Raw genomic sequence first — 72,089 nt, 5'->3', positions numbered from 1 at the left:
GGTTGCAAAACTAGCAATATAGGTAGTACCTGACTTACAACGTTCCTTTAGTGACTGAAGTTACAATGGCACTAAAAAAAAGGTGACTTATGATTGTTTTACACACTTAGGACTGTTGCCGCACCCCCGTGGTCATGCGATCTAAATTTGGACACTGGTTCATATTTACGACGGTCGCAGAGTCCCGGGGTCACGTGATCCCCTTTTGCGACCTTCTGACAAGCGAAGTCAACGGGGGAGCAGGATACACTTAGCAGCCATGTCACAAACTGAACAACTGCAATGGTTCACTGAACAATTGTGGCGAGGCAGGTGGTAAAATGGGGCACAACTCACTGAACTGTTTTGCTTAGCTACAAAAATGTTGGGGCTCAATTGCGGTCATAAGTTGAGGACTGCCTGTAGCTGGGAAAAGTGAAGCCTGCAAAGTAAAGCAGTTCAGGCTGGGTTCAGCCTCTTCCTCCCCCCCCCCCTCTTTAATTTTTCTTTCTTTTTTTTTGAGCTAGGGTTTCATTGTCATTTTTGCCACAACAGCAACTTTCCGTCACGTCTACCAGATTCTCTAATTTCACAGGATTCCATATGAGCAGGAAAAGAGTTGCAATGCCTTCCCCAAAATCGAAAGACAGAAATACACGTTTTGCATTCCTGCCTCCCAGTCCTATTTAGGAAACGCAAAATAAATAAATAAATAAAAGAATTGAAAGAATAAAACAGAAGCCCGCATATCTTGTTTTATATGAAGGGATCCTTGCAATGTCTGAAATTTCTTTGGGGATCAGGCTACTTTGATTCATCTAGAGTTAACGGCTTCAGTTTACCTTTTCGCTTGAAGTCTCCCACTGCATCCTACACACACACACACACACTCACACACAAACACACACACACAATATGTGAACCACACTTAATTTTATTTCTTCTTTCGGTCTGAGCTGAGAGAGGCTGGGCATATGCCCAGAGCCAGTGCTGGATGAAGGCCAGCATGAAGATGCTGAATCCAAAGAGGGCAGGATTGAGTTTTGAAGCCTAGGAATTAAAAAGGGCCTCCTTCACCATGAGGTCCCAGCTTGGCTTGGCATATTAGGTTAATGGAGCAACCTGGACCAGAATAGACCAGCCTTAGTGATCCATTCCCTAAAAGTTTCCCTTGATTTGATTACTGCAATGCAAGCTGACGGAGCTACTTGAGAAGATGTTCTTGAAGCTGCAGATGGTGCAAAGCACATTCCTGAAGGGCTGTGGACAAGTGTTGATTCCTGAGCTCCAGAGTCCAATGCAAAATGCTGACAAGCTCATAAACTCCCAGTGGGCTGTTTGCCAGGACCAGTGGGCCTTTGAGTTTAAACCAGGAAGGGAAGGTCTAATCACAGCGTGGCAACTAGAATGCAATCTTCTCAATAGCAATACCCTATAGATCAGGGGTCTTCAAACTTGGTCCTTTGATGACTTGTGAACTTCAACTCCCAGAATTCCTCGGCTGAGGAATTCTGGGAGTTGAAGTCCACAAGTCATCAAAGGGCCAAGTTTGAAGAACCCTGCTATAGGTGAAGCTCTGTTAGCTAGTCTCACTCAGTCTCCTTCCAGACATTTATGAAATAACTGCTTTTCCAAGACTGTTACATTGAAGACTGCCTATCATTTTGTGGTTGTTTTTAAAATTATAATTCTATAAACATTATAAAATAATTGTGTGAGTGTATTGGTATCATCTATGTCAGGGGTCTTCAAACTTAGTCCTTTTATGACTTGTGGACTTCAACTCCCAGCGTGCCTGGCTGAGGAATTCTGGGAGTTGAAGTCTACAAGTCATAAAAGGCCAAGTTTGAAGACCCCTGAGCTACATGTTCTTACCTGGATTTTTGCTACTCTGAAGATGGAGATGGAGGAGAAGAAGAAAGAAGGAAGAAGGAAGAAAAGGAAGAGGGAAGAAGAAAGGAGGAAGAAGGAAGTGGAGGAAGAGGAAGAGGAAGAGGAGGAGAAGGAGGAAGAAGAAAAAGAAAAGAAAAGAAGAAGAAGAAGAAGAAGAAGAAGAAGAAGAAGAAAAAGAAGAAGAAGAAGAAGAAGAAGAAGAAGAAGAAGAAGAAGAAGAAGAAGAAGAAGAAGAAGAAGAAGAAGAAGAGGAGGAGGAGGAGGAGGAGGAGGAGGAGGAGGAGGAGGAGGAGGAGGAGGAGAAAGTTCCAGCAAAACCAATAGCATTGTGAACAATTCTCGTACATGACAATTTATATGCTAAGGTTTTGAAAATCAAAACTGCCCTTGTTCCATTTGAAACAAAGCACTTCCTCTATTGACAGCATTAAAACGGCAACATTGTTTACAACACCATCATACGACAACATTTGCCCTCTCTCTTTGAATAAAACCTTAAAGTAATTAAATCCATAATTTATAAAAAATAAAATAAAAAAAATAAAAGCTAGAATTAAAATCATGCATAAAAAGCCATTTTGAACCGCGAGATGGATGGCTAATAAATCTGCTAAATAAATGAAATAATGAAATGAAATGAATATAAATAATGCTAAAATAAAAAAGAGAACGCAGTACGGTAGAGAGCCCTAACAGTTCAAAGGTGCAGAATACCCTTGACTGGCACATAAAGCAGTGATGAGAATGTTAACCGTGCATTGTGTTTGAAGCCTTGGTAAAGCAAACTAACTCCAAGCAATCACAGGCGTTTTTTATAAAATGGAAAACCAGAGAAGACTTTCCTTAATACAGTGGCTCGGCTATTCTATACAACCACACATATACAATTGCTCCTTGGATCTGAATATTTAACACCAAGAAACGACAGAGACCCCTATCTCGTTTCTCCCTTGGAATAACAGCCCGTTTCTGTTTCTAACTGGGGAAGAATGTGGCTGGAGGGAGGGGAATTGAAAAGTACCCCTGCCCTATTGTTATACTCCCTCTCCACTGATCCTTGCTTTTAACATCATAATGAAAGATGGTCTTTAGTGGATTATCTCGAGCAGGGATTAACTCCTTCAAGATTTCTTAGAAGGCAAGGTGTTTTGAGCTCTAAATACACACCAATTGCCTGCTTAACTTTTCATCTTATTTTCAAAACTGCCCAGCTGGAATTCGGATTCTTTTTTTTTTTTCACAGAGCTAAGTTTTCTTAGTAGCAAAGTTTGGCGATGAGAAGAGGAAGGGAAGGGAAAGGGAGAGAAGGAGAAGAAGAAGAGGGAGAGAGTGTGAAGGAAAAAAAAGACAGTTGTTCTTCACTGATCAGCAGCATTGAATGTTTGAAGCAGGGCAGGCAAAAACTCAATCAAATCTTTGCGGGGAGGAACTCAACAAAGTTGCTTAAATTCCATTCTTATTATTCAAGGTGCCTGAAATAAGCCCACCACAGGGAGAAAAAAAAGCAAGAATGACAATGTCCCCCATTACATTAAAGTATGCTCCCTCTTTAAGTCGTTGTTGATAGATGGAGGACAGATGGATTAGAGACAGTGGGAAAATCTTTCAGATGACAGACAAACCAATGAGTTAAGAAAATATACATTTACAAAGCAGGCATGGAGTCATCACACCAACATTTTTGCACGTGCACAGATTAGACACAAATGCCACAATATTAGATGTGTAATTTCTGAGACCATTTGCATAAAACACACACTCTTTTTTTGGAAGCAACCTACAAAGGCAAATCTTTAAACATCCTACCATTTAGATATTGCTGCTATGTTCTCTTCAACCCCCCATTCTCTGTGTTATCTTTATCACCCCAAGCTCCCTAATTGCAAAGCCAATCTAACTATTACACAATATGTAATCAAAAGCTTCTTTAACCTATTTTTTTTTTCAAAATAACCATCCATTACTGTCTCCCTCAGCTGATGACAGCCCTTGGCTGACTGAAAAATCTAAGCAAGTTTGAACACAGTGAACATTTAGTTGGGAGATCCTTAGGAAATCCAAGGTTTGTAGACTAGACTGACAAGTCAAAAAAATGTGACAGAGGAAGACAATGGCAAGCCATTTCTGTATGCCTGCCAAGAAATCTACAAGTGTGTGTAGCCATCAGGAGTTGAGATTGACTCAAACAGTGTCTTTCTTTTATGTTGTTTACCTTGATAAGATAAAATATAAAACTCTTGGCCCAAACTCTTCCAAACTGGCTATGATTTCCCAAGTAGACTCAAAATATTGCATTTGTTTTACTTTTGAAGTCTTGGAGTATTAAAGTATTTTTTAAAGGATGGATCATTTTTAATTTCTTAAAATAGCTGTAAGGGTCTGTTAACCTTACAGCTGTGTGTCTCAGTGTTGGGAGGTTATCGTATGTTTCTTTGGTAGGAGAAGCAGAAAATATTCAGTTTTTACTTGCCTCCCTCTCTGGTACAAATTCATATTTGTTGTCAGCAGTCTTTTTTTTCTGGAGAGATGAAACTCAAGGGTCACAGTCCAGTCTTCATTTTTTACACGTCTTGTTTGGAAATTTCCAGAGTGAGGGAACTAGGAGGGCTGGACATGGAAATCTCTGCATTGCTGGTCATGTTACTCCTCAAGACGTTCCAAAGCATGCAAGTTGCATTGGGTTTCTCCACTATGTTCTTACACTTAGGGGTACCTGTAGGTTTGATTCACTTTACAAAGCACTACACCCAGAGCTACAAAACAAGACTGCAGCCAAATAATTTTCAGAGCTGTTTCTGTGAGTTTTTATTTCAAAAAATGTTAGTCTCCTTTGACTGAGAGTCTCTTTGGGAATATCCCAAATCACCAGGGATGTTAGTGGGAGAGTTTCAGGGGTTCAGTTTTAATAGAATAAAATAGAATTAAAATTCTTCATTGCCCAAGTGTGACTGGACACACAAGGAATTTGTCTCTCGTGCATAAGATCTCAGTGTACATGCAAGCAACAAGTGATAAATCATGATTATAATCATAACATACAATAATCATAAATCATAAGATACAAAACTTGGTGAAAGTCATAGGATACTAAATAAAAGCAATCAACATAAATCATAACATAGTTATAATCATAAAATGCTAAAGGAATAGTTAATAGGAAAGATGAGAAGGATAATAGTAATACAGCCATATTAGGCTGTGGGAATTAGTTGATTAGCAGAATGATGCCATGGGGGTGCAATGTCCTTGTGTCTAGTTGTTTTGCTGTTCAATGCCCTATAGCAGTGATGGCGAACCTTTTAGAGTTTTGCAACCCAAAACCCACTTACGTATTGTCGAATGGGCGTGCCAGATGGGCGTGGCATATTGGGTAGGCATGGCCCATTGGATGGATTGGCCAATTGGGTGGGCGTAGCCCATTGGGTGGGCATGGCTGCGGTGGTAATGGCAGACTGGGTGGGACTAAAATGTTCAATCAATCAATTCCAACTTTGCGAGATCTTTTTTTTCCCCCAGGAAAAGTTGAAATTGATTGATTGAACCTTTTTTTTTTTTGCACACAGCGGCAGACGCCTAAAGCGAAAAGGTTTTATAAAACCCAGCTGAAGGCCTAGGACTGAGGTAACAGCACGCATGCCCACAGAGAAGGCTCTGCATGCCACCTGTGGCACACGTGCCGTAGTTTCCCCACCACGGCCCTATAGCCTTGTCTTGAGGGAAGAAGTTGAAGCAGTTAATGTCTTGGATGTGAGGGATATGTAGATATTTTCACAGCCCTCTTTATGGCTCATGCATTATACAGGTGCTCAGTGGAAGGCAGGCTGGTTGTAATTGTTTTTTCTGCAGTCCTAACTCTCCACTGAAATCTGTGTCTGTCTTGTTTGTTTGCAGTGCCAAATCAGACAGTTGTAGAGGTGCAAATTGCAGACATAATAATTCTTTTGTAGAACTGTATCAGCAGCTCCTTGGGCGGCCTGAGCTTTCGGAGTTGGCGCAGGAAGAACATTAAATAGTAAAATATTGGATTTTAATTTGAATTTTGTTCAAATACTACCTCAGAAGCATCATTGTTCTAAGCCTTCTCCCTTAACCCAACATATTCTTTACTTATCAGGACAAAGAAACAATTAAGATTTAATTCAGTAATAAATAGGAAGAGATTTATATTTATATAAAAAAAAATCTGTTTTGCAGGATATTGATGAAGATTCTTCCTTGCTCAATTTCTTAGGCAAACTGGAATAATCCTTGACAGATCAATGCTGTCTAAAAATGCTGCTCCCAAATAGAGTGGAGAATTTGTGGAGGGCAATAATCAAACATTGGAAGGGCAGATTTGTGCCTCCCCCCCCCCGCCGCCATTCACAGTATAATTGGTAATTCTTTGTCTTTGAATTTACATTTTTTAAAAAAACCCTGAATCTTCGCTAAAAAAATGCAATTGATGTATTCTCAACCAAATTATATAAAGGGACAATGCAATGTCCTAGTTTATAAAATAAATTATATTTCCAAACTTCCCAATTGTATGCTAGCCCCGCTTATTGAGTTGCATAGTATGAACCCAGGCTATAGATGCATCTATTCAGAAGTAAAGTCCATTGAATTCAGTGGGGCTTAGTATCAGGGTGTAATAATAAATGATCATATGATGGCTGAAGGCATGGTTTAGCGCATAACTAATTAGTACTTGCAAGCAAGAAGTGTACAACATTACAGCAAACTCTTTCTCATCTTAACTAAGTAATAGTACCACAGGTGGTATTTTTTGCATGCTAAATACTGTGATCTGTCTCCTTTTATTTATTTCTTCTTTACAAGCGCAACTGTATTCTAGTCTACCCTTTAATGGTAAATAATCCTCCACATTCTTTCAACACAAACTCTTTAAGGACTCATGAATTTTATTTATATTCTCTCCCACTTTGAGAGCCTTTGCTTATTCGTTGTTTGGCTCTTTGTGCAGTAACAGTCCCAAGAGAAAATCCCTCTCTCCACCAAAGGAATTAACCCAGAGACAAAAGGAGAGAAATCTTTAAGCCTTGTTTTGTGCTAAAAGAAATGTTTGACATTTCGGTGAAGAGGCGTTTACTTTGGATTCATTAAGTCTTAGGCACTCTTTTCATTTCTTCTTCTTCTTCTTCTTCTTCTTCTTCTTCTTCTTCTTCTTCTTCTTCTTCTTCTTCTTCTTCTTCTTCTCCTCCTCCTCCTCCTCCTCCTCCTCCTCCTCCTTCTTCTCCTTCTCTTCCTCCTCCTCCTCCTTTTCCTCCCTCCCTTCCTCCCTCCCTTCCTTCCTTCCTTCCTTCCTTCCTTCCTTCCTTTCTTTCTTTCTTTCTTTCTTTCTTTCTTTCTTTCTTTCTTTCTCTTTCTTTCTTTCTTTCTTTCTTTCTTTCTTTCTTTCTTTCTTTCTTTCTTTCTTTCTTTCTTTCTTTCTTTCTTTCTTTCTTTCTTTCTTTCTTTCTTTCCCTCTTCCTCTTTTCTATCTAGCTTTATTTTTTTCCCCTGTTGAATGTTGTTATTTTAACAGTCCTCTTCACATTTTCTACTTTTATGTGGTAATCTGAAGGAAACATCCTAGACATATGATTAGATTTCTTACATATAAATAGCAGAGGCAAGTCAAATTTTCCCTAAGTTTGCACTAAAGCATCACTGCCTTTTGGTGGGCAATGAATATGAATTAGTCCGATTTCCTTTAGCAAAACTTTATTTATTTGGAATTCCATTTTCATCTCAGACTGAACACAAGAAAGAAAGAAAGAAAGAAAGAAAGAAAGAAAGAAAGAAAGAAAGAAAGAAAGAAAGAAAGAAAGAAAGAAAGAAAGAAAGAAAGAGGAAAGGAGGGAGGGAGGGTGGAAGGAAGGAAGGGACGGAGGGAGGGAGGGAAGGAGGAAGGAAGGAAGGAAGGAAGGAAGGAAGGAAGGAAGGAAGGAAGGAAGGAAGGAAGGAAGGAGCTCTATCTAGACATACTTTACTCCATAAGCTACTTTGAAGGAACATCCCCTTCAAAACCTTGAGAAGACCCTAAAGAATCTTTACCAAGTTGTATCACAATTCTATAGGGAGATCCAGATCACTGAATTATATTTAGTCTTTTTAGTGCCAACTTTAATGTGGAGAGCTAATGCAACAGGAGCAGACTGAGTTGAAATTATTCTTGATGGACTAGCCTTATCTTGCAATGATTAGTCAGGACACACCATGCGTACAAGACACAAACAAGCATTTGAAAATAATAAAAACAAGAAATAATCAGTTGCTATTCTACCATCTTCTCTTCTTGTAGTCCAGAGCTGGATGAAAGAGCAAGTTGCCTCTTTTCAAGATTATATAGAAACGGGAAAATTAAAACAACAACAACACAAAGATTAAGATATTGGTTATCTACAGACCTAAATTAATGCCTAACTTAATCAGATCCCCGCTTCTGCTTAGGGAGCTTTGAAACATTTGAAAAGATGAAGAGACTTAACGGGTATATACAAGATAGAGGCAAGGTGGAAGATTGGTATTGTCTCTTGACAGAGTAAGCATGGGTTGTGACTCATTGCAAACGGAAGAACAACCCGTTTGCAAAAGATGAAAGACAATTTATGTTGCACTTAACACATAGAACCATTTGCCACCAAATATGACTGAAGTCGAGGCTTAACAGGGCTTATACTTTAAGATTACTAGACAGTTATAACGTGAACACCCACAGTTACATCAGGAAAGGATAAAACATGAATTAAGGTTATAAATTACTGCTGTGCTGCAGGGCAAAATCAGCCATCAACTGTTGATAAGAAGGAAGGGGGGGGGAAGCATATCTAAAAGGGAAATATTCCGTAATTACTCTTCACTCTCTGCCTACATAATATGCACACGTGTTATTTTTATGAATCGGTAATACAATTCAAAGAGCCTAACTTAAGCAAACAATAAAGCCCCCAGTTAAATATAGAATGTTTGCATTTTTTTTGAACGATTATAGTAGAGAGATGGACAACATGCAAGGAGCTGAGGGAAAATGAGAAGTGACATTGCAGAGTATTTGTATACATGCTAAGCCATAGTAATTGGAAGGTATAAGCTGTTACTCTAACCCAGGGGTAGGCAACCTTGGCTCTTTTATGACTCCTGGACTTCAACTCCCAGAATTCTGGGAACTGAAGTCCAGGAGTCATAAAAGAGCCAAGGTTGCCTACCCCTGCTCTAACCTCATCTCATCTCTGTCCACTCCAGGACTGTCAATAATTTTTGTCCGTTTGCCTTAAATTTATCATGTCATCCAATTCCACACTGGCTGCCACTTCTGGTTAGCATGAAGAAGGATCTGAAGATCGGTTGTTACACAGTAGAAGTGGCTAGTTGTTGTTTTTTTAGTAAGCAAAAGTAAAAAGTTGAGACTGCAATGTCACTAGCTTATTCTATTGCGCTAAAAAAGAGTTGGAAATCAAATGTTTTTCTTTCTTTTTTTTCACTTTGGCTTAACGCTTCTTTCTCTTCCCTTTCTCCCCCCCCCATTGTTTCCATGTTCTTTTGTATTTTATTATCTTGATGAACTTAATCGAATTATTGAACGGGAAGGACCGGTAGTGTTCACGCCAGTCCCGAGGCAGCTTCCTTGAGTTGGGCCAGGCCTAGGGCACACAGAATCCCATGATTCCTTTGGTGGTTTTCCCAGCCTGTGATCCCTTTAATAGAACAACACTAAATTGGAAACTGCCATTCGACAGTGTTGGAAAATAAAAGAGGGTGATACAGGGCTGCATCGTGTTAAGAAGGGAAAGCGGAAGAGTTGAAAACCTCCTTCGGAGGCTAGAAATGGTGAAGGAAAAAAACTTATTTTAGAAGATGACTAGGCTGAGCCCGAGGGAGGGGTCAAACATGTTATAAGTCTTGAGTCCCTTCATGCCCACAAGAGATCTAAGTCCAGCCCTCCACTGACTCTTATTTACTGCCAATTTGCCTGGGCCTTTAGTAGTTCAGATTCTTGTAGAGAGCGTTAGCATGAATAAACCTATATATTCATTTGAGCTGCCTGGGTTTCCTGATTTCCTGTTCCATGCTTGACAACTATTCTTCAAAGCACCTGAAGGCAGAACGAGAAGCAACGGAGGGAAAATAAGCTAGAACTAAGGAGAAATTTCCTGACAGTGAGAGCAATTAATCGGCGGAGCCTTCAGAAGTTGTGGATGCTCCATCACTGGGAGGCTTTTAAGAGGAGATTGAACAACCATTTAAAAGGCTATAGGGCAGTGGTGGCGAACCTTTTAGAGACCGAGTGCCCAAAACCCGCACTGCCCCCTGGCCCACCCACCTGCTCTGCTGCCTGCCCCTGCTCCACCCCGCCCACTCACAAGGCTACCCACCACCTCCATGGCCTGCTGATCACCCAGGCAGCCCTGTAGCACCATGGCAGCCACACCCTCCACCTGCACCCAGCAGCATCATCTGCGCGCTTCGGGGTGCGAAGATGGAGTCTTGTCCCTACTGCCTGGCTGCCATGTTCTTGGCTGCGCTGCTCCGCATAGGCCATGCCCGGGGTTGACTGTCTGGGGGGGGCTTCTGGTGATGAGGGGGCCGCGGGAGAGGTGGGGCTGGGACAATGGTGTGCGTGCCCACAGAGAGGGCTCTGAGTGCCGCCTCTGGCACACGTGCCATAGGTTCGCCACCACTACTATAGGGTTTCCTGTTTGAGCAGGGGGCTGAACTGGAAGACCTCCAAGGTCCTTTCCAACTCTTGTTATTCTGTTAAAGTTTTATCATGTGCTCATCATTACCTGATAAAACTATAAAAGAATAAAACAAGTCTGGGGATTTTGACAGAACTGAAGTCATGTACTTAAAGATAAATATTACCGATAAAATTACAATATAAAAAGCCCATGGATAACATTTTCAATTGCTCTTGCTCCACAAAAGCCAATTCTTTCTTGGGGATATGACTGTCCCTGCCCTGTGGTTGGTAAGAAATCAAATCTTGCTTTAGAAATGACTTACTCCATTTTACCATTACTTCTCAGTTACACATTTGTGTCACCAATTGTTCTTTACTTTTTGGTGGAAAATACAGCCGATCAAGAACTTGAAAAATGAAAACCAGGGTATACCTAAGTGGTCAAAAGAAGTCAAAATGGCAGCCATACCCCCATGAACAGGGCTACCTGGACATCCGATGAAGGATCTGATCATACCGCACTCTATGAGCTTAGAGCTTACAGAGATGCACTGGCTGCGCTAATTTCATTTTTTTCCCCACTGATGATCCAAAATAAAGACTGTTGTGTACTTTTTAATTGACTGTTGTTTGGGAAACGGAAATCAGGATGAATTATTGCCCATTTGCTTTGCTACGCTTTGTTGAGCTAATTAGAGATGATGCATGATGCGAAATTACGAGAACGCAAAAAAATGAGGAAATATGAAGGAAGATTTCTCTTACTTAGCATTTAGATTGTAGCTTTGAAAAGGATTGCTTGCATATACTGTTTAAAATGAGACGAGAATGTCACCAACTCTACACTTCATTGTCTCTGTTGCAATGGTCAAGAAGAAAAGGGGGTTGATCCTATCCACAAAATGAGGTGATTAAAAATACAGTGGACGAGAAATGGAAGACCATCATTTTAGTTCAGGAATGCCATTTTTGCACACTGAGAAGTACATAAAAGTGGGGTGCCTAATGGGATATCCCAAGTCTTCATGTGGTTTCAAACATTTGGGTCCAATCTCTGAAGCCCCTTTATAAGTTGCTGAAACATTGTAAGCAATGGGATAGACACTTTTTTAAATGCAGAAGGAATCATGTGACTTAAAGGCAAGGTACACATTTTATGCTCATTAAAACATTTAATCAAAATTAGTTTTGTCTGTGCCACAAAATCTTTTTTTTCATTTTCCCGACTCTCCTTACTTGTTGGAATGTGGCCTCAGTGTACCATCCCAGGCTCAAATGCGACTTCCCGTTCAAACGTAGGGTGGATCCCTGGAATAAACGAAACCTTGGGCTAACTTTCAAAATCTGGAGTGAAGGTTCCCATCGGAAGCAGGATAAAACAGGTTGCAAGCAGTCATTCTGAAAGGAAATTAAGGGGAAGGATAAGCCACCACAGAACAGAGATTCATACAAGGATGGCTCTTTGAGTTATTCTTCAGGTATTCTTCAGGAAATGAAGAAGCTTCTTGGATGAGAAGCAAAATGTTTTCAAGGAGCAAACATTTAAGATGTTGGTACTTACCTTTAAAGCCCTACATGGCCTAGGCCCGGGATATTTGCAGGACCGTCTACTGCCAGGAACGACCTCCCATCGCCCGGTGCGCTCACACAGGGAGGGCCTCCTCAGGGTGCCGTCGGCTAGACAATGTCGGCTGGTGACCCCCAGGGGGAGGGCCTTCTCTGTGGGAGCGCCAGCCCTGTGGAACCAACTTCCCCTTGAGCTCTGGATGGCCCTGGATCTCCGGTCCTTTCGCCGCGGCCTTAAAACATTTCTTTTCCATCAGGCTGACCTGGACTGACAGGGATTTTTAAAATGTTTTTAACTTATTATTGGGGCTGCTAGTTTAATTCTTTTTTAAAAAAACTTTTGTATTATTGTATTTTTATTGTTGTTAGCCGCCCTGAGTCCTTCGGGAGATAGGGTGGCATATAAGTCCCATAAATAAATAAATAAATAAATAAATAAATAAATAAATAAATAAATAAATAAATAAATAAATAAACAAAAAAACAATCGGAAAAATGCCTTTGGGACAACCATGACCCGGATGATAGACTCCATAGACCAGACATGTCAAACTCACAATGTCACATGATGTCGCACAATGTATTGGGATGGTTTTGCCATTGCAGGCAATGGGATGGATGATGCATCCGGCCCATGGGCCGGCAGTTTGACACCCCTGGCATAGACTCTCAACAGTTACCTAATAGTAGCTGTTTCTTCTAGCCAAAACAGAGGGTCCTGAGAATAAAGATATGTCATCAACTTCATTGAGGGCTTTTTTTCCCCTGGAGCTATGTCATCACAGCTGTTCCTTTTACACACTGACCCCAGAGTTGGCTTTCTAGTGAGCCACTTCACCTAAATCCCCAACTCCCTCAGTATCACAAGCGTCTAATCTTCATTTTCAGGAGGATTTTAGAGTCACAATGTTCCTGCATTCACATACCTTCACAAATCTCCATAATCCCTCAAACTTAAAACAGCCTTCAATTTATGAACCACCAATATGTGAATTTATTTATTTATTTATTTATTTATTTATTTATTTATTTAATTTGTATACCGCCCTTCTCCCGAAGGACTCAGGGCGGTGAACAGGGCAATACATATTAAAAACAAGATACAAAAATTAAAAGCGATTAAACATCAATGCCCATGAATAAATTAGTACACATTAAAAAAGTTAAAACAGATTTATAAAACCCAACCCCATCCCATCAGGCCAGGCCAGCTTGTTCAAAAAGGTAGGTTTTGAGATCGCGCCAGAAGGAGCGGAGGTCAGGCGCCATCCGGAGCTCGACCGGAAGATGGTTCCATAAATCCGGCGCGCCCACAGAGAACGCCCTCCCCCTGGGGGCCACCAGTCGAATGGAGGCAGTCCCTCAAAACGCATGCTTTCCTAAATTATGTAAGTCACTTCATTGATGTTTCCATCCAAATACACCCCTTACACACACACAAAAGTAGACGAGGGGTCCTTGGTGGTCTCTGAGCTTAGTTCTTTTCCAAGCTCAGAGCGCACCAAGGACCCCTCATTTCAACCCTTTAGCTGCCAATACAGTATTCTCTCATTGGTAAAGACCTACAGGTGAGTCTATACCCACTGAAGTAGGGAAGATCTGCTAAGATGAGCTCGCCAGACAATCCAGGAATTCAGAATAAATGTTATTTATTAAAGAGAGTCAGTTTGCTGTAGTGATCAGGCATCAGGGTAGAAACCAGGAGATTTGAATAAAACAGAGCTGGATGGGACCTTGGAGGTCTTCTAGTCCAGCCCCCTGCTCAAGCAGGAGAACCTATATTGTTGAGTTGGAGATTGAGATTGTGAGTTCTAGTCCTGTCTTAGACACAAAGCCAGCTGAGTGACCTTGGGGCAGCTCCCGGGGAAAAAGCCGGAATGGAAAACAGCTTCCAATTTTAAAAAAAATGCCAAGAAAATTACAAGGACCTGTCCAGGCAATCACCTGGAGTGAACAAGTGACTAAAGGCTAGATAGATATAGGTGTAGGTATGTATGTTAGGAAGCTATAACCAGAAGAATATCAGCAGCTGCAGTTAAGCTAGAACTCACCCTATTCTTTCAATATTGTATTTCATTTTTATTCCTGCTTTTTCAAAGAGGTGAGGCTTCCAGCACGGCATTCCATCTGCTATTTTGTGAATTCCATGGATGTTACAGCTTCATGTTCTACCTATTCAACTACACAGTTTCCCTTTTCCGAACAGGATCCATTAGTCTTTCTGCCTACTTTTTAAGATTTATTCTGATCCATTTCCTAACTTTGCTTTTTACTGAAAGCACGTGAGAACTATGGAGATTTTTTTTTTAGACTGTCTTGTCTGAATGTTCCATCGTCAGCAGTCCTGTAGAGTCAATTTGGACTGAGACGGGCGGCTACAGAAATGGAACAAATAAAAACAAATTTTAATTTAGCCTCGTAAGAGACTGAATTTTCCCTTCTGGTTCAGGAGATGCTGAGATCCAGAATCATGCTTTCTGTGATGATTCATTTTATCAAAATACTCCTTCCATTCATAATGCTCTGATTTTTAAAAAAAATTAATAAATCAGGTAATTTGATAGATTTTACACTTCCTTTTTATTGACAGATACAGCTGTTCCACTCAGCATGGCCAAATTTTGTGATGCGGATCTGCCAAATGACACTTCAGGAATCAGGTTAGTGATGAATTATTCATATTCTGAGCTTAATCTCTTATCTGTATGTTTCTGAGCTCATGTTCTATTTGCTTTGTTAATTTCTTATACCAAACTGGTTGGTGAGCATAAAATATAAGATTTGATTGTTGGGAATCTTCTGGCCAGCCAATACATCCCATTCTGTAAAATTAAAGCCAAAACTTCATGTTTGGAGAAATTTCCCCAAAAATGTACACACATTTCAATACACTTAAATGATAGGCAATTGAGATGGCCTGAAAGGGTATATTGCAAAAAAAGAGGAAAGAACCAAAAGAGATGAATTTTCAAAACTGCAACTGAAGATAAGAAAATAAATCAGAACTAAAAGTGAAAATAAGAAAACAGGTTTATCTAGTTTACCAACAAGTTTACCAACAGACACCTCTATACCATGCATGTTCTCGATTCTGCAAGCTTTTCATAGATCTTCCTTCCTTCCTTCCTTCCTTCCTTCCTTCCTTCCTTCCTTCCTTCCTTCCTTCCTTTTTTCTCTTTCTTTCTTTTCATCTCTTCCCTCTTCCTTCCTTCCTTCCTTCCTTCCTTCCTTCTTTTCTTTCTTTCTATCTATCTTTTCTTTGCTTCTCCTTCCTTCCTTCTTTCCATCCCTTTTTCTTCCTTCCATCTCTCTTCTTTCTTTCTTTCTTTCTTTCTTTCTTTCTTTCTTTCTTTCTTTCTTTCTTTCTTTCTTTCTTTCTTTCTTTCTTTCTCTTTCTTTCTTTCTTTCTTTCTTTCTTTCTTTCTTTCTTTCTTTCTTTCTTTCTTTCTCTTTCTACATTCTGTTGCTGTTTTTCTTTCTACGTTCTGTTGCTGTTTCTATTATCCCCCCTTTCATATCTCCATTCTGCTTCTCAGTCGAGACAATATGATATATCTCCCTGAAGCCTACATGCCGATTTTCAAATTTATAACAAACTGCCATTTAATAAGTCTGCCTTGACATGCTGTCTGTAATCCAAAAGACTGCACTATTTAAAAGCATCTGAATGTCAACTGCTGTCCTTGAGCAAGAGAGAGAATAAGCTGAGCTTCAATTTAGAAGACAAGGCTCTATGGTTGACTGAAATACATTAAGTGGTACAGGGCTACTAGCTCTTGTAATTGTCAGCAGATTGGCAATCTAACATCGAAACCCAGAAACCCATGCATTTAATGGTTGAAATATGACTTTTTCCAGGAACTACAGGTATGCTGCAGCTGTCTTAGTTCACCAAACACGGCCTTAGGAAAGTTACAAATTGGTTTGATGCCCCATCATGTAAAAAGATGCGCCATTGCACAAGAGACCATTTGATTTCAATATTTAGCCAGTACTATTTCACCCACCGCCTGTTGTGTTGCCCTTCACTGCAGTGCGGCATAAAAATAAAAATAAATGAACGATGTTCTTCCCATCACTTTAGCTTCATACCAATGACCTAGCAGGAAAAGACCTATTTGGATTCTTACCAAAATGGGAGGAAGTGAAACCACTGTCTTTACACCTAGTTTCATGATTCTCACACCTCCACAGATCCTTTGCTAACAAAACTCCATGTTTTTCCTTCTTTCTCCCTACCCCTTTCTCCTATCAAACTCATGTTTCTCTGTATAACTGGGGGGGGAAAGAACATAGCATGAAGCTATATCCGATTTTTCAAAGAAATAATACAAGATATGGGGACATAGAGAAACCTGGCCCTTAGAATCCCCAAGAGTTGGATTTGACTGAATGGACAACATCATCATTATCATCAGCATGTTTTATTGCTATGGTTTACCTGGTGCTGTGTTGCTACAGAAGTCTCACCTAAATCTTTTGTAGCAGAAGGAGCGGCAGAGCCTAGAGTCGCTACATAGCCACAAACAGATAAAGTCCAATCCCTTTGAATTCTGTGAGCTCTTATCTAAGGCCAAAATAGTGCTAACTATTAGTTGATCAGATCCCCATGCATAGGAAAGAGCAACTAGCATTAGATCCTCCCATGCTATGTAGCATACGGGGCAGCAAGGAATCTCTGCTATTTTCAGTTTGGGGTAAGGCCCTCTGGCTCTGCTATTCCAACCCTCGTTGCAAACAACGCAGCTTTATCCATAACGGTTTTATGTTTCTCAAAGAAGCAGGATCCTAAGTAAACGCATTACTAAAAGCTTTCTCACAGAGGCAGCACTGGAATTACCTGCAGAAAAAGAACGAGCATTTCGTTCGGTCGACCATTATGTTTGGGTTGCAAACTTAGCATCAGTGATAGGCGGATGAAACTTTTCTATAGAACAGTGAGAGAAGTTTCACCAATTCGAGTCACAGCATGGTAAACAATGGAGGAAGGTTCAAAACGTTGGAAAGAAACCAGGTCTCTTGCCCAATGATAGAATAAGAGATATTTTCATTGATGTGAAGTTGGGCGGTTGCATGCAATAAACATGCAAGTTTAATGCAACTGGATTCATTTGGTGTAAAAGATTATCCAGAAATAAAGATTCAAGAAACTGGAATTTTGTAGTTTGAAGGAAAATCTCCTCCAGCTGTCCAATTTGGCATCCACGGTTGGCAAGGAGGAGCAAGTGATATCACACACATTATATTGACCTCTAACTGATATTTTTTGTAGCATTAGCATTAGATCCTCCCATCGAGCAGCAAAGGACCTCCAGTATTTTTGGTTTGAGGCGAGTATGTCAGCATCTTCCCATGTGATGCTTAAAGTCTCTAAGTCGTCTGTGAACCATGTAGTTTTGAGGACATCCTCTCGTTTGGCATCAGTGGGATCCATCTCAATGCCATCTTGGGAATTCAATTATTCTCCATATATGACTTGCAAGTTGGAGTCTTCTGGATGTGACCATATTATGTAATTTGCAGGAGAAACTTTTTCAGAACACTTCTTGAGTAACATGGTCAAAATAGCAAATCTTTCGAATTCAATGAAGATTCGCTACTTTGACCATGTTAGTAACAAAGGAGTACTCCAAAAGAGTTTTTCTCCTGCAAATTACATAGAAAGCAATACATCAGTTTAATTAACATGTGGCTTTGGTCTTTTCTTCTTGACATCTCTTCCCATTACAAAGATTGTGGGAATATTCCTGTGTCTTGGAATCACAGCACAGAAGAATCCCTTGGCAGCGCAAACAACTAAAAAGTAGGAACATAAACACCACAAAAATCCAGTTCCCTATATTGCACGATCTTTAAAACTGTAAATTATCTTGTATCTAAGTGACAGCAATATGTGCTTGTGATTGAACCAACTGCTGTGCCAGCAATGCTTAATGTGAGGTTTAGATGGCTTTAATAGCTTTCGTAAATAAGGTTGGTTTTGCCTGGGGTTTCTCGGGTTTTTGTCTTGTTTTTGGAACTGAGTCAGAAGAGGAGCTAACATCTCACTCTTCCCACTCTTTCAGAAGCATGCAAGCATGCTATTATTAGATAGTAGTATAATACGGGGTAGGGTAAGGTAGGATAACTTTACTGTCACTTTTTTCTGTGAACACACAGTCACACATTAAAAATTAATTTCTGATGTTCATTCTCAATGTGTGTGTGTGTGTGTACATATATATATAAATATATCTCCCTTTAATTCTTTGTTAGCAATCTAAAAAAAAAATTTACACAAATATGAGCTGTCACTGTTGTGACTACTGCCTGTCGATGGCCTTCGGTTAGGCTGAAACAGGAAATAAAGATTTGTCCCATGTTTGGGGCCTAGCAAGGTACCTTTTTTGGATGGAACCTTGTAGGGTAGGCAAGGCGGGTTGTATGACATGTGTGAGTTCCGGCACCTTTTTCTTTTACCAAAAAAGCACTGCATACACCCATACATATACATGCACACACACACACACACACATATATATGTGTGTGTGTGTGTGTGTGTGTGTGTGTGTGTGTATGTATATATGTATATATGTATGTATGTATGTATATGTATGCTATATATACATATGCTATGTGTATATATGCGTATCTATATAAATATACATATACATACATATATATGTGTTAATCATAGTATTAATATACAGTCTTACCATATATATTAATACAGTATTATACAGTGGTACTTTGGTGCTTAATTGGTTCCAGTAGGTGCAACGGTCCCAAACAAACCACCTGACTTACCACGTGACTCTTCGTTTCAGCCGGGAAGTACTTTCTGTCTGCCCCTTTTCCTATATCAGTGACCTTCCCAACATGGCCGACTTCCTGTCTGCCCTCTTTGGCCATTTCCCCCTCCTTTTCTGCAGTGATCTTCCCAGCATGGCCGACTTCTTCTCTGCCCTCTTTGGCCATTTCCCCCTCCTTTTCTGCAGTGATCTTCCCAGCATGGCCGACTTCCTGTCCGTTCCCTAAAGCCATCCCCCCACCCCCTTCCTATAGCAGCGCATGGAGTAGTAAACAAAGGCTGAGCACTGGAAGGACATTTTTTAGGCCAAAATTCTTCGAGAACCAAATTCAACAAGTTTTGAAGCAGTCGAGTACTGAGGTACCACTGTATCATTAATATACTTGTTATGCTTCCTAGAACGTTGTCATTATTATACTTATTATTATATTTTTATACAGGTAATCCTCAACTTACAACAGTTCATTTAGTGACCACTCAAAGTTACAACGGCACTGGGAAAAGTCATTTATGACTGTTTCTCACACTTATGACCATTACAGCATCCCCATGGTCACATGGTCAAAATTCAGATGCTTGGCAACTGACTCCTATTTATGACAACTGCAGTGTCCTGGGGTCACGTGATCCCTTTTTGTGACCTTCTGACAAACAAAGTCAATGAGGAAGCCAGATTCACTTAACATCCATGTTACTAACTTAACAACTGCAGTGATTCACTTAACATCCGTGGCAAGAAAGGTCATAAAATGGGGCAAAACACACTTAACAAATGTCTCACTTAGCAACAGAAATTTGGGGCTCAGTTGTGGTCGTAAGTCGAGGACTACCTATACTTCATTACATCATTATTATTCTTATTATACTTCCTAGAACAGTGGTTCTCCACCTTAGCCACCTTAAGAAGTCTGGACTTCAATTCCCCAGCCAGCCACTCTCCCAGAACGAAAACCTTAGTAAATGCAAGGACCCTTTCCTCAGAGCTGTGCCACAATGGCTTGACATCTATGGAGAATATTATCCGCAGAAATGCTTAAAATGAAAGCTGTGCCTTGGAACTGAAGTTTCATTGAAGAAAAGAATATTTCATTGTATGATAAACATCTACACAGCAATCGTGAGGCAGAAATTTAAGTACTATATTTAAAGTATGGCACTGAAGCTTTGCTGTGTGCTATGGACATAAATGCATTTATGTAGAACATCTTGATTCCGTTTGCCAAGAATCTTCTTTTATTTAGGCGTTAATTTACAACAAATATAGAGTACTTACTACTACAAACCCAAGAGCTACTAATGGTTCGCCCTCATTTATATATATAGAATAGAGAGGGAAGGGACCTTGGAGGTCTTCTAGTCCAGCCCCCTGCTCAAGCAGGAGAACCTACACCATCTCAGACAGGTGAATGTCTCTAGTCTCTTCTTAAAAATCTCCAGTGATGGGGTGCCCATGATTTCTGGAGGCAAGCTGTTCCACTGGTTGATTGTCCTCACTGTCAGGAAGTTTCTTCTTAATTCCAGGTTGCTTCTCTGGTCAGTTTCCAACCATTGTTTCTTGTTCTGCCCTCTGGTGCTTTGGTGAACAACCTGGCCCCCTCTTCCTTATGGCAGCCCCTCAGATACCGGAATACTGCTATCATGTCTCCCCTATTTCTTCTTTTCTTTAGACTGGCCAAACCCAAGTCCCGCAGCCGTTCTTGGTATGTTTTAGTCTCCAGGCCTTTGATCATCTTAGTTGCTCTTCTCTTTATTTAGGTGAGGCTGCTTCATTTCCAGGAGAGTTTATGCTCCAACATTAGGCAAGACTCAACAGGTGAGCCCAGCCATTCTTCAACACAGTTTTGAAATGCAAATATGCCCTAGACAGTAAAATAGTCATAAATTCCTCGAGTGCAGATAAGTCCTATCAAAGGTTGTCTTGCAACAAAATGTGAAACACGTCAAGCAGAATGTACACAGCTCACGGAACACATGTTTTCAGGGCTGTCACTGCTGGAAAAACACAATCTGGCTGGCTTAAATCAAACCTGAATGCAGCAGGCACATGTAAGTTGAGCAGTCTGAGGGAAAACTCATCTTTATACAACCGGTTTACATGTGATAGTAGAGATCTCTACAAAGGAATCCACAGGGTGCTGCAGCAGCAGGTAGAGAGATTTTTATCAATTTTTCATTTGTCTCATTTACAAAATGCCCTGGCTGGGATCCAACCTGACTTCCAGCAAACACTTGGGGCACCTCCTTTTTTTTTTTTGAAAAGCTGAAACAATCCCTTCTGTGCCAAAATAGATTCTTCGTTCCCAATCCTCCCCTACCCCCAAAAGAAACAAACCCCAACCTTCTGGCTTTCTTCCTTTTTTTATTTCTTCCAATACTCTTCCTGGAGAAAAACAAAGTCTTACATTTAGGCAGGAAAAACCAAAGGGACAAGTACAGATTCGACGAGCCCTGGCTCAAACACACTAACTGTGAGAGGGACCTTGGAGTCCTAGTGGATGATCGCTTGACTATGAGCCAGCACTGTGCAGCAGCGACCAAGAAAGCTAATACAATCCTGGGTTGTATAAACAGGCATAGAATCAAGATCACGCAAAGTGCTAGTACCCCTTTAAAAAGCCCTAGTAAGACCACACCTGGAATACTGCAGCCAGTTTTGGTCACCATATCACAAAAAAGATGTTGAGAGTTTGGAAAAAAAAATCAGAGAAGCGCAACTAAGATGATCAAAGACCTGGAGACTAAAACATACGAAGAATGGCTGCAGGACTTGGGTTTGGCCAGTCTAAAGAAAAGGGGAGACACAATAACAGTATTCCAGTATCTGAGGGGCTGCTGCAAGTCAGAGGGGGTCAGGTTGTTCACCAGAGCACCAGAGGGAAGGACAAGAAACAATGGTTGGAAACTGATCAGAGAGAGACGCAAGCTAGAATTAAGGAGAAACTTCCTGACAGTGAGGACAACCAACCAGTGGAACAGCTTGCCTCCAGAAATCATGGGCACTCGCTCCATCGCTGGAGGTTCTTAAAAAGAGGCTAGACCTGTTTCTTTTGAAAACACCATGAGGTTGGGAAACTGTAAGGTAGCCCATTTAAGGTACCTTGGTTCAAAATGTGTTGCCCTGCTAAAGGTCATCAGAAGAATTTTTGGTAATATAAAGATAGAGAGAAGCATTATGAGCAAGACAGCATGAACTTAAACTTTAAATTTAAATCCTCCTCCTCCTGCTCCTCTCCACGGATTTTATTACTATTATTTTAACATCAACATTACTTCCTGCCCTGTCTTTCCTGTCATGATATCAACATCCCCTACTTTGTCCATCTAGCAATTCATTTGTGAGTGTCCAGCAGTTAACAGATTTTGTTTCTACTTCCTGCTCTTCCCTAAATTCCTTTCCTCTCTCTTGGCTCAGCAAATTTCCCTTTTCCTGTTCTCAGTATCCTTTCTAACCACCTCTTTCGTGTTCATCTAGCATCTGTTAGACTACATATCATTAGTGTTATATGAAATATATTGCATTATCCTCTATGTATAAGTGAAGATTACTTTATTATTGTCACTTGAGCGGTGTACAGTAACAATATGGGTTGTTGGTTGTTTTTTCATGAAAAATCAAAGTATTCCATATACAACCTTAAAATTGTTAGAATTAAATCTTCTACCAGCTGGAAATCTATAGAGCCGTTCTTGTGTAATTTTCGTGCTGCATAGATGTGACTAGCTTGGTGGGACACCCAACCAACCCATAAAATACATTGGAAAATAACATGGCCCTGAATGTTGGCATCATGATAAATAGTCAGTTCTGTGTAACTCAGATGGGCTCCATAAGGGTCACACACCCCTTTTCCAAGCTATGTGAAGTTCTATTCATCCTTTTGATGAATTTCTCAATTAGCGGAGAACCTACTTTCTTGATTTTTGCTTACTGGTTCAGACTGGCCCTGTTCCAACTTACCTTAACTTATCATGGTTTATCTGTGGTTCTAATTTCTGCCATTTTTAACACTTGATACCTGCTTAGTACAGGTAGTTCTAGACCAGGGGTAGGCAACCTGGGCTCTTTGATGACTCGTGGACTTCAACTCCCAGAATTCCTGAGCCAGCCATGCTGAGGGGAAAGGGAGAGGTTTCCATGCTGAGCCAGGCTGGCCCAGGAATTCTGGGAGTTGAAGTCCACGAGTCATAAAAGAGCCAAGGTTGCCTACCCCTGTTCTAGACTTACGACAGTTCATTTAGTGACCCTTCATAGTTACAACAGCACTGGGGGAAAAATCACTTATGACTATTTTTCACACTTACCACCATTGCAGCATCCTTCCATGATCAGGTTTCAGACACTGGGCAAGTGGCATGTATTTTACAAGAGTTGCAGTGCCTCAGGGGTCATGTGATCCCCTTTTGCAACCTTCTGACAAGCCAAGTCAATGGGGAAGCCAGATTTACTTAAACAACCATGTCACTAATTGAACTGCTGCAGTGATTCACTTAACAACTGTGGCAATAAAGGTTGTAAAATGGGGCAAAGCTCACTTAACAAATGACTCACTTAGCAACAGAAATTTGGGGCTCAATTGTCATAAGTCAAGCACTACCTGTACTTAGAAACCCACCCACCCCTTCAGTCAGACCTAGCTTATCTCAGCACCCTAAAATATTTTCCAAAGTACAGGCTGAGCTTTGACTTTGCACTAAAAAGGTAAAGGTAAAGGTTCCCCCGCACATGCGTGCTAGTCATTTCCGACTCTAGGGGCCGGTGCTCATCTCCGTTTCAAAGCCGAAGAGCCAGCGCTTGTCCGAGGACGTCTCCGTGGTCATGTGACTAGACGCCAAAGGCGCACGGAACGATGTTACCTTCCCACCGTAGCGGTCCCTATTTTTCTACTTGCATTTTTATGTGCTTTCGAACTGCTAGGTTGGCAGAAGCTGGGACGAGTAACAGGCGCTCACTCTGCTACGCGGCACTCGGGATTCGACCCGCCAAACTGCCGACCTTCTGATCGACAGGCTCAGCGTCCTAACCCACTGAGCCACCGCGTCCCTATGACTTTGCACTAAATCCTGATTATTATTATTTTTTTAAAATCAAAGACACATCAAGCCCACTCCTGCAACTTCTAAGCCACAATTTGTCAGTCAGAATTCCGTGGAGCTGGACCACTGTGGCTTTTGATAAACCAAAATTCAAACAAACCGTAGCTTAGAGTGATGCATGAATTTAGTTGTTCTTAAGCAGGCCGGGCTTGGGCCCTGACAATACCATTCATGTTGATTTCGTAATAAAATTTGGGGAAAAAAACACTACGATCCACCGTTTTGTAATGTTTGTTGACTCTCCCCTTCTGCCTTGCATTTGTATTTATGACTGCATTTTGCAATCCCTCCCAAGAAGGGGGGGAAAAGGGTCTGTTTGGGATCCAAGCACATATGTTCATTGTAGTAGCTTTGCAGAACAAGCCAGAAAAGTTGGGTGGGGGGAAGGGGGCGGAAAGGCCTCCAAGAAGGCCGAGGAAATATTGTAAAACATGCACAGAACAGAACGGGGCTCTGGCAAAGCATGGAATGTAAGCTCTAATAGAAAACATTGATTTGGCGACAACTTAACATCCTCACACATGCGAGCATGTGCTTCTAATGTGCTTCCTAATTAAGAGCAACATCAAATCATAGGAAATCCTGCCTCCTCCTCTTGAGGCAGCTTTTCCTGGAAACTTTGGTGGCCTTGGCTCCATTTTTTGTTTGGGGGTGGGGGTGGGGGGGGAAGTCTGCAGGAGGAAAAAAAACCGTTAATTCAAAAGCAATGTTTTGCCAGCCATTAGATGCATTGTCATTTAAAAAAAAAGATTAATGCGCGTTCTTCTACGCAAAACCAAGTGCCATTTCCAGCAGCCCCTTTTTTGAAACAACTGGCTCTCTTAAAACCTAATGAGCACAATGCCGGAGATTGTGTGTGTAATGCACTGAAAGTCCGTCGGATTACGATAGATCGAAGAGACGGGCAGCTGAGAAAACCTGCTCTCGCACCACCAAATATTTTGGGCAAAGTGCGAGCATTTTATCATAATGAACAGAGGAGAAAAGGCTGGTGGATCAACATCTGCTTTTCCTTCCTTGCTCTTTCTCCCCCAATCAACACTTCATCGCTGGCTCTTGGGGAACCCCACAAGAGATTTCCTCCATCCAATTAGAGCCAAAATCATAATGAATTATCACCATAGATGTTAACGCTGCTTTAGGATCGTGCCAAGCGATTGTAGGAGACCAATTTTCCATCTGCTCAAGAAAATTCGGGGCTTCGGGTGAATTCGAAGATCAGTTACAGGTTTTTAAGAAGCCCAGCTTCCCTGTAGCTCCTCTTTTCCCCTCTCATGTCTCTCTTTAGCACAAAGGATTAAAAAAAGGAAAACAATTCGGAAAAGAAGAAAAGCAAGCGAAAAGAGATAGGAAAAAAGAGCAAGTATATAGAGGGACGCGGTGGCTCAGTGGGTTAGGACGCTGAGCTTGTCGATCTGAAGGTCGGCAGTTTGGCAGGTCGAATCCCGAGTGCCGCATAACAGAGTGAGCGCCTGTTCCTCGTCCCAGCTTCTGCCAACCTAGCAGTTTGAAAGCACGTAAAAATGCAGGTAGAAAAATAGGGACCACCACGGTGGGAAGGTAACAGCGTTCCGTGCGCCTTTGGCATCTAGTCATGCCGGCCACATGACCACGGAGACGTCCTCGGACAAGCGCTGGCTCTTTGGCTTTGAAACGGAGATGAGCACCGGCCCCTAGAGTCGGAAACGACTAGCACGCATGTGCGGGGGAACCTTTACCTTTACCTATATAGACATAGGGAAGGAATCTCAGGTTTTAGACCTGCATTAAACCAAGGGTCCCCTACGGCTGGTTCGTGGACCAGAGTGGGCAACAACATGCTAAAAAATTGGCAACAACATGCAAATAGGAGAACCCCATCCACGGGATGTAGGCAGCACATAAAACCATGTCCCCTCTGGTCCACAGAAAAACCTCTCCAGAGAACCCTGGTGCCCCAAAGGTTGGGGGCCACTGCATTAAATCTTTAAAACATAGAAGAATCTTTCTTACCATTTAGAACAATTAGAACGTCAATTAGAACGCCGTCAAGAGTTGGAAGGGACCTTGGAGGTCTTCTAGTCCGACCCCTGCTCTAGCACGAGACCATGTACCATTTCAGATGAATAGCTGTCTCTTCTTAAATGCCTCCAGTGATGGAGCCTATAATACCACTTTGTGTTCAGTTTTAGCTGCTTTTATTTCCTGAATGCCCTTCATTTGCTTAATAAGGCAGGCCAACGGTTGCGTATGAAATTAAATATAAGAAATTATTAAAGAAGCCCTTGATGAGTTTCACACACCATCTAGATAGACAAAGAAATAATTATATTTCTAAAAAAAAACAACAACACCGGCTGAGGAATAAGAATGCAACATTATAATCTGGTTGATATAAAATGATTCAGTTGATTAAAAAAATGAAGGAATTATCCTCCAGAAATTTAATATCGGGCCTTGTCTGGATTTAGTAAAGCCCCCGCTGTCAATTTCAGATTTTTCTGAAAATATTCTTCAAGTATTCAATTTTATAATGTAGCATTATCCAAGATTTGTCTGCCTTTTTAAATCAGACCATTCAGGATGGATAATTGAAGATAGTTGCTTCTGTAGCTTTATGTACTAGGCTTTGTTAACCAATAGTTAACAAAATGCTGGGGTGATAACTATGCACAAACAGCAAAGTCTTTATCATTTTTTAAAATCAGATATATGTCTCTGATTAGAAAAAGTTGGAAAAGCTTTGTATTTTTTCTAAAAAAAAGCATTATTCTAAACATCGAACAATATTGAAGCAACAAAACAAAATCCATATATGTCTTATGCCCACTGAATTGGGACCGTGAACTTTTCCTATTTTCATACTTTAAATAACGTTGATTATTTCCTGAAGCAATAAAGGTGCAGCTTAAATAGACGGCTGGGTTATGTCTATTTAAAAAATGATTAAACTCTTCCCCAGTAACCCTTGACTCAGTATTATAATATCAAGTGTAAAAAAAAAGAAAACATAAATCTTACTCTTTTAATGGACAAATTGCCTAATAATTACGGAAAAGAGATAACATTGAAGAATCCAGTGTCTTTGCAAGTCAGCCCTTTTAGAAGGTTGCTTTAGCATAAGCCAATGGTTTCCTCTTCAATTAAATTCATTTCCAAATAAGAATCCTTAGCTAAAGGAGGTGTCTGCACCTAGCCGACATTTCCAAAAAGCTAACCAAGATCAAGCCAGGATCAACTTACTTCCTTACTTATTTACTTATTCATTTTTCATGCTACCCTGTAAGGTGACTCTAGGAGAGTTAATGTAGGTAGTCCTCGAATTACAGTCACGATTAGAATCAGAACTTCTGTTGTTAAGAGAGTCACACTAGATTTTATGCCTTTTTTGTTGCAGTCATTAAGCAAACCATGCGGTCCTTAAGGCAATCCAGCTTCCCCTATTAACTTAGCTCGGTGGAAGCCAGCTGAGAAGGCCACAAATGGCAATCTGTGTGACCCTGGCACACTGCAACCCTCAAAAATACATGCCAGGGGCTGGGCACCCAAATTACAATCCCTTGACTGTGGGGACGATGTGAAGGTTGTATCTGTGGGGACCGATTGCAAGTTACTTTTATTCAGCACAGTCGTACCTTTCAATGGTTGCTAAATGAATCGTCGTAAGTTGAGGACTGCCTGTATTTGGATGAGAGAAATCCAGGAAATACAAAGGGGAAAGTCTGTCTCTCCCTCTCTCTCTCTCTCTCACACACACACACACAAACACACACACACACATTTACACTAGAAATACCAAAGAAAATTGCATGGATGTCTCTGTGAGGAGTTGTTCTTTTTTTGTACTGTTTATTGTTTTGCTACTATTATGTTTACCACTCTTTTCATTTCTCTGTTGCAAGCTGCCTAGTGTAGCCTGCACAGTGAGATAACAATAGCAATAAACAGGGCTTTTTTTCTCATAGAACCAGGGCTTTTTTTTGTAAAAGAAAAAGGTGCCAGAACTCACACATGTCATACAACCCGCCTTGCTTACCCTACAAGGTTCCATCCAAAAAAGGTGCCGGAACTCCGTTCTGAGTGTTCTATGAGAAAAAAAGCACTGCATAGAACGCTCAGAACGGAGTTCCGGCACCTTTTTTTGGATGGAACCTTGTAGGGTAGGCAAGCCGGGTTGTATGAAATGTGTGAGTTCCAGCACAAAAAAAGCACTGGCAATAACAACGCCGCTAAGACTGACATACCGCTTCACAGTATTTTTCAGCCCTCTCTGAATAGATTACAGAGTCAGCCTATTGCCCCTAGCAATCTGGGTCCTCAATTTACCTACCTCGGAAAGATGGAAGGTTGAGTCAATCTTGAGTCCCGTCAGGATCGAACTCCTGGCTGTTAGGCAGAGTCAGCTTACAATACTGCAGTGCTAACCACTACGCCAGCAGGGCAGCAGATAGGCGGCAAATAAATTAAATAAATGAATAAATAAGTCCCCAGGAGAATAACTTTATACACTTTTGAAATTCTCTACCAGGTCTTAGGAAAAAAACTGATGGATGGTTAATACCCATTTCTTCAGGAGAAGGAGATATTCTCCAGTGATTTACAAAGAACAGCCCATCCTGTGGATATAACAATTAGGCTGCCACTCACAAAAGTCCCATGGAAAACATTTATTTCAGATACCTTCAGTTTGGAGTTTATTGGATTTTAATACAATTTCCCCCCCCCCAAAAAAAAAAAAGAAAATTGTCCCATGGAAGAAACCCACCCCTGGACTATGTCTTGACTAATAACATCAATGGAAGAATGTCCACAATGATTTCATCAAAATTCCTGTCTTCTTGCAAACTTATTTCTAAACGAAATCAACCAATCAATTACAACTGATGAAGATTCTTGGATGAGAAGCAAAACTTCTTCATCTTCTTCCTCAAATAAAAATAGTCCGGTTGCCTTTTAAAAAAAGTTAAAAAATGGGGGGGGGGAATCTTTGAGACATTCTAAACCAAGGTTTCTTTCATTAAATGTCCAATGGGGGGGGAATAATACAAGGACATTTCTCAGTTGTGACGCATCAACACTGCTAAAGAGGTGTCTTCCTTTGTACAAATAGAGATATAGATATAGATATAATAGATATGAGGAGATCAACCCTGACTGCTCTTTAGAAGGCCAGATCCTGAAGCTAAAACTCAAATACTTTGGCCACCTAATGAGAAGGAAGGACTCACTGGAGAAGAGCCTGATGCTGGGAAAGGTTGAGGGCAAGAGAAGAAGAAGGGGACGACAGAGAATGAGGTGGCTGGATGGAGTCACTGAAGCAGTAGGCATGAGCTTAAAGGGACTCCAGAAGATGGTAGAGGACAGGAAGGCCTGGAGGAACGTTGTCCGTGGGGTCACGATTGGTTGGACACGACTTTGCAACTAACAACAACAACAATAGATATATATATAGAGAGAGGGATAGAGATAGAGATAGATAGAGATATATATTTGGGGAGGGGGGGTTAAGGAAAATGCTACCATCCTGAGACCCTCACTCTTCCTTCTAGGCAGAGAACTGCATCTGAAACTGGATCCTAACTTATTCAGGATCTTCCATTTTTGGAAGGACTGATATTTCTTTGCAATCGTGAACACATGCATCAGCCCACATGCTCTTCCTGTTACATGGCTCCAAGCTACGTTTTCTCCTCTTCTGACTCCCCCCTTTCCCCCCCCCCACCTTTTCCGTCTATTTATTGCTTGTTTTTCTTGGCTCCTTCTCACTTTCCATTCTTCATTTATTAGTCCTTTATGCTCCTCCGTTTCCTACCAAGCTGCTGCCACTCTCCCTTCTGCTTCTTTCGTGGCCCCTTTCCCAGTTGTTCTCCTCTGGGGGCCCCCAACTTTCCCTCTGCTAATGAAACTGGATCTGCCCCAGTTCTCCTTGCTTTGGTAATCCAGCTGTTTCCTTTTGAAACATCAACTCTCCTTTCTTCAGAGAAGTTCCGGCAGAGGCAGCCAAAAAAGGGGTGGACTACATTTGGTGACTGGGAAAGAGGTGGCTAAAAAGCAGAAAGCTATCTAAGGAGGCTTGCTCTAAACACATCCGTCCATGTGCTCCATTTCACCTTGTGACTGCTTGCTTTTCTTCTTAGATCCCTAGCATCTACCATTGTAAAACTCAGCAATAGCAATAGCAATGAGACTTATATACCACTTCATAGTGCTTTACAGCCCTCTCTGTGCGGTTTACAGAGTCAGAAACTTGCCCCCAGCGATCTGGGCCCTCATTTTACTGATCTGATGTCTTTTGTAAATTGGCAAATAGTACAGACGCCGGCCATTTTAATGTATGATGCAAATTGACACCGTGGGCTGAAATCAGTGACTAGGTTGAGTGTGTTGTGTGAATACAGCACAGCAGTGAGCTGAACAGAACAGAATAACAAAGTTGGACAGGACCTTGGAGGTCATCTAGTTCAACCCCCTGCTCAAGCAGGAGACACTATACCATTTCAGACAAATGGCTGTCCAGTCTTAAAAGCCTCCAGTGATGGAGCACCCACAACTTCTGAAGGCAAAGCATTCCACCGATTAATTGTTCTCATCATCAGGAAATTTCTCCTTAGTTCCAGGTTGCTTCTCTCCTTGATTAGTTTCCATCCATTGTTTCTTGTCTTGCCTTCTGGCGCTTTGGAAAATAAATTGACCCCCTCTTTTTTTGTGGCAGCCCCTCAGATATAGAAATACTGGTCTCATGTCATCTCTAATCCTTCTTTTCACTAGACTAGACATACCCAATTCCTGCAAGTGTTCTTCATATGTTTTAGACTCCAGTCCCCTAACCATCCTTGTTGGTCTTCTCTGCACTCATTCCAGAGTCTCAACATCTTGTTTATATTGTGGTGACCAGAACTGGATGCAGTATTCCAGGTGTGGTCTTACTAAGGTTTCATAAAGCAGTATTAATACTCCACGTGGTCTTGATTCTATCCCTCTGTTTATGCAACCTAAGACTGCATTGGCTCTGTGCAATGAAATGAAAGCAATGCTGGTGCTTTGTGAGGTGGGCTGTTTTCCTGCAGATGTTTCATTACCCAACTAGGTGACATCATCAGTGCTAGAACAGACAGCAAACTCCACTCCCTGCTAGCACTGATGATGTTACCTAGTTGGCTCATGAAATGTCTGCAAGAAAACAACCAAGCTAAGAATCCATCATTATAAGCATCTGAAGTATTTTACCCCATCTCATTGGGAAGTCTGAGAGACTGGTAGAGAGAAAACAACATCCTACATAGGCTCCTCAACTTTCAATAAAGTTCAGAGATACCAAAATAAATATATATTCTTAAACACGTTTAGCACCCTACAAAGAACCGCAGAAGTATATCTCAGGGGGGCCCAACTTTTGAGAATCTGCAAAGCAAATTTTAACACGGCATTAGTCCTAGAAGAGGCTTCCTACCTCTTTCTTTTTTTCTTTTTTTCTTTCTTCTTTCTCTTTCTTTCTTTCTTTCTTTCTTTCTTTCTTTTTTTCTTTCTTTCTCTTTCTTTCTTTCTTTCTTTCTTTCTTTCTTTCTTTCTTTCTTTCTTTCTTTCTTTCTTTCTTTCTTTCTTTCTTTCTTTCTTTCTTTCTTTCTTTCTTTCCAGACCTGTTTAAAATACCTCTTTTGGAGATAACATTCACTGGCTGCCATTTGATTAAATCCTCCTCATAAAAAACTCATTTTAAAAAATAACACCTGGTGCCCAATTAAATAAAAGGGCCTCTGCTCCCTCTAAAGGGCCTTTAAACTATTTAATAAAGGGGTTAAGGATGTAATCCTGATCTAGCGGGGAGCAAACCCAGTGACCTGGCTAGGGTTGCATTTTAAATGTTGCCATTCTCAGGGCATAATAGAGCCGCTGTCAGGGATTCGGCTCCGCTTCCCTCTCTGACGACCCCACCGGCCTCCTTCGGCAGGATCCTTTGCATTCCTCAAGCCCTCCCTAGCCAAGTGACCGGTGCCCCTTGCTGGAAAGACTTCAGCTGTTGGTTTCTTCTTTGGGGCTGAGAATGAGTTTCAAAGGGCACCTGCCTTTTTTTAATAACTCGGGGCTCTTGGTGGCTTCTGCTATGCAAATCTTTTTTTATCCAATCAAGCCTGAAAGAAAATACACCCAACCCGGTGCTCAGTGAGCCTAGAAATCCCAAATCAAATGAAGGTCGGGCCAACGGTAAAGAGCACTTGCACAAAAAAGTTGCTTTGCCTTGCCTCCCCCTCCCACCTCCTTCCCACCCTGCATATTTGCAAGACGATCTCGGTCAAGTTCACTAGACTGAAAACAGAGGGAGGGAGGAGGCTGTAAGGGCACAAGGTAAAGCAGCAATGAGGGAGGGAGGGAGGGAGGGAGGGAGGGAGGGAGGGAGGAAAGAAGGAAGGAAGGAAGGAAGGAAGGAAGGAAGGAAGGAAGGAAGGAAGGAAGGAAGGAAGGAAGGAAGGAAGGAAAAGGGAGAGAGGGGGAAGGAAGGAAGGAAGGAAGGAAGGAAGGAAGGAAGGAAGGAAGGAAGGAAGGAAGGAAAAGGGAGAGAGGGGGAAGGAAGGAAAGGAGGAAGGAAGGAAGGAAGGAAGGAAGGAAGGGAAAGGGAGAGAGGGGGAAGGAAGGAAAGGAGGAAGGAAGGAAGGAAGGAAGGCAAAGGGAGGGAGGGAAGAAAAAGGAAGAAAGAGAAAGGAAGGGAGAGGGAAGGAAGGAAAACAAAGAGGAAGGGAGAGGGGGAGGAAGGAAGGAAGACAAAGGGAGGGAGGGAGGAAAGGAAGAGAAAGGGAGGGAGGGAGGGAGGGAGGGAGGGAGGGAGGGAGGGAGGGAAGGAGGAAGACTGGGGAGGAGTTTGCACTGAAATGGTTACCACAACTCCTCCAGTGACATGAGCCTTGTAAATAAATTCCATTCTGTCAAGGGCACAGTGGAGATTAAAGTGGGATTAAGATTTCCAGGCATCAGAGTAAATTGACTTGACTTGGCAGCCTGCAAACTCAACTTGGCAAGTTTTCCACTAACTAATCATATAAAATCCAGGTTGGCGGTGTTAGTTAGACTGGGCTTTCACAGAGGCCAGAGGAATTAAGCCTTCAAGATGGGAGGTTTGCCCTGGGTACAGACAGGGGAGGTGGAGAATTTCCTTGGAAATTCCCCCGGCAACACTCAGAGTGAGAAGGCGGAAATATTTGTCACCTAAACTTTGTCCTGATGGTTGAGGACACAATCACACAGTTTTTTTTGGGGGGGTGGGACAAAGTGAGGGGTACGCCCCCCAAAGGAGGCACAACCAGGTCAGAATCATGGTAGAATGAGGGCAAAACCAGGGCTAGATTTCTTTAAAGTGCATTTAAAATTATGCTTGTCCTTTTATTATTTCCTTGATGTAAGGGCTCTTTCTGGTTTTGTTTTGATTTATAAAAAAAAAAGAACTCAAGGCAGTTTCTAAATGTACTTTCGGGGGGGGGGGGGAAACCCAGTTAAAATATTTTTTTTTTAAAAAGTGAATTAAATCACAAACCCAGTCAATACCATTGCATTTGAATTCTTTAGTAGAAGGATTTGTTTGCTTGCTTGCTTTTGTGTCTTTGCCCATTTGATAATATTAGAAAAATACTTTGATGGCTGGTATATCATTGCTTGGGGTATAGTGTCTAAAACATTCAGCATGGGGGCAATTATGCATGCCTGAACTAAGGCACAGTAGTAACCAACATTAGAATATGGTACTCTTAGTAGTAGTACTTTAGTAGTAGTAGTAGTCCCCAAACTAAATCATCCCTCTTCACAACAGCCAGTACGACCGAAATAGTCTCTCCATTCAATGGTCGACATGGGCCTCCTAGATCTGAACAGTAGTGTAGTCTCTCTACGCTTGTAAAACGAGAGGGGGGGGAAACCCTATAGAATGTTGCGTGTGCTATTTTGCACGAAGATGATCAAAGGTGAGTTTTCTCTCCTTGCATGAAGCTGTGATGTTGGTTGCAGAAGGGACCCCCAAAGGTTTGGTTTGGTTTTAGGGCTCCTCATAAGCACATCTAGGGACGCGGTGGCTCAGTGGGTTAGGATGCTGAGCTTGTCGATCAGAAGGTCGGCAGTTTGGCGGGTTGAATCCCAAGTGCCGCGTAGCAGAGTGAGCGCCTGTTACTCGTCCCAGCTTCTGCCAACCTAGCAGTTCAAAAGCACGTAAAAATGCAAGTAGAAAAATAGGGACCACTACGGTGGGAAGGTAACAGCGTTCCGTGTGCCTTTGGCGTCTAGTCATGCCGGCCACATGACCATGGAGACGTCCTCAGACAAGCGCTGGCTCTTCGGCTTTGAAACGGAGATGAGCACCGGGCCCTAGAGTTGGAAACGACTAGCACACATGTGCGGGGGAACCTTTACCTTTACCTATAAGCACATCTGAAGCAACGTGGTCATTCTTCAGCCTAAGGATGAGGGTCTCTAACTCCAGCTGGTGGCACATTTTGATAGCCCGTGCACTACAGTATTGGGACCAGGATTCAAGCTGATTTATAGATCCAAGGGATAATTTGGGAAGCTGCTGAGCTGCTCCTGTTCCAGTCTGTTCCAGAATGGGTTGCAGTTTTCTTTTTCTTGTAAATCTCCACCCAAGTAGAAACCCAGCCATTTAACAGCTAAACCTGGACTTTTCACTTCATATGATACGAGGGAATTTCATGGGGAAGAGTTGCCTGCTTGTTTTTAATCTTCAGCAGGATGGGAGAGTTGAATTTAGTTGGGATAACCTGCCTTGACCCACTTTACCATCACTCTGTTCAGCCAGGGTGCAACCTTGGCTCAACTCACTTAGTTCAAACAGAGCAGGTTTTCTCTCTGTTTAGTTAAAAGGAACAGTCATGTCAATCAAACTAGGAAACATCCAAACAGATTAAGAGAGCCAATTTCCATTGGCATCATGTTGCGGCATGCTGCACGTTGCAGCATCAGCAGAAGAGAGCATCAAGATAATGGGAAGTGATAGTACTGTTCTATACTGCAATAACGAGGCCACACTTGGAATACTGGGTCCAGTTCTGGTCACCATGATACAAAAAAGATGTTGAGGCCCTAGAACCGTGGTGGCGATCCTATGGCACGCGTGCCACAGGTGGCACGCAGAGTCCTCTTTGTGGGCACGTGCGCCATCACCCCAGTCCTAGGCCTTCATCTGGGTTTTATAAAACCTTTTCTCTCTAGGCTTCTGCCGCTGTGTGCAAAAAAAAAAGAGGTTCGTTCAATCAATCAATCCATTTCAACTTCTTGCGGGCAAAAAAAAAAAAAAGATCTCGCAAAGTTGGAATTGATTGATTGAACTTTTTAGTCCCACCCAGTCTGCCGTTACCACTGCAGCCACACCCACTCAATGGGCCACGCCCACCCAATTGGCCACACCCATCCCATGGGCCACACCCACCCAGCACCCGCCCATACATAAGTGGGTTTTGGGTTGCAGTTTGGGCACTCGGTCTCTAAAAGGTTCGCCATCACTGCCCTAGAAAGAATGCAGAGAAGAGCAATCAAGGTTAAAGGAACCAGGTCTGTTTAGCTTAGCGAAGAGAAGATTGGGGAGAGACATATGATACCCATCTTCCAAGTCTTGTGGGGCTGACCCAGGGAAGAGGGCACTGATTTGTTATCCACAGTACCTGCGGGCAAGACAAGAAGCAATGGGGGGAAAGCTCATCAGAGGGAGATCTAACCTGGAACTACAGAGGATTTTCTTACAGTGAGAACAATTAATCAATGGAAGAGCTTGCCTCCTGAAGTTCTGGGGAAATCCATCCCTGGAATTTTTCAAGAAAAAAAATTGGACGACCATTTGTGCAAGATAGTATGAGGATTCCTGCTTGAGCACAGGGTTGGGCTAGAAGATTTTCAAAGTTCCTTCCAGACCTATGATTCTATAATTCCCATAATCTCATCCTCCTGGAGCTACCAAATGTGATAGGAATTTCATTCGTGGCCCCCAAGGATCTCATACCCAACCCTTGATGGTCATCCTGGCTTTCAAGGTTATATAGAATGATGCCAGCTCTGCCTGTAAAGTAATCTGGCTGAGAGTCAGGTGGTTCTTGGATCAAGCATTGCTTCAGCTGGGCATTTGCCAGGTAGCTTTAAGTAAGCCACAGTTGGATGGACTTGTGGTCTGGAGGAAGCTCTTGATTTATGGAAGATCTTAACTATAGTTTACAATCTACTTTCTGTATTTATTTAAAGCATTTCTACCTTTCATCATTCAGCATATCAGCTGTGGGCGTGCGTTGATCTTCCTGTGTGTTGAGTCCATTCTCAAATAAAGCATTGATATTTTAATTTTCCTTCTTACTGATTTTTATTTTGACAAATTATTTGGTGCAATAGATCAGTGGTCCCCAACCTTTGTGGCTTGGTGGCCCAGCTTGGCGGGGGGGGGGAGAGGGGAACTGGGCCACGCAAGCGACAGGCTGGTGCGCATGCACGTGCAGCTCAATTTGCATGAGTGGCAATCTGGCACGCACGCACATGCATGCACAGCTTGACTTACACAAGTTGAGCTGCACGCACATGTGCACGTGTGCTGGCCTGCTGCTCATGCAAATTGAGCTGTGTGCACGAGTGTGCAACCAGCCCACCACTTGCGGGGGGGGGGGCAGTTCTGAATAGACCATGGCCCTGTAGTGGGTGTTAGGGACCCCTGCAATAGGGTCCTCGCTAAAAGTAATACTTGCTGAAAAGTCAACCCAGCAATTTTCAGTCTAAACGGGATGTGGATTTAGGTGTTGCTCTCCCTTTGTTCATTATGCAAACCACTCAGTGGAACCATATTTGCTAAGGACAACATCCTGTTGCAGGTTAAGCAATGCAAACGAAGCTTTGTTTGAGGGCAAGAAGTGTGTGTACGATTGAAGATAGATCAAGTAATCGAAAAAGAGTTAATGAAGGAGATCCTAAACTTATCCTTGGGTTGAACCAGCAGGGCAAAAAGGAGGGGGAAAATGAGATTGGGGAGAAATCCTTTATTCCTAATTCCAGGAATTAGTGAGAAATGTTATACAAGTAGGCCTTGCTTAACAACTGTCCTGTTTAGCAAACTTTTGAAGCTGGGATGGCACTGAAAAAGTAATGTTACGACTGATCCTCACGCTTAGAACCATCACAGCATCTCCCCATGATCATTTGAATGAGATCCGGGTCGCTTTGCAACAGACCAGCATTTGCAAACATCACATCCTGCAGTCACATGATTGCCGTTTTTTGCTCTTCCCAGCCAGCTTCTGACAAGCAGAGTCAAGGCAGTAAACCTTGACCATGTGATGTTGCATTTAATAACTGTGTTGATTCATTTAATGAGTGTGGTGGAAGTGAAGTCGTAAGACAGGTGATGCGTCGCTTAACTTCTGCATTACTCCACAGTGGAATTGTTAGTCCCCATTGTGGCACTGAATCTCCTTTGCTCAGAGATTTGAAGCCCGGGGTAGACTGATAATATTGTAGCATTTATCCGACAAAGAAGCAGACATTAAGGAAGAGATTTAGCTTCCATTAGAACATAAATTTGCTGAATTTTGTATTTTCAAATATTCGCTGTTAAATATTCGCACTTTTTTTTTCAGTTCTGCAAAGCTGTTGGCTTTTTTCCTTTTTTTAAAGAAAGCTTTAAAACTTCCAAACAATGCTTGAGTTGGGGAACTTCATTTCCCTAACTTTCAGATATCACCCCAAAAGGTAAAATAAAATTAGATATCTTTAGAAAACAAGGTGCCCCCAGATACTATATACAAATTTTAGTGCAAAGCTTTTGGATTAAAAAAAAACAACAACAACTGTGGCTTGATTGTAACAATGAGAGACTGACATGTACACTCCCAAACTGACCCATCTGTGCATTGCTGGCACTTCTTCGGGCACTTACAAATTGTATTGGGTGAGAAGCAAGAAGAGAGGCATAGGGCAACCAGAAACAAGATACAAAATTTGCATTCTTCAATTTAATTTCCCCTCTGTCGAATATTTATTACAGTTCAGTACAATTAAAAATGCTCAAAGAGTGTCTAATTAAAAATTCAATAATAAAATAATAACACGTAGCAAATAAAAATGAAGTTGAAATCGTAATTTGGCTGTCTAACTATCAGTTGCACGTAAACAAGAGCTATAATTTAATAAAGGCAAAGGTTTCCCTCTCCATTTGTGTCCGAATCTAGGGCACCGTGCTCATCTTGTTTCTTGGCTCAGAGAGCCAGTGTTGTCCGAAGACAATTTCCATGGTCATGTAGCCAGCATAGTTATACACCAAGGCACATAGAACACTGTTACCTTCCCACCAAAATGGTACCTGTTAATCTACTCACATTTGCATGCTTTTGAACGGCTAGGTAGACAGAAGCTGGGTCAAGTATCAGGAGCTCACTCCATTCCACAGCACTCAGGACTCAAACCAAGGCTGTCAGCTCACCAGCCGACAAGCTCAATCTCTTTAACTGCTGAGCCATCGCTTCCCCTAATAATTTAATAAAGGTAAAGGTAAAAGGTTTCCCTGCACATGCGTGCTAGTCGTTTCTGACTCTAGGGGCCGGTGCTCATCTCCGTTTCAAAGCCGAAGAGCCGGCACTTGTCCGAGGACGTCTCCATGGTCATGTGGCCGGCATGACTAGACACCAAAGGCGCACGGAATGCTGTTACCTTCCCACCGGAATGGTCCCTATTTTTCTACTTGCATTTTTACGTGCTTTAGAACTGCTAGGTGGGCAGAAGCTGGGACGAGTAACAGGCGCTCACTCTGTTACGCGGCACTCGGGATTCTACCCGCCAAACTGCCGATCTTCTGATCAACAAGCTTAGCGTCCTAACCCACTGAGCCACCGCGTAATTTAATATTAGTCCTTAAATTGTATGAGCCTCCAGTTATTAGGTATCAAAATACAATAGGGTGATAATATTAAAAGAATCAATGCATTCATTATATAATTGGTTATAATGGATAATTCATCAACTTTCAGCAAATCTTTAGTGCTGCTGCACAGACTCACTTGTGCCGTGACTATAATCCATTTGTCTTTAAGCAACCCCTGAAAAATAAACAGTATCAGAACAGCCAGGATACCTAATAATAATCTCTCCTCTGGGTAGATATGTAGCAAGAAGGAAAAAATAGAACCTGCCCACTTTTTAAGGGTGCCATGTTTTTTTGAAATGACAGATGTCTACGGAGATTCTCAGTCATCCAAGTCATCGTTATCCCAAAAGTGCTTTTTCATGAGGCAACTGGATTTTCTTGTTTTTCTTTGAAACAGCCCTCTCTCAACAGAGAAGGAGGGATACAGCATCATCTATCTCCAGCCTACAACACAGTCCTTTCAGCAGTTCCAAGAAAGCTCCACACCCATTTGCACCACTCAGTGACCCTGACAACACAAATAAACCTCCAAGTGGCCTCAATGACTCTCTAAAAAATGCAAATGACCAGCTGTCTGCAAGGAGTATAAATCCTTCCATTCCCCACCATCCAGTCAGAGCTGAAGGAGCTTCTTGGATGAGAAGCAAAACATCTTCAAAGAAAAACAAGAAAGTCCAGTTGCCTCCTAAAAAGGCACCTTTGGGATTTAATGACAGATCTTAGTTGCTGTAAATACAAACACTCTTGGCCTTTTAATCAGCTGTCCCAGGACAGGAAGAAACTCAAAAAAATGCACAAAGTTTGAGTACGCATGCTCTCTCTCACTGTAAAGCGCACAGGTTTAATCGGAGAACTGAGTGTGTGTGTGTGGGGGGGTGTTTTTAAATATGGGACGCCAAGAATTTTTGCTCATGTCGATGGTTCAGAGGGTCAGGTTTTAGGGTATGTATATTTTTTTCAGTGTTAACCCTGCCGGTCCTCTGGATATGAGATCCACCTCGCCCTTTCGCTTGGAGAGGTCCAAAGGATAAGGCCTGCTTGTGATTTTTGAAATGAATGGTATGGCTTGGTGGGGATCATCCATGACCAACACCTGTGCCGGCCATCTGACACCAGGATTGCTGCTGCCTCCTTCCTCTTCTGCGCCCCAAAGAATGGCTATATCAGGCAAGCTAAGAAGCATTCCGAGAGATTAGGGAGTTCGACTCTTTTGGCCCCTGCTGTTCAGAAGTAACTCAACCTTTCAGGAATTTCACACAAGGTCCTTGTAGACCTGGGCAGGGCCATCAGGAGAGGAATGACACCCCAGCTCCATGCCAGTAGCCCTTCTGACAGATGAGGTTTCTCTTCTGCCCATCTGTCAGAACTCAACATGGGGCATTTCAGTGCTATGAGAAGGTCAAGGGTGATGGCAACAACAACAACTGTCAAGAGGAAGCTGGGAGAAAAGGCAAGAGCTACCACTCCGAGAACAGGAGGAAAAAGTTTGAGGAACTTTTGAGTTTTGCATTGACCCAGTTCTGGAATCACATTGAGATTTTTGGAGCAGGTTTATTTTTGAGAAGGGAGGAAGCAGGTCTTTGTGAATGTAGAGACCTTTCATCATAGCATATAAACCATACAATACAAGATTCTTTCCCCCCCACCCCCCAGCAAAGATGGTTGTTCACGCTTTATGTAAAATATAATGTTGCCAGTATGGCAGAGGTCCCCGGCCTTTCGGGCACCAGGGACCGGTTCCGTGGAGAGAGGTTTTTCCGTGGACTGGAGGGTGTGTGGCTTTGTGTGCTGCCTGCATCATGTGGATGGGACTTTTCTTGTTTGTGCGGACCAGTTCCTGGCATGCCACGGACCAGTACTGGTCCACGGACCAGAGGTTGGGAACCCCTGCAGTAAGGCATGCCAATTACATTGGCCCGTGTTGGTGGAGTCTTCAGCTTTTTTTTAAAAAAAATCACTTTTTACCTTGGAATAAGACATACTCTGCTTTGGTTCAGCACACCTTCTCAGTAAGTCCTTTTCCTGGACAATATAGAAGCAAATCACAAAGAAGAGGGAGTCAGCTATTATTTTCTTAAAGCAGCAAAAGGCAAAACAAGAAACAATGGATGGAAACTGAAAAAAGGAGAGGAGCAACCTAGAATTAAGGAGAATTTTCCTGACAGAACAATCAACCAGTGGAACAGTTTGCCTTCAAAAACTGTGGATGCTTCATCACTTTTTAAGAAGACATTGGATAGCCATTTGTCCAGAAGGGTATACGGTCTCCTGCTTGAGCAGGGGATAGGACTAGAAGACCTCTAAGGTCCCTTCCAATTCTGCTGACGATGTTGATGACATGTGTGTTTCTTTTTTCTTTTTTCTTTTTCTTTTTTTTTTGTTTTTAAAGCAAGGAGAATGTTTGGAAAAAAATATTGCAATGAAAGCTTTGGGGCTATTGATGGAAATTTTGTAGGATCGATGTTCTGAACTGATCCTGTTACCGTCTGTTCAGCAATTAATCCATATAAAAATGAATCCTTTGGATGCTCTGAATTGTATCATTGATTAAACTGAATCCTTAATTGGTCTGAAACAAATATTTTTGATTTCAGGTGCATTCTAGCCTCCTTTGAGCCTTGAATTTGAACCAGTTTCTTTCTGAAAGAAAATGGCTTGTCCCTTCCTACAATCTGAGCAAAGGTGCTCCGTTTAAATACTATTCTAAACATTGCATGAAACTCAACTTTTCTTATCTAAATCTGACTTTTCAGAAGAATATTAAAATTTACCTGTGCAGGCACAAGTGTCTTCATTAATCAAAAGCATCAATGTATTTTAAAATCTAGTATGTTATAATTGTTGGTGTGTGTGTGTGTGTGTGTGTGTGTGTTTGTGTGTAACCTGGCAAAGTCATTCTGATTTAGAAATAAATTGTGGAACTAACTACATTAATTAAAAGCTTTTTTAAAAAAAAATGTTTAAAATCCTGATTCTCTGCTTTCCTCTTCCAAGAAATATAACAAATAAAATATACATTAATTCTTCAAGCAAAATTCAACTGACAATTCTTTTTAAATCATGTTTCCATATTACCACAAATTTCTGTCAGAAAATACTTTCTTCAAAACTCAGTCATTTAAAGCATCAACGGCACCGTTGGCATTGACAGCAGGTTAATAAATTTTACGAGAATCATTTTTTGGTCCTAAGAAAACTAGTCATCATAAATGTTTAACCCGTATTCAATTCCAAATGCTTTACGAAACTGTAATCTTACATACCTGTCCCAGGTTTATGGCTGATCCAGGATAATTCTCAAATCCTGTAAAAAAAAAATGAGGAGAAAACATGAGCTGTCTTTCTGCTGGAAATAGTTGGAGTCAACCTCTCCCCAATGAAAGAATGGGCTTTGAAAATGGAAAATGAAGTGAACTGGGCAATTTAAGTTCAGGAGGAGAGGTAGAATGGAGAAGAAGAGAAGGAAATAATAATAATAATAATAATAATAATAATAATAATAATAATAATAATAATAATAATAATAATGATGATGATGATGATGATGATGATGATGATGATGATGATGATGATGATGATGATGATGATGATGATGATAATGTTCGAAGGGACCTTGAAGGTCATCTAGCCCAACCCCCTGCTCAGGCAGGAAACCCTATACCATTTCAGACAAATGGCTGTCCAGTCTCTTCTTAAAAACCTCCAGTGTTGGAGCATTCACCACCTCTGGAGGCAGGTTGTTCCACTGGTTAATTGTTCTAACTGTCAGGAAGTTTATCCTTAGTTCTAGGTTGCTTCTCTCCTTTAAAACCCAATTTCCTCCCCTACCTGGAGGAAATCCATACATGCAATGAATCTCCAGGGAAGGGATGGGTGACTAAGCCACAAGGCTTTGTAGCAATGAGCAGTGCGTTCCTTCCCACAGCTAGCCATGTCAGGAAAATGACACATGCCATTTTTCAAGAAATGTCTGCCGGCTTGCTCTTGTTTGCAGCCAGGCTATTTTATGTTCCAATGTGACCTTTCATGGTATGAGGGCATTCGTTTGAGTTTTGTTTTGTTTTGTTTTCCTTCTGGCAACGCAAACACACTCTCACACAGAATGGCAACCCAGGAGAACATAACATTTCCCATCGCAGCCCAATTTAATTATTAGTGAGAGTTGAGTTGCTCAGTCTCTGGACTCCTCGCAGTTTCTGCAAACGGAAGATGGTGCCATAGAGTGAATATCATGTCGTCCCATATCTGTGGACTCGGCTCATGGGATTTTTGCACATTCTCAGCATTTTGGAGTTTTTCTTTTAAGCCACCAAGTTGTCCACTGGGAAAAAAGGAAAGAGTCCTTCTTCTGGTCAGGAGCAGCAGCAGCCTAAGATGTCCTCCTCGGTCTTGATTCTTTCCCCCAAACTAAAAACATTAGCCTCAGAGCAAAGTGGGATTTTGGAAACATTTGGAGACTATATTCCAAGTCTTCATTTCCAGGTCTTATAACTAATGCTTTGCAAAAATAATAATAAATAAAAATGGAATGGAATGGAATAGAATAGAATAGAATAAATATTGGAGGAATAGAATAGAATAAATATTGGAGGAATAGCATAGCATAGCATAGCATAGCATAGCATAGCATAGCATAGCATAGCATAGAATAGAATAGAATAGAATAGAATAGAATAGAATAGAATAGAATAGAATAGAATAGAATAGAATAGAATAGAATAGAATAGAATAGAATAGAATAGAATAGAATAGAATAGAATAGAATAGAAAATATGGAATGGAATAGAATAAATGAACAAGAATAGAATAGAATAGAAATAGAATAGAATAGAATAGAATAGAATAGAATAGAATAGAATAGAATAGAATAGAATAGAATAGAATAGAATAGAATAGAATAGAATAGAATAGAATAGAATAGAATAGAATAGAAGAATAGAATAGAATAGAATAGAATAGAATAGAATAGAATAGAATAGAATAGAATAGAATAGAATAGAATAGAATAGAATAGAATAGAATAGAATAAATGAACAAGAATAGAATAGAATAGAATAGAATAGAATAGAATAGAATAGAATAGAATAGAATAGAATAGAATAGAATAGAATAGAATAGAATAGAATAGAATAGAATAGAATAGAATAGAATAGAATAGAATAGAATAGATCTTGCATTTTTTCCCCTTAGGATGAAAGAGAATATGTTATAATTTCTTTCAAAGGAGAAAAATTTTGCAGAAATAAAATAGCAACAAATACTTTCCAAGCAAAAAATCTGCATAATGTGTCTGGATGTGTTTCTATGTCTCTGTCTCTATCTGCATTTCCACCTATATCTGTATCTATATCTCTATTTCTATGATATCTCTCATCCTCTCAATCCCAACTCTGTATCCCATTCAGCAAATATTTTGTCTTGGAAAAAAGGGCATACTTCAATAAATCGTTGTTAGGTTTAGACATATTCTTGACTTGATGTCAAGAATAGAATAGAATAGGGTAGAGTAGGGTAGAGTAGGGTAGAGTAGAGTAGAGTAGAGTAGAGTAGAGTAGAGTAGAGTAGAGTAGAGTAGAGTAGAGTAGAGTAGAGTAGAATATTCTTTATTGGCCAAGTGTGCTTGGACACATAAGGAATTTATCTCCAGTGCATAAGGTGTCAATGTACATACAAACAACAAAGTGATATAATCATAAAATAATTCATGTTAACAGACTTTTCTCTCTATGTTAAATTTCATATTTTAATAATATACAGCTTCCATCGCATCACCAGTGTTTTTTATCTGTTTATTTACTCAATTTTTAATAAATCACTATAATCAAAATATTCTGGGAAGTTTACAATATCATCAAATCCACTAAAACTTTCCTATTGCCACAACAGTACAAATAGATGTTGGCTTCAAAAATAAAAAAGGTAATAGAACATCCTAGAAATATCTCTAACAGCAATGTAGCATGAACAGTCAGTGAGTACAATGATAACATTTCAAAACCCGGAAGCTTTCCAAAATAACCTTGTTTCTGACAACTTACAGAAAAAGTTAATTAAAATATGGGGGTGATCAAATTTCAGGAAGAACAATACTGGGAAGGAAAGTTTCAGTAACAAAGAAATGTGTCTGTGAGCCTCCATCACCCTCACATAGCAAAAATGGGGAGCCATTAACAGGTATTTCTGGGGTGACCACATCAAGCAGGATGAAACTGGTTAGAAACGACGGGCCTAGAAATAGCCTGTTGGACTTCAACATTTAAAACCAGCATTTTGAATTGGGTCTGGAAGCCAACAGAGAGTCACTGCAGGGCTAGAGCAAAAGGGTTCATATACTCTTGTCAATTTATACCAGCCAAGACCTGGGCCATACATTTTGGATTAATTAAAGCTGCTAGGTGGTTTTCAAGGGCTGCCCCCTGCAGAGTGTATTGCAGTAGTCCACGCAAGGAGGGAAGAGGGCATGAGCCATTGTTGTGACAAATTGTTAAAAACTGCTGGAGATGTAGCAGGGTGGAGTGAGGGTCACGTGTGAGACCTTTGAAAGCTGCATGCCTCAGGCTCAGCTTGCAAACTTTTGATCTAGAGAGAGAGAGAGAGAGTTGGTTTGCCTGATAAGAAATCCAAGAACAAGCCATAGAAAGAAGTTAAGGAAGCACCGAAGAAGTAAAGGCAGAAACGGGATCATTCGATGAAAATTCTCTACACTTCCATCAAGAGCAAGGCCTTTCGATTTAGAAAAATACACCTTGGCCAGGCCTGAGATTATCTCTGAGGTCAATGTCTCTTGGTCTTTCGGAAGAAACACGAGTTTGCCTTATATGAATTTGATTCTATGACTCTTAAAAAGGCACCTAAGCTTTTGCTTGCATAATGCAGACGTCGACATCTGGATTGTCTTCAGTGGATCCACCTCCGAGGAGGGATGTCGTGAACTTCTTGCAATCCGTGGTGTCTCTTTGCTTTGAACCTACCGCTTGGTGGTCTCTGATAAGGCTGTATCAGAAGTAAGCAACAGAGGGCCTGAATGCAGGACAAAGATTTATGGGCCTAAAGTTGCAGGGAAGCAGATCCCAAGTGAACAATTGAGGAAAATGTCCTAACGGTTGGACAGTGGAATCTGAGAACAAAACAAATGGGGCACTCCCCACTGTTTTCCTGAAGAGACTAGATAGCCATCTGTTGAGGATGCTCAAGTTTACATCCTTGCACCAAGTTGGAGTTGGATGGAGTGAAAACAATGGTCTCTTCCACTTATGCATCTAAAGGGCACCGGCTTGAAATGGCACCAGCAAGGATTTACCAGAAGCAGGAATTTAAAAAAAAGAGAAAGAAATCCATTGCATCTATGATATAAAATTAGGATTCCATCTCTCAAAACTTACTCGTTTCTTATAATAAGACTAGACTCTTCATTGCTGCTGTAACGTCAAATGGTCACTAAATGGACAGTTGTAAGTCAAGGATACCTGTATTTTTGAGCAATGCATTTTCTTTGACACACACCCTCCCCTCAAGATAATCAAAAATAATAACAAATGAGTGGCTTTCTTTTGAAGGGATGAAAGATAGCACAATCACACTCATCCCTCACAGTAGATAAGTCTATTCTACATAGGAGAATAGCAGAATAACAGAGTTGGAAGGGACCTTGGAGGTCTTCTCGTCCAACCCCCTGATCGACCGGGAGACCTATACCATTTCAGACAAATGGCTATCTAGGCTCTTCCTAAAAAACTCCAGTGATGAAGCACCCACAATTTCTAAAGGCAAGATGTTCCACTGATGAATTGTCCTCGCTGTCAGGAAATTTCTCCTTAGTTCTAGGTCAGTTCTGTCCTTGGTTAGTTTCCATCCATTGCTCCATGTTCAGCCTTCTGGTGCTTTGGAAAATGTACTGGCCCCCCTCTTCTTTGTGGCAGCCCCTCAACTATTGGAACACTGCTAGCATGTCCTTCTTTTCACTAGCCATACCCAAATCCTGCAACCAATCTTCCTATGTTTTCGTCTCCAGGCCTTTCATCATCTTTGTTGCTCTTCTCTGCACTTTTTCCAAAGTCTTAACATCTTTTTTTTTTGTAATGTAATGTAGGTGAGCAAAACTGGATGCAGTATTCCCAGTACGGCCTTACTAAGGTTTCATAAAGCGGTACTAAAACTTCACATGACTGGGATTCTATGCCTCTGTTTATACAACCCAGGATTGTATTAGCTTTTTTTTTTTGGCTGCCGGCTCATATTTAAGTGATCCTATTTAAGTGATCCACTCACTAGCACTCCAAGATCCCTCTCACAGTTACTGCTTTTGAGACAGGTTTTCCCTAATCTGTACTTGAACCGTTGGGTGGTTTTTTTCCTGCTCCAACTGATAGAATGAATGGGTGATGGAGCACCTGAAATGCACAGGAAGCAAATTGAGGGGCTCTCCGACTCCACGGAGTGAGTAGTGTAGTGGAAAATGAAATGTGAGTCCTAGCACCTTTGAGGAGACTTCACCTCTTGCCCTCTCCGGTCTGTCCTCTGAAGCTCAGATACACGTGCAGCCAAAGCACTTTTTTTTTCTTCCCCACCTAATCTTTCGCAGAGCTTTGCCTGGAACTCAGTGTATCAGCCGTAGCTTTTTCTCAGCTTTTCCGCCTGTTTCATCATCCCGTTCTTTAAACATAGGTTTTCGGATTTAATTTGACAATCTTTATGTAGCAGGTGGCATGGTAATTCAACCCACTTGTCTTTTCCTGCGACACCAGAAGATCTAACTAAGTCAGATTGTCTCCTTTCTAGGCCAAGAGTTCTATTTATTGCCTGGCTCACTGAGGAAGACAAGCTGAGTTATCACTCCGTACAAAGAACCCTAAAGGCATTTATATGCTTGAAGTACTGTATAACTGTCCCATATAACGGTGCGGGAATGTGTGATCGAAATGGAAATGGCCTGCAACAGAAAGGAAGATCCTAGAACAGAGCCAATCTCTTCAGTGAGGCCCCGTGCAAAGATGCTGATGTGAGCCAAACAAGTGACATGTGAACTGTTGCCAGACATGGACAACCAGCTCTTATTTTCTCTCTTAAAAAAAATAAATAGAATTTGCTTTAGAATTTGTTTCAGAAGAGGAGAGGTGGAAATCTCCTCTTATTTGAAGAACATATGAAGAACGGTAGCAGGAACTGAGTATCTCTAGTTTAATGAAAAGAAGGACTAGGGTTGACATGATTGAAGTGTTCCAATATTTGAGGGGCTGCCACAAGGAAGAAGCAGTCAACCTTTTCTCCAAAGCACCTGAAGGCAGGACAAGAATCAATGGTTGGAAACTGTTCAAGAAGAGAACCAACCTGGAACTAAGAAAAAAAAATTCCTGCCAGTTATAACAATTAATCAGTGGAACAGCTTGCATTGAGAGGTTGTGGGTGCTCCAACACTGGAGGTTTTTAAGAAGAGACTGGATAGTCAGTCACTTGTCTGAAATTGTACAGGTTCTCCCACTCGAGCAGGGGGTTGGACTGGAAGACCTCCAAAGTCCCTTCCAACTCTGTTATTCTGCTATTCTCCTATGTAGAATAGACTTATCTACTGTGAGGGATGAGTGTGATTGTCCTATTTTTCATCCCTTCAAAAGAAAGCCACTCATTTGTTGTTATTTTTGATTATCTTGAGGGGAGGGTGTGTGTCAAAGAAAATGCATTGCTCAAAAATACAGGTATCCTTGACTTACAACTGTCCATTTTATTTATTTATTTTATTTATTTTAATTCCATTTATATCCCGCCCTTCTCCGAAGGGCTTTCACACACACCCCAAGCGGCATTATTACAAAGTCAGCTTAATTGCCCCCAACAATCTGGGTCCTCATTTAGTAACCATTTGACATTACAGCAGCAATGAAGAAAGTGGTTTGACTATTTTTCACACTTTTATTTAGTGTAGGGTTACCCTACATGGACTAGCAATATATATGAACATTTCATCTAGATTAGTAAAATTCAATAAAACATAAATGTTAAAAAGATGTTTCTTCAAAAACCAATGACTAGGCCACCTGGCCATTGAATTGCAGCATTGTTTAGATGAAAAAAAATAGATACTTTGCCAATATATACCCTCAGCTTCCAGCAGCCCTGGGAAGGAGGCAATGGTGAACCATTTCCAAACTCTTACCAAGAAAACTTCAGGCAGTCATCAGCAGTCAAAAACCAGACTCAAAAGCATGATAGTGATGGGAAGGAGGAGGAGGAGGAGGAGGAGGAGAGAAGAAGAAGAAGAAGAAGAAGAAGAAGAAGAAGAAGAAGAAGAAGAAGAAGAAGAAGAAGAAGAAGAAGAAGAAGAAGAAGAAGAAGAAGAAGAAGAAGAAGAAGAAGAAGGAAGAAGAAGAAGAAGATGAAGAAGAAGAAGAAGAAGAAGAAGAAGAAGAAGAAGAAGAAGAAGAAAAAGAAAAAGAAAAAGAAGGAGAAGAAGAAGAAGAAGAAGAAGAAGAAGAAGAAGAAGAAGAAGAAGAAGAAGAAGAAGAAGAAGAAGAAGAAGAAGAAATTAAAAGAGTGTCTAAGACTTAATGAATCCAAACTAAATGCCTCTTCACCGAAATGTCAAACATTTCTTTTAGAAGGAGGAGGAGGAGGAGGAGGAGGAAGAGGAGGAGGAGGAGATGTAGCACTTCTAGATATAGCACAAATCCTCATTCCTCACCTTCAGCAAGAGAGGTACCTAATACTTTGGCTGGAAAAATAAGGAACAGGAAGGTCTTGTCACCAGAAGTTTAATGGAGAGTGACTGGCTAATGTGAGAGAAATTGTCCAGACTTATGGAAATGCACACACTGACATTCTGAGCAAAATGTGTTCTGTCTCAAATCCTGGCTTGTGGTTTTTGGACTATTTAAAAAAAAAAAAAGAAAAGGAAAAAAAGAGGGAAGAATACTTTAGAAGAATTGATTTCATCCATTTCTGTTTCCCCACCACCACGCCTCGTTAACTTTACGCTTCCCAGTGCCTTTTGTGTTGAAAAAAATCAGATTTCAGCCTTGTACTTTTAACACACCATGAGTTAAAAGTGCCCATTTGAGGTGACCTGTCTTGCTGGTGAAAAGCCCTTGTAGCTTGGTCCATCAGAATGCACGGGGCCAGCATTTTAACTATTTAAAAAATGTTTGACGTTTACAGATCAAGAGCCCTGCGCAGGCACTCCATTGCAAAGGTCATCTCTGTGTAAACAAATATTAATGGTTAGCTGGGTAATGGATACATAAACAGGTCACATTAATAATTAACACCAGCCGAGAAGCTGGCAGTTTGGACAAAGCAGTAAGGAAATAGTGATAGGTGCCCTTCTGGGAAAGGCCAAGGGCTACAATTCTTTTCTTTTTCTTTTTTTAAAGGCACCTTAGGAATCAATCAGGAAGGGCTGGTTACGCAAAAGCCAAAGAAACTCTTCTTCTGAAATTTGGAAAGCCCCAGAGATAGGCTTTGCGAGCTTCTTGGAGAGAAGTTTCCAAACAGCTGACAAAATACTACTAAAATAACCCTGCAATAGGGGTTGGTAATCAGTAAAGGTGAAGTAGAAGGGGAAAACAACAAAGGGATGTCCAAAAGTCAACCTCAAGAGGGCAGCCATGTTTATCCCTTCTTCCAACCTCCTTCTTATTTACATGAAAAGGGCGAGGCTTTGATTTCATGAACATGGTAGAAGCCATCTTGATTATTATTATTTTTTTACCCCTGCTGCAAACCTCCTTGGGAGACACTGAGGGAAAATGGAATAAGAGAATCACAGTTGGAAGGGACCTTGGAGCACACAGAACTTCTGAAGGCAAGCTGTTCCACTGGTTAATTGTTCTCACTGTTAGGAAATTTCTCCTTAATTCCAGGTTGCTTCTCTCCGTGATTAGTTTCCGTCTATGGATTCTTGTCTTGCCTTCTGGTGCTTTGGAAAATAGATTGACCCCAAATATTGAAACACTACTATCATATCTGCCCTAGTTCTTCTTTTCACTAGATATACTCAGTTTGTGTAATTCACACATTTTTGTTGTGATTCAGGGTCAGCCTGTGGGTTCGGCAGTTGGGTCGGACGACTCAGAGGAGGAGGGGGGTGTTGAAGACCTTGCTGAGGGGGTTGAAGATCTTGCTGATGAGAGCCCTCAGCCAGGCCCCTCCCACTTGGTCACCACGGAGACCCAGCTGTGTGAGCCTGACAGCGTGGATGAAGATGACCCACAGCTGGCCCTGTTCAAGGACGCCCGACGCAGGAGGCAGTCAATTAGGAGTAAACAGAGGAAGGCAATGGGGCTCCTCGGAAGGAGGCAGAGAGAAGCCACGCCCTGAACTCTATATAAGGGGAATGTGTGGGGAGGGCTGGTTTGCTGAAGGCAACCGCTTGGATAGTTCCTGTTTCTTAAAGCTCCTGTTTCTTGGTTCGTGTCTTGTTTGTTTTTGTAGTAATAAATTTGGCAGGCGTAATTCCAGCCTTTTGCCTTATTTTAAAAGGGGTTGTCCCTGCCTTTTCTGCAGGGCCGGTAGCAGGCTGGTACAGAACAATTTTAGCCTCCAGCCCCCTAATCATCCTTGTTGCTCTCCTCTGCACTCTTTACAGCATCTCAACATCTTTCCTATACTGTGGTAACCAAAAGAACTTCTAACCTAAGAGATAAAACATTCCCTGGGAGATTCTAGATGGCAACTATCTCAAGCCTTTTCCTCCATTCTCCTGTTTGTTTCTTTCTTTGTTTGTTTGTTTGTTCAATGCGTCCCTAAAAAAACAAAAAAAAAACCTTGTTCAATTAGTCTGCTGAGTTCTACAACTGGGTAATCTGCTCTGGCTTGTTTGCATTCTTTTCTGAATGGCTGTGGGTTTTTTTTGGAGTTCCATGTGATTTGCCCAAGCTGAGAGACCTGCAACACACAAAAATAATACCGGATTTTAGCATTTCTGCTTGAAACCATATGGGGAAAAGAGAAGTCTTTTTACTCAAAAGGTTGTTGATCTGGTGTGATTTGCCCAAGCTGAGAGACCTGCAACACACAAAAATAATACCGGATTCTAGCATTTCTGCTTGAAACCATATGGGGAAAAGAGAAGTCTTTTTACTCAAAAGGTTGTTGATCTGGTGTGATTTGCCCAAGCTGAGAGACCTGCAACACACAAAAATAATACCGGATTTTAGCATTTCTGCTTGAAACCATATGGGGAAAAGAGAAGTCTTTTTACTCAAAAGGTTGTTGATCTGGTGTGATTTGCCCAAGCTGAGAGACCTGCAACACACAAAAATAATACCGGATTCTAGCATTTCTGCTTGAAACCGTATGGGGGGAAAAGAGAAGTCTTTTTACTCAAAAGGTTGTTGATCTGGTCGAAAGGACTTGTGCAATATTTTTTTCAAAAAAAGAAAAAGAAAAAAAAAGCAAACTCTGAAGTTGGAAGGCCAGTGGAGTTTTCCATGCCCTGCCTAACCCTTTTCCTACTCTACAGCTGGAGGAAACTGAACAAGCAAGAAAAACAATCTAACATGGAGGAAACTGCAGAGTGCATCCTTGTCTTCAGTCGCTCTACCAAGTGCAGAAGTGTGACTTTTTTCAAACAAAATACAGGATTTAAGCTGTACTGAATAAATAGCAAACAGAGCTCCCGTTATTTAGAAAGGAAAGGCAATTTCGGAAGAGACATCCAGAAACAAATGGGTAGATAAACACCCAATAAAACCTCAAGCCCAACATGCAAAATGACATTTTTGCAGCCCCCCCTTTTAAAAGCTTTCTCCCCCCCCCCGTCCTCCCTCCCTCCCTCCCTCTCCAGCCTCTCAAAATAGGCCTGCTATTACTTGGTCCTTAATGCACAAGGATAGTGTTCTTGAATAAATCTTTAAGTAATTCCAAAACAAGGCTCTTTGGTAAATAGTTGAAATTAAAGAAGGGAGTTGTAGTCATCTGCTTTCCATTAGCATGATAAAATAGTTCACTTGAAACCTTTTACAAGATGCCTTGTTACTGGGAGGTGTCCGTTCATCTCACTCCATCACCGGCCAGTTGACACAACATAAAAAGTCTTCAAAAGGCAACCGAGGTCTCTTAATCAAAAACTAATTGTAATAGATATTGGGGAGTGTTAACACAGTGACCGTGGGGTTGTATGTTTGGTGCCGACGCAGGAACTAACATTAAACACAACCCCAGGTTGATAGGGCTTATCAACATCTCCGAGTTAAGTGCTAAGCTCTGTGGGCCCGTATCACCAAGCGATTGCTTTGTACCGCTTTGGGAGTTAATTGCACCCTCTGACTTCTCCTTCTGAGCAAAATTTATGGTGTTGTCAAGAAACAGGGAAAAACTGGAGATACCATCGTCGTGGCCAAGAATTCATCAAGGCTGCAGAGGCTTCAAGCAGAAAGGAAGAGGCTGGAAAAGAAGAAAATGCCCAAGGTATACATCACATCACAAGTTGGCTTTTCAAAGTTTCCCTCCCGAAGGAAACATTTTCCAAATAAATGTTTGTTCCAGAGTAGCCTGTCCCTTGCAAGGAATGTAGTAGGAACCTACTTTCAGAAAATGCGGATCTCACTCTGCTCATGTTTCCTTTTTTTTTTCCCCTCAAAATTCCAGCCAAATTTCTGGGGAGAGAAAAACTGAAGAAACTCTTTTCTGTGAATTCTCCAACCCTTGTTCTAGGGCAGGATCACATGCCGATAAAGAAGATTTTGCCAACCTTATTTCCCCCTTTGAAAGCAAATTCGGAAAGCCAATTTTCTTTTATCCAAATAAATTGGAGCTGGTAGGAGGAGGAGGAGGAGGAGGACGGGGGGGGGGGGAAACTGCAGTAGAAATTGTGTATATCGTACTATTTTTTTCCCTCAGTGTTAAAATATATCATCCATGTAAACCTGCAATAATGAGTGAACTACGTTTCTGTATTAATGCCCGTATTTTGGCAGTGGTGCACCATACCAAGCATCATTTCTTTACTTACCGATTTATAATTTGCCATTGTCATTTTTTACAATAATTCAAAGTGGCAAACAAATCCAACATGCCTATCTTATCTCTGCTGGTTTTTAACCCTTGCTGAAAGATTTTTTTTAAAATGCATGGGAAGAAAAGTCCTTAGAAGTCATGATAGGAATGCTGCACTCCAAAAAAAAAAAGTCCCACCTGGATTTTTGGGAGCATTCATCCCTAGCTAGGCCATGAGTTGAGTAGGCATGAAGAAGTGTGTGGATGAGTTTTTAGTTCAGGAAGTGAACAGCAAAAATGGGGATCTGCATTTGTTTCTCCTTGATTCTCTCTCTCTCTAAATTAAAAAGAAAAAAGGACAGAGGTTTTTCTGGGATGACATCAGTATGTTTCAGCCTGTTTCTACCTCTTATTTTTCCTCATCTGGCAGAGAATGGGATAGAATGGACACAGGGGGGCAAATCTGAAAGGGTCTAGGAATAGACACGGGCTATCAATCGCATGCATCCTTTCCCATCAGGGATTCTAATATAATGTTTATAAGAGAGGAGCCTACAGCTGAACATGAAAAGGGGAGGAACAGGCAACAGAGAAGCAGAGAAATCCAAGCTACAGTTTCGAACCCAGAGGTCCCTGGCTGACTTTGGGCCATTCATTCTTTCTTAGTCATCTACAACCCAGGATGGTTGTGGAGATAAAATTAGGGGAGATGCCGAAGGAGACTGTCTGGAGCTTCCTTAAAAGAGGCTCAATCTAAATCAACATAGAATAATAGAGTTGGAAGAGACCTCGGAGGTCTTCTAGTCCAACCCCCTGCTCAAGCAGGAGACCCTATATCATTTTAGACAAATTGGTTGCCCAGTCTCTTCTTGAAAGCCTCCAGTGACCCAGACTCCAGACCCACAACTTCTGAAGGCAAGTTATTCCACTGGTTAATTGCTCTTGGCATTAGGAAATTTCTCCTTAGTTCTAGGTTGCTTCTCTCCTTGGTTAGTTTCAACCATTGTTTCTGGTCTTGCCTATTGGTGCTTTGTAAAATAGTTTGACACCCCCCCATCTTTGTAGGAGCCCCTCAAATATTAGAACACTGCTATCATGTCCCCCCAGTCCTTCACTGGACTAGACACACCTAATTCCTGTAACCGTTTTTCATAGAGAAATGCAATAATTATATCCAAATAAATAAAGGAATAGGCCATTTGACTTGTACTGTAACAGCTGGAACATCCTGGTCCATAAGAAAGGTTCACCATGGTTGATTGTACATGTCGCGTGTGCTGCAATTGTTCCTGAGAGTGATAAGAAATAACCAATGGGGCAGCTTGTCTCCGGAAGTTGTGGGTGCTCCATCACTAGAGATTTTCAAAAAGAGACTAGACAACCATTTGGCCAAAATATTATAATGCCGTGGTGGTGAACCTATGGCACGCGTGCCACAGGGGGCACGCAGAGTGCTCTCTGTGGGCACGTGTGCCGTCGCCCCAGTCCTAGGCCTTCAGATGGGTTTTATAAAACCTTTTTGCTTTAGGCCTCTGCCGCCGTGTGCAAAAAAAAAAAGGTTCAATCAATCAATCAATTCAACTTCTCGTGGAGAAAAAAAAGATCTCGCGAAGTTGGAATTGATTGATTGAACCCAGTCTGCCGTTACCACCACAGCCACACCCACCCAATGGGCCACGCCCACCCAATGGTCCACATCCACCCAATGGGCCACGCCCATCCAGCACCCAATGATACATAAGTGGGTTTTGGGTTGCAGTTTGGACACTCGCTCTCTAAAAGGTTTGCCATCACTGGAATAGGGTCTTTTGTTTCATCAGGGGGTTGGAGTACAAGACCTCCAAGGACCCTTCCAACCCTATTAGTCTGTGTTCTTCTACTGTGTTTTGGGAAGAGAATTCAAAGGGTTGTTGATGGGCATTGACTTGCCATGGAAGAGGAGTGGGTAGCTTTAGGCCTCTAGATTTCACCCAGTTCCATGGAGCCCTCTCTGACCCAACTGAGAGGGAACAAACAGCAGGCAATGAATCCCCTCCCCCTTGTACCCTGTTCACATGAATCTTTCTTCTATCTGAATACAGCCATTACTACTAAGTGTCATACAGGAAGTCTCCCCAATGATTCTTCCTCTGGTTTCAAGTAACCTCCCATGTGTTTTTTATTTGCAGTTGTTTATGTTCCTTGCAAGCCATCTTGCCTTCTTATCCTTGAAAGTCAGGATATGAAGACTAGTCACCATAAATAAAAGCTAATCCTCTGTGGCTATAGTGGAAATTCTATCATAGGCTTGAATGGAGTTAAAGAAACTATAATAATTATTATGATTTATCCAATTTAGACAAATTGGCTCTAAATGATTCTAGGCGGCTTACGTTTCCAAAAGTAGAGAACAATTTTAAAAAGAACAAATCATAAGGGCACGGGGGTGGGGGGGGGAGAAAAAGCTCTAAATTGCAGTAAAACCACTTAACAGGGACTCCATCTTCACTCTCCTACCTGATCTCCAGCAATTCTCTACAAAAAAGAGTTAATAAACAAGAAATGCAAGTGCCAAGATCTGCATGACGTGGTACTATCCAGTTAAATGTCTATGGAGGTTCTCATTCATCCAGGTCAGGGGTAGGCAACCTCGGCTCTTTTATGACTCATGGACTTCAACTCCCAGAGCCGAGGTTGCCTACCCGTGATCCAGGTCATAGTTATCCCAGAGGTGCTTTTTTTAACAAGGCAACTGGACTTTCTTGTTTTTCTCTGAAGACATTTCGCTTCTCCTCCAAGAAACTTCTTCAGCTTGGATGAGAAGCACGAAAGTCCAGTTGCCTTGTAAAAAAAAAGCCTCTTTAGGATAACTACCCAGTTAGCATTACTCCCCAGTCAATCGCTACAAGTCAGTCCTTAATTTAGTTATTTGTTTTTATTGATCAAATTTATTGGCCTCCCACCTCACCACAGGCTAACTCTGCACTTGGTATCTTGTTTTGGTGAGAATTAGAACTAACGGTCTATTTCCAGATTCCCAACCGCTGCTGCATTTTCGAGGGGCAGAAGAACTCTGTAAAGAAGGCATGTGTGAAGTGAAGCGAAGCAAACTGTGAAGGGTTTTGATTTTGGCCTACCATGAAATCAGGAACTCTTGTTTCCCTTCTCTTTGACTATTCACTGCCTCAACTCTTGCGGATTCCATTTTGAAATTTGGCTGCATTTGATATTTGGAATACGGCCTCTGATCACCCATCTCCAGCACAGAGAAAAAGCCTTGAAGAATTACAAAATCCTCAGACTCTTAGGAAGGGCTATTGAGGCCGCTGAGGGCCCCCCCCCTCCCTTCCCCCTGATCAGGATAGGAATTCAAATTAAAGCATCTTTGACAAATGACTATCCGGCCTCTGTTTGACTCCAGAAAGCCTCCCGTAATGCTTTTTTTTTCTCTTTCCCATCTTCAAAGCATCCTTCTTTGCAGCTCAGCTCAAGCTGCCAAGAGCCAGCTTGAGCCACAGGAAACCCTTCGGCCCAGAAACTTGCAACATCTCCAGCAGGAAAGTTTTCACTCTTGCTAAACTCGTTTTTTTTTTAAATGAATGATTTCCACAGCACCAGTGCGGGAAATTATACGATGGAAATGCTTCTTTGTTTATATGGGCAGTAAAAATTAGAACACACATAATAGAACATATTACGATCAGATGGTCGGCAGTTTGGCGGGTCGAATCCCGAGTGCCGCGTAACAGAGTGAGCGCCTGTTACTCGTCCCAGCTTCTGCCCACCTAGCAGTTCGAAAGCACGTAAAAAATGCAAGTAGAAAAATAGGGACCACTAGGGTGGGAAGGTAAACAGCGTTCCGTGCGCCTTTGGCATCCAGTCATGCCGGCCACATGACCACGGAGACGTCCTCGGACAAGCGCTGGCTCTTCGGCTTTGAAACAGAGATGAGCACCGGCCCCTAGAGTCGGAAACGACTAGCACGCATGTGCGGGGGAACCTTTACCTTTACCTTTAAACTCGTTTTTTTTAATGAATGATTTCCACAGCACCAGTGCGGGAAATTATAGAATGGAAATGCTTCCTTGTTTATATGGGCAGTAAAAATTAGAACGCACACAATAGAACATATTAGGATTAGAACATAGAATAGAATATATAATAGAACATATATTGCAGTGAGACAGGCAGCAAACAAACGTAAGAAATAAATATAAATAAATAAATAAACATTGGTGAGTCAGGAGGTGGGGTGGAGATGGGAATGTTTTTTTTCCCCTCTCCAAGCCTTCTCCTGATTTTAATCTTGGTCTTTCTCTTCCTCTCCATCCAACTGATGTGTAGACTCTGGCTCTCCACTCACAATTTTTAGTGAGAATTAAAACCAGTGGATCATTGATCTATTTTCAAATATCCAATCACTGCATTTTCCAGGGGCGCTGCTTTGCAAAGAAAGATGGCTGAAGTGAAGTGAGGTGAATGAAGTGAAGTGAAGTGAAGTGCAAAGAGCTTTTATTTTGGGCCTAGAATGGAATCAGGAACTTGGTTTCCTTTCTCTTGCTTCAACGAAGATGATCCATGGCCTGGAGACTAAAACATAAGAACGGCTACGGGACTTGAGTTTGACTACTCTAAAGAAAATAAGAAATGATAGCAGTGTTCCAGTATCTGAGGGGCTGCCACAGGGCAGAGGGGGCCAGGTTGTTCACCAAAGCACCAGAGGGAAGGACGAGAAACAATGGTTGGAAACTGACCAGAGAAGCAACCTGGAATTAAGAAGAAACTTCTTGACAGTGAGGACAATCAACCAGTGGAACAGCTTGCCTCCAGAAGTCGTGGGCGCTCCATCACTGTAGAATTTTAAGAAGAGACTGGACAGTCACTTGTCTGAGACAATATAGGTTCTCCTGCTTGAGCAGGGGGCTGGACTAGATGACCTCCAAGGTAAATTCCCTTCCAGCTCTGTTCTGTTCTGTTCTATTCTAACTTTTACAATTCCTGTACCTATTTGAGGCATAGCTATTCTATTGGAAGGGACGCGGTGGCTCAGTGGGTTAGGATGCTGAGCTTGTCGATCAGAAGGTCGGCAGTTTGGCGGGTCGAATCCCGAGTGCCGCGTAACAGAGTGAGCGCCTGTTACTCGTCCCAGCTTCTGCCAACCTAGCAATTCGAAAGCACATAAAAATGCAAGTAGAAAAATAGGGACCACTATGGTGGGAAGATAACAGCGTTCCGTGCGCCTTTGGCATCCAGTCATGCCGGCCACATGACCACGGAGACGTCCTCGGACAAGCGCTGGCTCTTCGGCTTTGAAACGGAGATGAGCACTGGCCCCTAGAGTTGGAAACGACTATAGTTATTCTATTGGTCCCCTCCCATGGGCACTCTCTGGTAGCCCTGGAGTCATGGGGACACAAAATACCTCAGTGACGTGAATAATGTCACTTCCACTTCTGAACAAGGTGAAATGTATCGGTTCTGAGGCAAAACAGATATCCACCCCATCAAGCCCAAAGAAAGTCCAGAATAGGTATAGGATCTCGTGTCAGGAGCAAGGGGGTTGGACTAAAAAAAACCTGCCGGGTCCCTATTATTCTATGTTCTTAAATCTTCTAAAATGTTCAGCTTCCACAAGGTGAAGTGCCTCCCTGAAGCAAATTATAGCCACTGACACCGATCTGGTTGATGTGCCTCAAACAGCATATGCAACTTTGAATCCGGGTCCTTTCACGTTCACCATCAGCCAGTGGTCCCACTGCATCATCACGCCATACTGATGACACAGTGACATCATTTATATGCCACCATTACATGGCTGCATTCCAATGTCTGATGCAAATGCATAATTTGCATCCATTCACACGATCATGTCATCATACTCAGGTTATCAATGCTTCCCAGTGCCAAACTTATTTATTTGTATCCCGCCTTTATTGTTTTTTACAAATAGCCCAAGGCGGCAAACATATCCAACACACCTTCCTCCTATTTTTCCCACAACAGCCCTGTGAGGTGGGTTTGACTGAGAGAAAAGGAATGACCAGCCCAAGATCATCCAGCTGGCTTTCATGGCTAAGGTGGGACCTGAACTCATGGCCTCATGCTTTTTAGCCTTGTATCTTAACCACTAGACTGGCACTGTGGATGTAGCCCACTGTTCCACATTCTCTAGTTCCTGTCCATCAAACAGCTCCTTGCAGCAATTATTCTTTGATGTGACAGCACAAAGCTGTTTGCCCTCTCGATCCCACCCCGTTTACTCCGACTTCAAATAATATAATTTTTAAAAGATTCATTGAAATGGAGACATGTTCTACACCCTTTTTACTCTGGTATTATCAAATGTTACCCGGTCTGTAAATATCAGATTATGATCTTTGAAGGGTGTGTGTGTTAAGAGAGGCTGGACAACTTCTTTCTTATAAAACAACATTGAGAAGGGGTGGGTGGGTGGAATCAACCTTTTCTTGCCAAAGAATAAGCTGCATTTGCTAAAAACCCATAATTATCTTTACCATTCAGAGAAAGGCTGAAGGGACAATGCATCGAGACAGATCGTGTGGCCACATTTTGCGTACTTAAATGGAGGCCGACGAGCTGGATGGCTTTTCCTCCTGTTAGCTGACTATATAAATGGGAAAACATTACATAGTTTGGAATTTAATTAAAGTAATTGACTAAATTGCATTTTGCCATCGTTACTGTCATTAGCTGCCCTGAGCCTTCTGTCAAAAGGATGTGCATGAGATTATTTCCAAGGATAAATGTTATCAACTGATTTAAATTCATCCTAAGTCAGGGGTAGGCAACCTTGGCTCTTTTATGACTCGTGGTCTTCAATTCCCAGGATTCCTGAGCCAGCCACGCTAAGGGGAAAGGGAGAGGTTTCCAAGCTGAGCCATGCTGGCTCAGGAATTCTGGGAGCTGAAGTCCACAAGTCATCAAAGAGCCAAGGTTGCCTACCCCTGTTCTAAGTCTTAGATATGGCAGGCCAGGAGACCCAACCAACACTATTGGAAAGAAGAGTTTTGTACAGGGTTGTATCTGTCACCTGATGCATTCAGCTTCTCAGTCTAAAGAACATAAATGAAAGGAGTCTCCTTCTGTGGTCATAAGTGCCTAGAATACTTGGTTCAAAACCTTATTTTCAATATTCCACGTGTCCTCAGTCAGATCACCAGTGAGTATCACCCAGATATCAGCAATTGTAGAAATAGATACAACGAGCAAGAGAAAGAAAGCAACTGATTCACTTTTGTGAAGACTGACAATGTCAGACTCAAGAAATCAGAAAGCCAGGTAGTTCAAATTACGACAGGTTTATTCCATGCTAACACTCTCTACAAGAATCTGATCTGCTAACGGTCAAAGCAAATCGACAGCAAACAAAAGTCAACAGAACTCAAGGTGGGCTGGACTTGAATCTCTTGTGAAGGAACTTGAGATTGATGACATGCTTGACCCCTCCCTTGGATTCAGCCTGGTCATCTCCTGCAGCCAAGAGGTAGAAATACATAAAACTGAGCAGAAAAGACTTTGGTAATAAATCAACTTTAGCATGCAGGTTGGGCACTGAGTAATAGAAGCATATGATCAACCAAAAGGCAAACAGAGCATATTCATTTTAGATACCCAAATGCAGTGGCAGAGAAAATGAGTCAAATCTCCCTCCTGATAGCTCCATCCACACTTTGCTTTGTTGAAGAAGGAATGGAAAATGATTTGGCCTCCCAGGTGATCTGGATGAGATAAATATGGAGACTTAAAGTGGGTACAGTCAAGAAACGTTTTCATCCCGTCAACGTCTGTTCTTACTAGCCAAAGCCTGAAGGTTGACAAAAGGCATCCTAAGGAGGACAAAAGGGCATTAAAATATAGCTCAGCATTTTTCCTTGTCCTGATCTTCAGGGGTGGAGAAGGATGAAGAATGCAAAAGAACAGTAGAGAATGGGAGAGACCCACTGTAGGTCTCAACTCCTAGCATGCAATGCAAAAAAGCAGAGAAGTGGCAAAATGCATTTTGTGCTGCTACCAGTCAAATCATTTTATATCAGGGTCATTGTGTCACATCATGGCGATCTCCAGTTCAGCATATCTCCACAGCTTCCATAAAGTTCTTTAATCTGACTCCAAATCTGGACCATTCTTTTGTGAATTATCATAGAGCAAGATTCTATAAATTGTAACCATGCAAAACCTAGTGGACGATCACTGGACTATGAGCCAGCAGTGTGCAGCAGCAGCCAAAAAAGTAATACAGTCCTGGGTTGTATAAACAGAGGCATAGAATCAAGATCACGCAAAGTATTAGTACTGTTTTATAAAACCCTAGTAAGACCACACCTGGAATACTGCTGCCAATTTTGGTCACCACACTACAAAAAAGATGTTGAGACTTTGGAAAAAAAATTCAGAGAAGAACAACTAAGATGATCCAAGGCCTGGAGACTAAAACATTCAAAGAATGGCTGCAGGACTTGGGTTTGGCTAGTTTAAAGAAAAGAAGAAACAGGGGCGACATGATAGCAGTATTCCAGTATTTGAGGGGCTGCCACAAAGAAGAGGGAGTGATGTTATTCACCAAAGCGCCAGAGGGCAGGACAAGAAACAATGGTTGGAAACTGACCAAAGAGGAAGCAACCTGGAATTAAGGAGAAACTTCCTAACCGTGAGGACAATTAACCAGTGGAACAGCTTGTCTTCAGAAATCATGGGCGCTCCATCACTGGAGATTTTTAAGAAGAGACTGGACAGTCACTTGTCTGAGATGGTAGGACAGATTCTCCTGTTTGAGCAGGGGGCTGATCTAGAAAAACTCCAAGGTCCCTTCCAGCTCTATTCTGTTCTATTCTAAAGCCAAACATACCCCATCAGTTGTTTATGGCTTTATTAATTAATTAATTAATTAATTAATTAATTAATTTTATTGGATTTGTAATTAACATGCTTGCTACTTTAGCCCTAGTATTTGATAGAATACTGTAAAAGGCCTCCAAGATATAGCTGATGGATTATAGTCTGATGAAACCACAGCATCAAAGAAAGCCATAGCATTAGGATAAACATTTGCTATGTAGGAATATTTGGAAGCCCGTGATAAAATTCTCTGCCTTATGAAAGTTACGTCAAACTAGTCAGTGCTTTAGAGGAAAGCCAATTTACAAACTCTCTGAGTGTGTTCTTGAATTCCTTTGAGGATCAAAAGTGAGGTAAATCAATACTATTACATTGAATTGGAAATTTATTCTGTCCATGAGAAAAAGGCAAAAAAGTGAAGAAGCAGAGAGAAAGAAAGAAAGGATTGTGGGAAAACACAATAATTGTCTTCAAGTATCTGAAGGACTGTCATATAGAAGACAAGGCAGAAGTGTTTAGAGTTGTTCTGGAAGACCGACAAGAAATGATGTCTTAAAGTACAAGGAATGCACTAGATTTCATTTAAACATTAGTATAATTTTCATAACAGTAGGAGCTATTCAACAATGGAATAGGTTTCTAAACAATGGAATAGAATAGAAAAATCAAGAGGTGATGGACTTTCCTTTGCTGCAAGAGTTTAACCTGATACTGGATGGCCATCTACCATATTTGCTAAAGTAGCAATGCCTCTACTCTGCAGTTAGCTGGATCAAACGATCTCCAAGATTCCTTCCAACCTTTGATTCTATGATGCATTTTTCAGCTTAGCATCCTCATGATTTCTCTTCCTCTTTTCCCAATATCCATTGCAAGGCAGCCCCAAAGCTTTGTGCTTTCACCTGATATCTTCTGAAAGCTTGGTTGGCTACAGAACTATGACCCATGTTAAATTACATTGTTATCATGGAGATCCTACCTATCACCATGACGGTGACATAAGGTATCGTAGTCAATTGATGGTTGCATCTTCATCATATGACCATTCCAGAAGGAAACATCCAGAATGGTAGACTACACAAGAGTACACATTTCCGTATTTGCAGAGCACACCATGAAAAGAAATAAGAAATCCCCAGAATGATATTTAAGCTTTTCATTCCACTTGGCCTGAATTCCAGTTGGACTTTTGGCGACTTGCCATTTTATATCATTTTGAGATCACTTTTCTCCTTTACAAATGAAGGGCAATTCAAAGCAGAGCAATCATGCAGGTAAGCATTGTCTACTGCTGTTGCTGGCCAATTGGTTGTCTTCAAGCATGGCTTGCCACGTACCTCTGAAAGGAACTCAGCTTCTTTTATATGAATTCATCTCATTCGGTAAGCTGCTCAGAGAAAGTGAATAATCGTCTAACCACAGAGCGGGCCATCTTTGCGCACAAAGAATCCGGTTCACAGGTGTTCTTTTTTTTCTTCTTCTTCTGTTCCTTGCGTTCCCACAACAAACAATTCAGGGTCAGCATTTGATACCTTAAATTTTATCAGCCACACACCTGCCTGAAGGAAATGAAGGGAGAAGGAAGGCCGAGCAAGGGGGAGACAGGGCACACACCTCTTTTTTTTTTGCTTCCTCCCAAGTGCCCAGGAGGCTGTGTAGAATTACATCATTCTCTGTGATGTAATGGAATCTCCCGGCGTGATTATGGATTTCCTTTTTTTGTTTTGTTTTCCCCTCCTCTTTAGAAAAGACTTTTTCTCTCGCTCTTCAACAACAAGGACAACAGATAAAGTGGGGCAATGAGAAAGCGCGAGGAGAAGAGAGGCAGTGGAAGAAGAAAGCCAGAAGATTGGAAGAGGGAAAAAAAATACACACACGCGTTCCCTGCTTTCCTTTATATCGTGAAAACTTTGTAAAAGAAAGACACAGTCTCGAGAGTCAGTGCTGAGCCTTGAAAACTCTTGGAAATGCCTTGTGGAGCTGTTCCAAAGCCTTCCGCTGAATTGTGCCCAGAGAAATGATTAAATTGCGTGAGAAATAGCTGCATGAACTCTATTTAATTTAATCAAATGTATCTTTCATTAAACTTCAACGTCAATTGACACAAATTCAGTCCCAATCCTGGAGTTGCTCGCTTCTTTCTTCTAGCCCTCTCTACTTTAGGCAAAATGCTTCCTGCATTCTTTATGCTATTCAAAAGTCAACTGTGTTGTTCAGCCCGAAAAGAATGCCATTTTTTTCCAACACCCTGATGGAGGCCTGGAGGCCTGATGATCACCCGCATGATTGTGATTGGACCAGGCTGTTTCCTTCTTGTTTAGGTCCACTGTTCATTTTATCCTTCCATCTTTCCTTCCAATATCTAAGGGGATCCCACAAAAGAAGAGGAGGTCTACATATTCTCCAAAGCACCTGAAGGCCAGAACAAGGAGCAATGGATGGAAACTAATCACAGAGAGGACCAACCTAAAAATAAGGGGAAATTTCCTGATTTAATTAATCAGTGGAACGGCTTGACTTCAGAAGTTGTGGGTGCTCCATCAATGAAGGTTTTTAAGAAGAGATTGGACAACCATTTGTCTGGAGTAGTATAGGGTCTCCTGCTTGAGCAGCGGGTTGGACTAGAAGACTTCCAAGGTTCCTTGCAACCCTGTTTTATCTACAGGTTTCTGGAATTCCTTGATTAGAGTGATTTTTTTTTCATATTTGAGTCTATAGGGTATTCCTTAATGAGGACCCCAGTTGGTTTAGCTCAGTAATGGCAAACCTTTTAGAGACCGAGTGCCCAAACTGCAACCCAAAACCCACATGTATTGTCGGGTGCTGGGTGGGCGTGGCCCATTGGGTGGGCGTGGCCAATTGTGTGGGCATGGCCCTTTGGGTGGGCGTGGCTGCGGTGGTAACAGCAGACTGGGTGGGACTAAAAAGTTCAATCAATCAATTCCAACTTTGCGAGATCTTTTTTTTCCCCACGAGAAGTTGAAATTGATTGATTGATTGATTGAACCTTTTTTTTTTGCACATGGCGGCGAAGGCCTAAAGTGAAAAGGTTTTATAAAACCAAGCTGAAGGTCTAGGATTGGGGTGACGGCGTGCGTGCTCACAGAGAGGGCTCTGCGTGCCACCTGTGGCACGCGTGCCGTAGGTTCGCCACCACGGTTTTAGCTTATAGAGTGAATAACCTTGAGATGAATGCTCTCACTCTCAAACTTGTTCTTTTATATACCCGAGCACCCATACACACATGCACACAATGCAGGTAAGGTTAGTCAGCCCAGCAGGACCAGGCTTCCCATGAGAGGAAATAGACAACAGAGGCTGAGTTGCCTGTGCTTCCCTAAATTAATCTGCTGCTGTTAGCTTTGACAAGGCTTGCACTCAACTGATAATCCTGGCTAACCCATTCAGCTTTTTCATACTGAGTGGGACTATTTTTTTCCTGCAAGGAGCTAATATCAATTATACTACTATTAATTAAAACAGTATGGCCCCAGGGCTGCAAATTGCATATAGTCTCCCTCAAAGCAAGCTTGGCTTGGGATAGCTCCATGAAGATATCTAGGTTTTTTGTTGTTTTTTTGGAAGAATATGAAGTTGGTTTTTTGCTACCTTCTTCTACAAATCGTTGGATTTTTTTTCCAACTTCCCAAACAAATGTTCATAATCAGTGCTTTTTTTGTAAAAGAAAAAGGTGCCGGAACTCACACATGTCATACAACCCGCCTTGCCTACCCTACAAGGTTCCATCCAAAAAACGTGCCGGAACTCCATTCTGGACGTTCTATGACAAAAAAGCCCTGTTCATAATCCTAGAGGTTTCTGTTGATGTCCCATTCAAATACTTGTTTTAATTTTGATTACATGGTTAACTTCCCCCCTCCTTCCTTTCATTTTTCAAATGGCCTGAGGTCACCTGATAAGACCTGGTCTGAAGTGCAATAATAAAAAAGAGAAGTGGTGAGAAAGTTAAACATGCTTTTATGACAATGGATAAAAGTTCTAACCAGGCCAAGTTATTAGGAAACCCTGTTATTGCTTAATTTCACATTTACTGTAAGCCACCTTATATCAACTTTGGCATTGGACCATGAATTTCAGTATTGCTCACCCTATCTGGCAGAAGTTCTCCAAATATCCAGATAGGAACTTTTCCTAGCTCTAGCTTGAAATGGGGTGGATTGAAAACTCTGTCTTCTAAATATGCAGTTTGCAACTGAACAACGTCCTACCACCAAGCCAGGTTATCATGATGACCAAAAAAAGTATTATGTATAAGCGAGCAACATTAAAAAAAATCAGTAGGGTGGTGCAATACTTCTGGTTTAGTTTTGGGAGAGATGTTTTGGAAGTTATGAGAGTGCAAATGCAGTATTTGTCAACAACTCATTAAAACAGCTATGTCAAGGATCATATAGCAGCTATGGGATCTTGGAGTGAGACACAGCTGTTTCAATGAGTCACTGAAAGTGCTATGTTACCATTTCTGCATCTTCCAAAGTACCTTTCTGAATTAAACCAATGTATGGCTGTGAAAGTTGGACCATAAGAAAGGCTGAGCGCCAAAGAATTGAGGCCTTTGAACTATGGTGCTGGAGAAGACTCCTGCGAGTCCCTTGGACTGAAAGGCATTCAAACCGGTCAGTCCTAGAGGAGATCAACCCTGACTGCTCTTTAGAAGGCCAGATCCTGAAGCTGAAACTCAAATACTTTGGCCACCTAATGAGAAGGAAGGACTCACTGGAGAAGAGCCTAATGCTGGGAAGGGTTGAGGGCAAGAGAAGAAGGGGACGACAGAGAATGAGGTGGCTGGATGGAGTCACTGAAGCAGGAGGCGTGAGCTTAAAGGGACTCCAGAAGATGGTAGAGGAGAGGAAGGCCTGGAGGAACGTTGTCCATGGGGTCGTGATGGGTCGGACATGACTTTGCAACTAACAACAACAAACAACAGTCCTGAAATATACTAATAAGAGGATATTTTCTAGAGATACACTGAATTTAAAATGAAAATTGTACTTTAAGACATTTAAATGTTAGCCTCCTCAAAAGCTTCATTCAAAGCACTTCATCAAAATGCTTGAGAGCAAAGTGCACAACTTTTTCAAAGTCCAGAGCTCCTTCTGGAAGTTTTATGCTATGCAACTGGCCCACTAAAAGGAAGCAGGTAGGACTGGTGCCGGGAAAATGATTGGATTTCATTGATATTTACATGTACTGCAAATTAAATATAGTAACAGGATTAGTCATGCATGTAATATTTCCTCCTGATGTCATATTGAAATTTTTAATTTGGTAATAACTTTTAGTTACAGCTTCCCAATGTACTTTACAGCCTTGGTTGTTTGGTTTTGTAGTACTAATGAGGTCTATCTTAATTTAGAATCGTAAAATCCTAGGGCTGGAAGGACCTTGGAGATCTTCTAGTCCCAACTTCTTTCCCAAAGTAGGAGACTTCATACCACCTCTGGATAAATGATTGTCCATTCTATTCTTGAAAAACTCCAGTGATGGACCACCCACAACCCTAGGAATCAAGCTGTTCCGTTGATTAATCCTTTTGGCCAATATCTCGAGGTAGTGAGGACTTTGTGGGATGAAACAAGGTTAACTGGAATACTAGCTTTTTCAAAGAGCTAAGAGTGATTGTTTAAAAATATTTCAGGAGAAAGCAATGGTAAGGCACTTCTCCATCATTGCCAAGAATACCACATAGACAAGTCCATGCAAGTCCTAGGAATCAAGCTCAATTTGAAGACAAATTTATTTTATTTTCACAATAAGTTTTAGATGTCTCTGAAGGTCACTTCCCAGGGTTTTGAGGGCCACCTAAAGCTCTAGAGTTCTCACTCCAGACATTTCTGGCACAGAGGAAGGGCGTGAGGCCAACGTCCCTCCATTCTTCAACTTTGACCATGCTTTTCTTCTAATCTCTGGTCTGGGAGAATGGATTTCTGTGAGCCTTCAGGGTGTCTACTTTTGTGGACATAAAGAACACTCCGCTAAAAGGAATTTTGCCCTTTTCACCCTCCCCCTCTCGTAAACCTCCTATAACCGAGCCCTTCTGGAGTGACCAATTCAGTGCTTTCATAGCAGCCTGTAATGTATCCCAAATGGAGTAGGTGTATTCAAACAGAAAGATAACCGTTGATGATTGAATAAAATGGCACTTCTCTGGAACAGATGCTTCTTTTTTACAATGAAAAGGGAAGAGAGAGCTGAAAGCTGCAGGTGCAGAGCTGACATTATGTCTGTGGAGTATCGTTATGGCCTCCTTAGAGATCTAGGCTTACTCTGTGTTTAATCAGCCACAGTCAGAAGAAATGGCTTCATTTCAGCTTGATGGGAGCCAGATAACAACAACACACAAAAAAAGAGAGGAAGATGTATAGCCAATAAGACCCATCTCTATAAGCATATTGCCTTAATTTGAAAGAACAAGTTGGCATCCTGTGCCGAAGGAAAAGCAACATGGCAAGCATCACAAGCCACTTGTTTTGAGTCTTCTTACTCCCAAATAATCAAAAGCGGTTGTTTATACTTCCTTCACCCGGCCCTAAACTAACAACCATTTCATTTGAAAACAAATACAGTGCAGCAAATCAGTGGCAGAGCTCTAAGGAGTCCATCCAAGGAGGAGGAGGAGGAGGAGGAGGAGGAGGAGGAGGAGGAGGAGGAGGAGGAGGAGGAGGAGGAGGAGGAGGAGGAGGAGGAGGAGGAGGAGGAAGAAGAGGAGGTTCCAAGAGTTACTTCATTATGGCGATTTAAAAATTTATTTTGTAAACAAATTTTAACAATGAAAGTCTCAAATAAATTGGGGTGAGTTGGGCTGAGAGAGAATGATTGGCCTAAGGGTCACCAGCCAGGTTTCATAGCTAAGGTTGGACTACAACTCACAGTCCCCTAGTTTCTAAGCCACAACTTTAACACTACACCAAACTGGCTCTCATTCAATACATTTTTGTTCTTCCAATCAGCTGATTCTTCAGATGAAAGGCATTTCAAGGAGACCAAGAAACCTTGCCCTTGTTAACTGCATCCCATTCTCACTGATTTATTTACTGAGCGTTGTATTTGTAACCTGCTTTTCTCAGGGACCTCAGACTAAAATGGAACGCAGTATAAATAAGAGTAGAGTAGAGTTGAACAGAATACTTTATTGGCCAAGTATGACTAGACACACAAGGAATTTGTCTCCGGTGTAGAAGCTCTCAATGGCCATGCAAAGCAACAGAGTAATAATAATCATAATGATACCAATAAGAGGGGGTAATAGCAAAGATGAGAAGGATAATAAATAAATAAATAAGAGAGGGTTTCTCTAATGTTATCCTTATGAATTCCTACAATTTGGTGAAGTAGATTAGCCACAAAAAGAGGGAGGGGGGGAGGAGAGAGAGAGCTATAGTTATTCAGTCCACGGTTGAACTGGGCTTTTCCTGAATCCATTCCAGCAGCCTAACCTTTGCCTTATGGCGAATGTCTTTATTAGCCCTTTCTCAAGTAAGAATCACTGCAAGTGATAATGGCAGCATTAGGCTGCTTTTTGATCCCAGTGCCTTCCCAAATCACTGTGAATATACGTGGTTCCTTAGTGTAGTTGTCATTCAGTTGGATTAGAGCCTAAACTAACTACTTCTTATTTTAACAGATTTTCCTTTTTTTTTTCTTTCTCGGTTGCAATAGCATGGGAAATACTCAAGAAAAATATTGAGTTGGACTAGGCAAAAAAAAAAAACCTCCATAAAATGAAGCTAAGAGCGAAATGCTTTTTGCCTCTCATGTCATCCCATTGATTTCAACACACGCACACACACACACACACACACACACACAATCGGAAGGAAGTGTTATTCTGCCTTGTCAGCAGCTTTCTCCATTTGATAAACCGGGTGCGGAAGCCACCTTTTTTTCATTTTCGTTTTCTTTTTATAATTTTGGGACTGTTGGGCTACAGCAAGTTAAGTAAACAGCCGTGTTCCATGTCCTCTTTAAAGTGTTCTGGCAATGTGTAGCCGGACTTAAATGGGATCAAGCTCTCTTGTGATGGGACACAGTAGGTTAGCTAATAGCTTTGTTCCACTTCGCCATTTCAAAGGCCTCTGTCTTCCCTTTCTCTCCAAAAGAAACTTTCCCTGTTTCTTATTTTTAGAAAACAATGATCAAAGTGCTTTTGAAGATGATTTCTCTCTCTCTCTCTCTCTCTCTCTCTCTCTCTCATTTTGTAAATAGGATGAAAGAGCCTCCGACAGAAAATAGAAATGGGAGAGATTCACTTAAGAATTCAAAAAAGATGCCAGAAAAACATGGCTTTTTTAAAAAAAAATCAGGCTTGTGGGTTGCTGTTGTTGTTGTTTTTCGGGGGTGATGTTGAGGTGGGGAACATTCAGCATCCAATGTTTGGCCCCTGGTCAAATTCTGATCATCTGTTTATTTTTATTTTTTTATATATTTACTCAGATTTATAAGCTAATCCAGGCAAGCATCTGAGGAACCTTGGTTTGATTTATTTATTTAGTTACATTTGTTTTGATTGCCGATATTCAGGCAAATGATACCAGAAAGGTGGAGGTTTTTCTCCAGTTAATTGAATCAGCAAGAAACAAATAATATTTCTACACAAAAATGCAAACTGAACTCAGAGAATGGGTTTTTTGTTGTTGTTTTTTGTTGTTTTTTGTGGGGAGGGACATGGGATATTAGATTTGGTGATCCAAACTAAAATGTGATTTGAATTAAACTGGCTTTTCAAACTGGCAGATAGTGTCAGAGGGAAGAATCAGTGCAAATCTGGATCAAGATGATAATTCAGATTTGATTTTCCCAGGTACATGTGCCTCTGGAGCATAAATTCTTTTTTTAGCAATTAAGAAACAGAAAAATGATGAATGGATTGACTAAGCGTTTTTTTGTGTGCGAGTTGAAACTGTTTAAAACGTGTGATTGGATCACCACGTATTTTGTTTCCCTGGTAGCTTTGGCTTTGTAATAAAGTGCACCATATGCCTGAAAAAACATCCTAAATTCAGTGCCTGGTATTTCAAGCAAATTGTAGAATAACTAAAGAGAAATTATTTGGTTGCAATAAAAAAAAATGGGTGGGAGGCAAGGAGGAATGCAGCTTTTTCAAACTCCAAGCTCCCCCTTTGGCTTTTGGGTTGCATGCTAAAATTTGAATGACCAAAAAAAAAATGTGGCCACAGAATCAGGACAAAACAGAAGGAAAGTTCAAGATAACTTGGCGGAGATGGCAAAGATTTCAGCGTATTTGAAAGATCAATCTCAACAGAGATACATTGTGGAATGGAGGAGATGGATTGATTATATCCAGAATAAATATGGGACTAAAAAGTTTCATTTAGCATTTGAATAAGTAGTGGATTTATATGATGTACAACTAGTTAGTAGTTATTTTATTAATATTTTGACGATGGCGAGTTAAAGTGCGATAGAATTTAATGTTTTATTGTTGTTAGCATATT

Source organism: Vipera berus (genome assembly GCF_964194415.1).
Source record: "Vipera berus genome assembly, chromosome: 12".
In the NCBI taxonomy this organism is placed as follows: domain Eukaryota; kingdom Metazoa; phylum Chordata; class Lepidosauria; order Squamata; family Viperidae; genus Vipera; species Vipera berus.
This window is presented reverse-complemented; position numbering follows the sequence as displayed.